This window comes from Phacochoerus africanus, chromosome 9 (genome assembly GCF_016906955.1).
Source record: "Phacochoerus africanus isolate WHEZ1 chromosome 9, ROS_Pafr_v1, whole genome shotgun sequence".
In the NCBI taxonomy this organism is placed as follows: Eukaryota; Metazoa; Chordata; class Mammalia; order Artiodactyla; family Suidae; genus Phacochoerus; species Phacochoerus africanus.
The window spans coordinates 128238469-128308309 of record NC_062552.1 but is presented as its reverse complement, the minus strand read 5'-3'; the positions used below and the strand labels follow the sequence as shown (position 1 = coordinate 128308309).

The following is a 69841-nucleotide window of genomic DNA, read 5'->3' as shown; positions in this document are numbered from 1 at the left end:
CCACAGCCTACGCCACAGCTCACAGCAATGCCAGATCCTTAACCCAATGGGCAAGAAGTGGTCTCGAGTGCGCACACTCATGGATACGAGTTGGATTGATTTCTGCTGCCTACGATGGAAATGCCTTTAATTTCCTTTTTGATTTCATCACTGACCCATTGGATTTCACTAGCATGGTTTTCAGTCTCCAGGTATGCAGGTTTTTCCACTTTTTTCCTACGAATGACTTCCTTAATGCAATTATTGACTTGGTAAGAACTTGCCACGGAAAATAAATCCATAGATTTGAAGAGCAGACGTGTGTTTGCCAAGGGGGAGGGGGAGGGGACAGGATGGATTGGGAGTTTGTGGTTAATAGACGCAAACTCCGGCATTGGGAGTGGAAAAGCAGTGGGATCCTGCTGTACAGCTCGGGGAACTGTATCGAGTCACTTGAGACAGAACAGATAGGGGATAATGTGAGACACAGGGTTACATATGTGCATGTCAGGGTCACCTTGTGGTTCAATAAAAATTGACAGAATACAGGAAATCAAATGTGATGGGAAAGTCAGAAATTGCTTAAAATGTCTAATGATAAACCATAATAGGATAAAACATGTTTAAAAAGAATGTTTATATAAGGATGACGGAATCACTTTGCTGTACAGCAGAAGTTAACACAACAGGGAAAGTCAACTGTATCTCAATAAAATAATTTTACATAAAAATGAAATACAGAACTACTGCATAACACAGATATCCCATTCGAGAAGAGCTATACAAAGAAACCACGATAAAGAGACATACTTCCCACAACCCAAGCACATTTTCATGCGATGGAAATCCTGTGAAATTGGATTGTTATGATCATCCTATAACTACAGACGTGACAAATTCATTTGAGTAATAAAAATAATCGAAAACAAAAATTAGAAAAATTAAAAAAAAGAAACTCTGGCATGTGGTCCAGCGGCCTCTCATTCAGTAAGCCCTACGGGTGGTTTGAATATGCATTATTTTTTCCTCAAACGTTAGCCTGCATTGAAATCAGAATTTCTAACATAGGAGGTTTGGGGTGGGGCTTAAGAATTTGCATTTCTACCTAGTTCCAATGTGATGCGGATGCTGCTGGTTGGGTAACTATGCTTTGGGTACCACAGGGTAACAGTGTTGCAGCAAAAGTGAGATGAGACTAACAGAACATCGTATTTACAGAGGTTTTAAATCTTGTGTATTACCCTTCTTAATCTAAGAATACACATTTTGTCAAAGACAGTCTCCGTAAAACCTTTAGTTGCAAACCCTACCAGGTGATACCCCACAGTCTCTGTCCAGATTCTAGAAGAAAAAATGGCAAAGTGTGTGCAGGGATTTATCCACCTTGTCTACGACTGTGTGTGGGTTGGGGGCAATGTAACTCTCAGTAAACACTTACGCCATGAAAGAGAAAGTGAGAGGCTATTTTGATTGAGATATCCAGTAAATTCCGTCTAGCAAAGATCTGACTTATTCTATGCACTAGTTATTTCACTTAATGGACAGGCTGCTTTGACAGGATATTGACGAGGTGTAGTTTGCTAAGAAGATTGAATCTGTCTAGGTTCGCAATTGGCCAAAAGCACGTGTATATATGTATTGGGTAGATTTTTTGGTTCTGGACCAGTTACCATGAAGAAGAGAAGCCGCTGGCTGATACCCCTGGAGTTATTTTCTGTTCATGTGGTCCTAGCATCTAGAAACCTTTAATCCTATCAGTCATATGACTATGAATCTGCCATCATCAACACACAGAACAGAGCAGTTCACTGATAAAGGAAAATCCAGCCATTTCCTTGTTCCTTCGCACACATTTTCTGATAATTACAGCAATGCAAGTGGAAATGTGAAAGAATAGCTATGCCAGCTTAATGCTTTACCTATATGAGTGAAGTGAGGAGTAAGCATGATTTGGGCATATACTTTGTAGGAGGATAATTTCCTTCTTTCTTTTCCTCCTTTAGCAGGAGAGAAAGGAGAAAGTAATTCATGGAATTAAAGATGTAGGAGAGAAGAAGGGGAACAATTCGGCATGAGCGCCAACTGCACACAACCTCAAAAGCAGTCCTCTCGCTCTCAGGGTCTCCCTTTACAACTATACTGTCTTCAGACGGATCTGGATGAAGGCTTCGACTATGTCACGGGGTTGAGAGAAGTGAGAGTTGCTTGTTCAATATGGCATCTGCACCTGTGCAGAAACGCTTCTTAAAAGTATTTTAACAACAACGACAAAAACAAACATGCTTGAGGAGTTCCCACCGTGTCTCAGTGGAAACGAATCCGACTAGGAGCCATGAGGTTGTGGGTTCGATCCCTGGCCTCGCTCAGTGGGTTAAGGATACGACATTGCCGTGAGCTGTGGTGTAGGTCACAGAATCGGCTCGGATCCTGCTTTGCTGTGACTGTGGCAAAGGCCGGCAGTTGTAGCTCTGACTTGACGCCCTAGCCTGGGAACCTCCATAGGCCACGCGTGTGGCCCTCAAAGCAAAAACTCAACTAAACAACCCACTTTCGAGACAGTTGTGGTTTTCCCATGAATGCTGATGATAAATTCCCAGGAAAACGCTACCACAGAACAATGTCATCGTGCTCTCATCAGGGAGGGGTCTGCCCGCCCCTCCAGGCATGTCCACTCTGTCCTGGAACTGTCCAGGGCAGCGGAGTGTCCAGCAGGAAGACCTCGAGTGCCGACCCGAGGAGGGACTCCCAGCACGTGTGTGTCCCCGGACCCTCCGCAAACCCTCTACGTGCCCAGTTGAAGTTAACCCCTCGAGTAAGAGGAACACCACGCCTTCTACACCAGAGGGTCCTGTGCAAGTGTGAAATCAGCATAGCACATGTGCATATGGGCTTCCTGTGAAGAAAGTGCCATAACGAAAACATATTTCCCTGAAGGCTCTCAGCACAACCAATGGCAAGACACGCACACCTTCTCTTGGGAAGTGCCCTTTCGAGGCCATTCGATGCCATAACCGCTTATATACTAGGAGGCCATGCAAATAGGTTCCTCCCTCAGCAGATAAAACCAGCCCTGCCATGACCCTGCAGCTCTGGCAAGGAGCCCAGCCCCACGATCCCGTTCTGTGATCCGGAAAGAACACAGACCACCCGCCATGGAGTTTCGGCTGAACTGGGTGGTCTTGTTTGCTCTCTTACAAGGTAAATCCTGGGGGGGGGGAGGAAAAAAGAGGATTGGAGGGCACCTCAGTGTGCATGTGACAGTTTTCTGACCAGGATGTCTTTGTGTTTGCAGGTGTCCAGGCTGAGGAGAAGCTGGTGGAGTCTGGAGGAGGCCTGGTGCAGCCTGGGGGGTCTCTGAGACTCTCCTGTGTCGGCTCTGGATTCACCTTCAGTAGTTATGCAAATGAGCTGGGTCCGCCAGGCTCCAGGGAAGGGGCTGGAGTGGCTGGCAGCTATTGGTAGTGGTAGTTAGTAGGTAGCACCTACTACGCAGACTCTGTGAAGGGCCGATTCACCATCTCCAGAGACAACTCCCAGAACACGGCCTATCTGCAAATGAACAGCCTGAGAACCGAAGACACGGCCCGGTATTACTGTGCGAAAAACCACAGTGAGGGGACCGCTGTGTGAGCCCAGACAAAAACCTCCCTGCAGGGACACAGGGTCTGGGCTGCAGGGGGCGCTCAGGACCCACAATCACTGTGTGTATGTTTCATGCCCAGGAGCAGGTGCAGAGGGAGGTGAAGGGCTGGTTTCCTGCCAGGGTCTGGGGCTGCCTCTCCATGTAGCATCTCCCTGGGGATCCTCTCTGGACACAGGATTCTGTGCTTACGCTACAGGCTCTGCAGCACAAAGGCCCTCTGAGACTGGAAGAAAAAGTATCATGTCATGCACAATAGACAGAGAGTAGTTTACGATTTCAATTCCTGATTGTTCTCGTCCAAATATTGAAAAAATCGAGCAGGTTCAGACATACCACACTGGCTTTAGGCAGAGGGAATCATAGACTTGCTTCCTCCTTTGGAATCTCAGTCCTTGCTTGCTGTTAGGTTGGCAGACACTGCCAGGGTCCTGGCTCCTTGCTTTCCTGTACTTCTGATGCATGCAGAGCCTAAAAGCAGGGTACCACACCAGGACCCTCACGGGCCCCCAGGAATGATGCCAGGTAGACAGGACGTGGGCGGAGTGTCCTTTCTGGGCTCTTGCTTCCAGGTCCAATACACTCTCCATCGACATAGGTGAAGCCTGCATCCTGTTCTGCTCTGTGGGTGACATGGTGACAAATAGGAACCATGAAAATTATCTCAATCAACACGTAGATAATTGGTAGGGAACGTTTACACTCAGGTCGATCATAACATGTGCATTTTCAGAAAGTGCTGTAAACCAATGGGCAGGATCCCGCCTTCACCACACAGTCCGAGGTGAGCACTAGGCAGCAAGAGAAACACCCCTGCTCTCATTCCAGGAAGCAATCACTGCAACCTCACTAGCCATTGCCAACTCTCTCCAGGAATTCCTGTGAGGGGTAGGGAGAAGATCCAGTTTTGAAAGCACAGGCCTGGGAGTTCCCATCATGGCACAGTGGTTAACAAATCTGACTAGGAACCATGAGATTGTGAGTTCGTTCCCTGACCTTCCTCATTGTGTTAAGGGTCCAGAGTTGCTGTGAGCTGTGGTATAGGTCACAGACATGGCTCCGATCCTGCGTTGCTGTGGCTCTGCTGGAGGCCGGCGGCTACAACTCTGATTAGACCCCTAGCCTGGGAACCCCCATATGCCACAAGAATGCCCACGAAATGGCAAACAGACAAAAGAAGAAAAAAAAGGAAGAGAAGGAAACCACAGGCCCTGTTAGCAAAGTATAGACTTGGGAACTACATCCAGTCTCGGCATAAAATATGAAGAAGAGAATAGGGAAAAAGAATGTACATATAAGTATATCTGGATTGCTCTACAGAGAACAAGTTGGGCAACACTCTCAATCAACTATGCTTTAATGTAAAACAAACCATAAAGACAAGCAAAACAGCAAGAGTTCTCTCTTCCCTGATGTAGGCTCCACAGCTCTGCTGCTTTCCACATGCAGGCTGAAGGGCTTAGCTCTACCTCCTTCAAAGGCAGGTACACCTAGACCTACCCCACATGTCTGTGTGCAGATAGAAAAACAACAGAACACGTGAGCCTCCCATATATGTGTCTCCATGGAACGTTGATTCCTCTGAGTTAAAGTGAATAAGCAAAACACAACACAGAGAGGAACCATCTGACCTCCTCTGTGTCCCTGAAGGAAGAATCAAAGCTCCCCTGGGCAGGTGCACCTGCTGCATCTGGAGGGTCAACCGATTCGGGAATTCCGGCCTAGAGGCCTCTGTCAGCAAACCAATTCCTTTTGTTTAGTAGAAATAATTACTTTCGTTTAGTTTCATTTAGGTTTTATTTCCCAATGCATTATTTTTTCCTCTGTCATACAGCATGGTGACCCAGCTACGCATACATGGATACATTCTCTCTTCTCACATTCTCTTGCTCCATCTTGTGACTAGACACAGTTTCCAACGTTACACAGCAGGATCTCATTGCTAATCCATTCCAAAGGCAATAGTCTGCATCTATTAACCCCAAGCTCTCAAACCCTCCCACTCCCTCTTGGCAAACGCAAGTCTCTTCTCCAAGCCCATGATTTTCTTTTCTGTGGAGCGGATCGTTCATTCTGTATGCTAGATTCCAGATATAAGTGACATCATATGGTACTGGTCTTTCTCTTTCTAACTTACTTCACTCAGGGTGAGGGTCTCCAATTCCATCCATGTGGCTGCAAAATGGCATTGTTCTGTTCTTTTTTATGGCTGAGTCGTATTCCATGGTGTGCATACACCACATCTTCCTGATCCAATTGTCTGTTGATGGACATTTGGGTTGCTTCCACGTCTTGGCCGTTGTGAACAGTGCTGCAATGAACATGTGGGTGGGTGTGTCTTTTTCAAGGAAAGTTTTGTCCGGATACATGCCCAAGAGTGGGATTGCGGGGTCATATGGAAGTTCTATGTATAGTTTTCTAAGGTATCTCCACACTGTTCTCCATAGTGGTTGTACCAGCTTACATTCCCACCAACAGTGCAGGAGGGTTCCCTTTTCTCCACACCCCCTCCAGCACTTGTTATGTGTGGACGTGTTAACGACGGCCATTCTGGCTGGTGTGAGGTGGTACTTCAGGGTAATTCCGATTTGCTTTCCCCTAATAGTCAGGGACGGTGAGCATGTCTTCATGTTCTTGTTGGCCATCAGTATAGCCTCCTTGGAGGAATGTCTTTTCAGATGTTTTTCCGAATTTCTCAGTGGGTTGGGGGCTTTTTTGCTGTTGAGTTGCATAAGCTGTGTGTACATTTTAGAGATTAAGCCCTTGTCAGTTGCATCATTTGAAACGACTTTCTCCCATTCTGTAAGCTGTCTCTTTGTTTTTCCTTTTCCTTTTCTTTGCTGAGCAAAACTTGTCAGTTTGATGAGGTCCCATCCGTTTATTTTTGCTTTTGTTCCTGTTGCTTTGGGAGACTGACCTGAGAAACCATTGGTAAGGTTGATGTCAGAGAATGTTCTGCCTATGTTCTCTTGCAGGACCTTGATGCTGTCTTGTCTTACACCGAAGTCTCTCAGCCACGTTGAGTTTATATCTGTGCATGGTGTGCGGGGGTGTTCTGCTTTCCATGCAGCTGCCCAGGTTTCCCAGCACTTCCTGCTGAAAAGACAGTCTTGTTCCCATTTTTCTGTCCTTGCCTCCTTTGGCAAAGATTAAGTGACCATAGGTGTGAGGGTTTGTTTCCGGGCTCTCTCTTCTGTTCCCTTGGTCGGTCTGTCGGTTTTGGTACCAGTACCACACGGTCCTGAGGACTGAGGCTTTGTGATGTTGCCTGAGGTCTGGGAGAGGGATGCCTCCTGCTTGGTTTGTGTTCCTCAGGACTGCTTTGGCAATTCTGGGTCTTTGGTGGTTCCATGGAAATGTTTGGAGAGTTTGTTCCAGTTCTGTGAAAAATGTCATGGGTAATTAGATAGGGATTGTGTTGAACCTGCAGATCGCTTTGGGTGGTATGGCCACTTTCACAGCATTGATTTTTCCAACCCAGGAGCATGGAGTATCTTTCCATTTCTTTACGTCTGCTTTCCTTTCTTGATGAAGGTTTGATACCTCTCGGCATATAGGTCCTCTGCCCACTTGGTCAGGTGTATTCCCAGGTGTTTGAATTTTGGGGGTGCAATTTTAAAAGGTATTGTGTCTTCAGCATTCCTTCTCTAAAGTTTCATTGTGCGTAGACAGAAATGTGACTGATTTCTGAATGTGAATCTTGTATCCTGCCGTACAGCAGACTGACCCTGCTATACATATATGAGCATAATTTTTTTCTGCTTTGTATTTTGAAGTGCTTTTCCATTGATTTCTTCCCAACTCCATAAGATGACCAACCTCTACGGACTTTCCAGGTTTTTTTCTTTGTCTCTAATTCCTTTAGGTGATGGCTTAGGCTGCATAGCCATCACCGTCCCTGTAATGACACCTTTGGGGGCATCCCATAGATTTGGAATGGCTGTGTTTTCACTGTCATTTTCCTTGGGGTATTTTATTTTATTTTGGATTTCCTGATTGAACACTGGATTTTTAGAAGCATGTATTTAACTTTCCAGGCACACAGGTTTCATCCATTTTTCCAGGAATGATGTCTTTGCGTCATTACAGGCATTTGCGAACCTGCAACCACTATGGAGAACAGTAGGGAGGTTACTTAAAAATGAAGCACAGAACTGCCCTATACTCCAGAGGACCCATGCCAGAGCATCTATTAAAGGAAACCCATAAATCCAATATAGGCACTAGAGATACATGAGAAACTCCCATGAACCCTAACGGTACATCCCAAGGTAAATACGACGGGGGAACAATACCATCGTGAGCGTTAGATGGAAGGGGATCTGCCCCCCTGCAGGTGTGTCCACTCTGTCCTGCAGTTGGTTCAGGGGACAGGTGGGTCCAGCAGGAGGAGCACAAGTGCAGACACAAGGAGGGACTCCCAGCACGTGTGCGTCCTTGGAGACGCCACAGAACGCTACGCCCCTGGGTGAGTTTATTTCCTGAGTGTGGGGAAAACAATGACTTCTCCATCAGCGGTTTGTGTGCCACGGTGGAAATCAGAATGGCCCACGAGTGACAGGTGTCTACCGTGACGAAACTGACGCAATGAAAAGACATCTCCGTAAATGCCATCCAACCGGCCAGCATCAGGACCCTCATGCCTGCCTTGGGCACCTGCCACTTTGAGGTCACGCGATGCCATAACCGCTTATATACTAGGAGGCCATGCAAATAGGTTCCTCCCTCAGCAGATAAAACCAGCCCTGCCATGACCCTGCAGCTCTGGCAAGGAGCCCAGCCCCACGATCCCATTCTGTGATCCGGAAAGAACACAGACCACCCGCCATGGAGTTTCGGCTGAACTGGGTGGTCTTGTTTGCTCTCTTACAAGGTAAATCCTGGGGGGGGGAGAAAAAAGAGGATTGGAGGGCACCTCAGTGTGCGTGTGACAGTTTTCTGACCAGGATGTCTTTGTGTTTGCAGGTGTCCAGGCTGAGGAGAAGCTGGTGGAGTCTGGAGGAGGCCTGGTGCAGCCTGGGGGGTCTCTGAGACTCTCCTGTGTCGGCTCTGGATTCACCTTCAGTAGTTATGGCATAGACTGGGTCCGCCAGGCTCCAGGGAAGGGGCTGGAGTGGCTGGCAGCTATTGTATAGTAGTGGTGGTAGCACCTACTACGCAGACTCTGTGAAGGGCCGATTCACCATCTCCAGAGACAACTCCCAGAACACGGCCTATCTGCAAATGAACAGCCTGAGAACCGAAGACACGGCCCGGTATTACTGTGCAACAGGCACAGTGAGGGGAAGGCAGTGTGAGCCCAGACAAAAACCTCCCTGCAGGGACACAGGGTCTGGGCTGCAGGGGGCGCTCAGGACCCACAGTCACTGTGTGTATGTTTCATACCCAGGAGCAGGTGCAGAGGGAGTTGGAAGGGCTGGTTTCCTGCCAGGGTCTGGTTCTTCCTCTCCATGTAGCATCTCCCTGGGGATCCACTTAGGACACAGGATTCTGTTGCTTACGCTACAGGCTCTGCAACACAAAGGCCCTCTGAGACTGGAAGAAAAAGTATCATGTCATGCACAATAGACAGAGAGTAATTTACGATTTCAATTCCTGATTGTTCTCGTCCAAATATTGAAAAAATCGAGCAGGTTCAGACATACCACACTGGCTTTAAGCAGAGGGAATCATAGACTTGCTTCCTCCTTTGGAATCTCAGTCCTTGCTTGCTGTTAGGTTGGCAGACACTGCCAGGGTCGTGGCTCCTTGCTTTCCTGTACTTCTGATGCATGCAGAGCCTAAAAGCAGGGTATCACACCAGGACCCTCACGGGCCCCCAGGAATGATGCCAGGTAGACAGGACGTGGGCGGAGTGTCCTTTCTGGGCTCTTGCTTCCAGGTCCAATACACTCTCCATCGACATAGGTGAAGCCTGCATCCTGTTCTGCTCTGTGGGTGACATGGTGACAAATAGGAACCATGAAAATTATCTCAATCAACACGTAGATATTTGGTAGGGAACGTTTACACTCAGGTCGATGATAACATGTGCATTTTCAGAAAGTGCTGTAAACCAATGGGCAGGATCCCGCCTTCACCACACAGTCCGAGGTGAGCACTAGGCAGCAAGAGAAACACCCCTGCTCTCATTCCAGGAAGCAATCACTGCAACCTCACTAGCCACTTGCCAATTCTCTCCAGGAATTCCTGTGAGGGGTGGGAGGCAGTTCCTCTTTTGAAAGCACAGGCCTGTGAGTTCCCATCATGGCACAGTGGTTAACAAATCTGACTAGGAACCATGAGGTTGCGAGTTCGTTCCCTGTCCTTGCTCATTGTGTTAAGGGTCCAGAGTTGCTGTGAGCTGTGGTATAGGTCACAGACATGGCTCCGATCCTGCGTTGCTGTGGCTCTGCTGGAGGCCGGCGGCTACAACTCTGATTAGACCCCTAGCCTGGGAACCCCCATATGCCACAAGAATGGCCCACGAAATGGCAAACAGACAAAAAAAACAAAAAAAAAGGAAGAGAAAGAAACCACAGGCCCTGTTAGCAAAGTATAGACTTGGGAACTACATCCAGTCTCTTGGCATAAAATATGAAGAAGAGAATATGGAAAAGGAATGTACATATAAGTATATCTGGATTGCTCTACAGAGGAAAAGTTGGGCAACACTCTCAATCAACTATGCTTTAATGTAAAACAAACCATAAAGACAAGCAAAACAGCAAGAGTTCTCTCTTCCCTGATGTAGGCTCCACAGCTCTGCTGCTTTCCACATGCAGGCTGCAGAGCATAGAGCTACCTCCTTCAAAGGCAGGTACACCTAGACCTACCCCACATGTCTGTGTGCAGATAGAAAAACAACAGAACACGTGAGCCTCCCATATATGTGTCTCCATGGAGCGTTGATTCCTCTGAGTTAAAGTTGCTTAAAGAGCATCCAACGCAGAGCGTCCTTCTGACCTCCTCTGTGTCCCTGTAGGAAGAATCAAAGCTCCCCTGGGCAGGTGCACCTGCTGCATCTGGAGGGTCAACCGATTCGGGAATTCCGGCCTAGAGGCCTCTGTCAGCAAACCAATTCCTTTTGTTTAGTAGAAATAATTACTTTCATTTCGTCTCATTTAGGTTTTACTTCCCAATGCATTATTTTTTCCTCTGTCATACAGCATGGTGACCCAGCTACCCAGACATGGATACATTCTTTCTTCTCACATTCTCTTGCTCCATCTTGTGACTAGACACAGTTTCCAACGTTACACAGCAGGATCTCATTGCTAATCCATTCCAAAGGCAATAGTCTGCATCTATTAACCCCAAGCTCTCAAACCCTCCCACTCCCTCTTGGCAAACGCAAGTCTCTTCTCCAAGCCCATGATTTTCTTTTCTGTGGAGCGGATCGTTCATTCTGTATGCTAGATTCCAGATATAAGTGACATCATATGGTACTGGTCTTTCTCTTTCTAACTTACTTCACTCAGGGTGAGGGTCTCCAATTCCATCCATGTGGCTGCAAAAGGCATTGTTCTGTTCTTTTTTATGGCTGAGTCGTATTCCATGGTGTGCATACACCACATCTTCCTGATCCAATTGTCTGTTGATGGACATTTGGGTTGCTTCCACGTCTTGGCCGTTGTGAACAGTGCTGCAATGAACATGTGGGTGGGTGTGTCTTTTTCAAGGAAAGTTTTGTCCGGATACATGCCCAAGAGTGGGATTGCGGGGTCATATGGAAGTTCTATGTATAGTTTTCTAAGGTATCTCCACACTGTTCTCCATAGTGGTTGTACCAGCTTACATTCCCACCAACAGTGCAGGAGGGTTCCCTTTTCTCCACACCCCCTCCAGCACTTGTTATGTGTGGACGTGTTAACGACGGCCATTCTGGCTGGTGTGAGGTGGTACTTCAGGGTAATTCTGATTTGCGTTTCGCTAATAGTCAGGGACGGTGAGCATTGTTTCATGTGCTTGTTGGCCATCTGTGTATCTTCCTTGGAGAACAGTCTTTTCAGGTCTTTTGCCCATTTTTCCATTGGGTTGCTGGCTTTTTGGCTGTTGAGTTGCATAAGCTGTGTGTACATTTTAGAGATTAAGCCCTTGTCAGTTGCATCATTTGAAACGACTTTCTCCCATTCTGTAAGCTGTCTCTTAGTTTCTCCTTTTCCTTTTCTTTGCTGAGCAAAACTTGTCAGTTTGATGAGGTCCCATCCGTTTATTTTTGCTTTTGTTCCTGTTGCTTTGGGAGACTGACCTGAGAAACCATTGGTAAGGTTGATGTCAGAGAATGTTCTGCCTATGTTCTCTTGCAGGACCTTGATGCTGTCTTGTCTTACACCGAAGTCTCTCAGCCACGTTGAGTTTATATCTGTGCATGGTGTGCGGGGGTGTTCTGCTTTCCATGCAGCTGCCCAGGTTTCCCAGCACTTCCTGCTGAAAAGACAGTCTTGTTCCCATTTTTCTGTCCTTGCCTCCTTTGGCAAAGATTAAGTGACCATAGGTGTGAGGGTTTGTTTCCGGGCTCTCTCTTCTGTTCCCTTGGTCGGTCTGTCGGTTTTGGTACCAGTACCACACGGTCCTGAGGACTGAGGCTTTGTGATGTTGCCTGAGGTCTGGGAGAGCGATGCCTCCTGCTTGGTTTGTGTTCCTCAGGACTGCTTTGGCAATTCTGGGTCTTTGGTGGTTCCATGGAAATGTTTGGAGAGTTTGTTCCGGTTCTGTGAAAAATGTCATGGGTAATTAGATAGGGATTGTGTTGAACCTGCAGATCGCTTTGGGTGGTACGGCCACTTTCACAGCATTAATTTTTCCAACCCAGGAGCATGGAGTATCTTTCCATTTCTTTACGTCTGCTTTCCTTTCTTGATGAAGGTTTGATACCTCTCGGCATATAGGTCCTCTGCCCCCTTGGTCAGGATGTATTCCCAGGTGTTTGAATTTTGGGGGTACAATTTTAAGAGGTATTGTGTCTTCACGTTCCTTCTCTAAAGTTTCATTGTGCGTAGACAGAAATGTGACTGATTTCTGAATGTGAATCTTGTATCCTGCCGTACAGCAGACTGACCCAGTTATACACAGATGAGCATCCTTTTTTCTCTGTTTTATTTTTTGAAGTGCTTTTCCATTGATTTCTTCCCAGCTCCATAAGATGACCACCCTCTGCAGAAGTTCCAGGTTTTTTTCCTTGTCTCCAATTCCTTTAGGTGATAAGTTAGGATGCATAGCCATCACCATCCCTGTAATGACACCCTTTGGGGGCATCCCATAGATTGGAATGGCTGTGTTTCACTTGCATTTTCCTTGAGGTATTTTATTTTATTTTGGATTTCCTGATTGAACACTGGATTTTTAGAACCATGTATTTAACTTTCCAGGCCACACAGGTTTTACCCATTTTTCCAGGAATGATGATCTTTGCGTCAGTATAGGCATTTGGGAACCTGCAACCACTATGGAGAACAGTAGGGAGGTTACTTAAAAATGAAGCACAGAACTGCCCTAATACTCCAGAGGACCCATGCCAGAGCATCTATTAAAGGAAACCCATAAATCCAACATAGACACTAGAGATATATGAGAAACTCCCATGAACCCTAACGATACATCCCAAGGCAAATACGACAGGGGAACAATACCATCGTGAGCCTTAGATGGAAGGGGATCTGCCCCCCTGCAGGTGTGTCCACTCTGTCCTGCAGTTGGTTCAGGGGACAGGTGGGTCCAGCAGGAGGAGCACAAGTGCAGACACAAGGAGGGACTCCCAGCACGTGTGCGTCCTTGGAGACGCCACAGAACGCTACGCCCCTGGGTGAGTTTATTTCCTGAATGTGGGGAAAACAATGACTTCTCCATCAGCGGTTTGTGTGCCACGGTGGAAATCAGAATGGCCCACGAGTGACAGGTGTCTACCGTGACGAAACTCATGCAATGAAAAGACATCTCCGTAAACGCCATCCAACCGGCCAGCATCAGGACCCTCATGCCTGCCTTGGGCACCTGCCACTTTGAGGTCACGCGATGCCATAACCGCTTATATACTAGGAGGCCATGCAAATAGGTTCCTCCCTCAGCAGATAAAACCAGCCCTGCCATGACCCTGCAGCTCTGGCAAGGAGCCCAGCCCCACGATCCCGTTCTGTGATCCGGAAAGAACACAGACCACCCGCCATGGAGTTTCGGCTGAACTGGGTGGTCTTGTTTGCTCTCTTACAAGGTAAATCCTGGGGGGGGAGAAAAAAGAGGATTGGAGGGCACCTCAGTGTGCGTGTGACAGTTTTCTGACCAGGATGTCTTTGTGTTTGCAGGTGTCCAGGCTGAGGAGAAGCTGGTGGAGTCTGGAGGAGGCCTGGTGCAGCCTGGGGGGTCTCTGAGACTCTCCTGTGTCGGCTCTGGATTCACCTTCAGTAGTTATCAAATGAGCTGGGTCCGCCAGGCTCCAGGGAAGGGGCTGGAGTGGCTGGCAGCTATTGGTAGTGGTAGTTATAGTGGTAGCACCTACTACGCAGACTCTGTGAAGGGCCGATTCACCATCTCCAGAGACAACTCCCAGAACACGGCCTATCTGCAAATGAACAGCCTGAGAACCGAAGACACGGCCCGGTATTACTGTGCGAAAGACACAGTGAGGGGACCGCTGTGTGAGCCCAGACAAAAACCTCCCTGCAGGGACACAGGGTCTGGGCTGCAGGGGGCGCTCAGGACCCACAATCACTGTGTGTATGTTTCATGCCCAGGAGCAGGTGCAGAGGGAGTTGGAAGGGCTGGTTTCCTGCCAGGGTCTGGGGCTTCCTCTCCATGTAGCATCTCCCTGGGGATCCTCTCTGGACACAGGATTCTTTGCTTACGCTACAGGCTCTGCAACACAAAGGCCCTCTGAGACAGGAAGAAAAAATATCATGTCATGCACAATAGACAGAGAGTAATTTACAGATTTCAATTCCTGATTGTTCTCGTCCAAATATTGAAGAAATCGAGCAGGTTCAGACATACCACACTGGCTTTAGGCAGAGGGAATCATAGACTTGCTTCCTCCTTTGGAATCTCAGTCCTTGCTTGCTGTTAGGTTGGCAGACACTGCCAGGGTCGTGGCTCCTTGCTTTCCTGTAATTCTGATGCATGCAGAGCCTAAAAGCAGGGTATCACACCAGGACCCTCACGGGCCCCCAGGAATGATGCCAGGTAGACAGGACGTGGGTGGAGTGTCCTTTCTGGGCTCTTGCCTCCAGGTCCAAAACACACTCCATCGACTTGGGTGAAGCCTGCATCCTGTTCTGCTCTGTGGGTGACATGGTGACAAATAAGAACCATGAAAATTATCTCAATCAACACGTAGATAGATATTTGGTAGGGAACGTTTACACTCAGGTCGATGATAACATGTGGATTTTCAGAAAGTGCTGTAAACCAATGGGCAGGATCCTTCCTTCACCTCACAGTCCGAGGTGAGCACTAGGCAGCAAGAGAAACACCCCTGCTCTCATTCCAGGAAGCAATCACTGCAACCTCACTAGCCATTGCCAACTCTCTCCAGGAATTCCTGTGAGGGGAGGGGAGCCGGTCCAGTTTTCAATCCACAGGCCCTGTTACAAAGTATAGATTTGCGTACTGCATCTAATCTCTAAGGATAACATATCAAGAAGATAATATGAGAAAAAGAATGTGCATGTAAATACAAAAGATCACTTTACAGAAAAGAAATGGCACAACACTGTAATCAACTATGCTTTAGATTAAAATAAACAAAAAAGACAAGCCTAACAGCAAGGGTGCTCTGTTCCCTGATGTAGGCTCCACAGCTCTGCTGCATTCCACGTGCAGGCTGAAGGGCTTAGCTCTACCTCCTTCAAAGGCAGGTACACCTAGACCTACCCCACATGTCTGTGTGCAGATAGAAAAACAACAGAACACGTGAGCCTCCCATATATGTGTCTCCATGGGACGTTGATTCCTCTGAGTTAAAGTGAATAAGAAAAACCCAACACAGAGAGGAACCACCTGACCTCCTCTGTGTCCCTGAAGGAAGAATCAGACCTCCCCTGGGAAGGTGCACCTGCTCCACCTGGAGGGTCAGCAGATTCGGGAATTCGGGCCTAGAGGCCTCTGTCAGCCACACCGATTCCTTCTGCTGTTCTGCCCACACCCACGCTCTGCTCAGGGTCTTCACCCACTGGGCACTCAAAGGAGGCATGTCTTCTTTTCTTTAGATTTATCTCATCATGATTGTCCATGTTCTCTCACTGCTGCTCTGCACCAAACTGGCATTATATGTACACACACCTTTCTCTGATTCTCATATGCTCTTCAGTCGTGTTTTCACACACTGGCTGCATGTGCTTCCCTGGGCAGCACATCAGGACCTCTCGGCTCGTTCACCTCAAGGTAACGGTTTACACCCACTAACCCCAAACTTCCAGTCCGTCCCACGCCCTCGCTCCCGCCTTGCCAACCACAGGTCTGCTCTCCGCGTGCGTGAGCCTCTTTCTCTTCCCTACATGGTCTCACCTGTGCATGTATCAGACTCCACGAAGGAGAGGTATATGGTGTGTGTCGTTCTCTCTGTCACTCACGTCACGTAGGAGGAGAACCTCCAGGTGCATCAGTGCTGCAGCTGTTGGCATTCATTGGTCTTTCTGAACCCGGAGTACATCATACACAGTTTCGTTCTTAGTACATCTTACATACTAATAGGTCAAAAAAAGGGGGGCACACCTCTGCTGAGGAAAACAAGCCGGCCCTGATCCCACAGCCCTGGCAGAGGAGCCCCTGCCCCAGCAGGCCCAGCTGCTCCCACTGTGTGATCAGGCCTGAGCACAGACCCCCCACCATGGAGTCTGAGCTCAGCTGGGCGGTTTGGCGGAGGGATCACAGGGTGACTTCTGGGGAACAGGAGATGCTGAAATGTGAGTGGCCATCGGTGCGTGTGCAAGAGGTTCCTGACCAGGCTGCCTTTGGGTTTACAGGGACCCAGTGTGAGGTGCAGCTGGTGGAGTCTGGGGGAGGCCTGGGGGGGCCTCTGGGACTCTCCTGTGCAGCTTGTGGGTGCAGCTTCAGGTAGCTCCCACCTGAGCGGGGTGCTCCAGGCTCCAGGGAAGGGACTGCAGTGGGTCTCACGGACCCGTAATCGTGGTCACACACACGATGGAGCCTCTGTGAAGGGCCGGTTCACCTTCTGCAGAGACGACCCCAAGAACATGCTGGATCTGCAAGTGAACTTCTGGGAGTCAAGGGCTCCGCCTCGTGTGGCTTTTCCAGTGACACTGAGGGGCAGGGAGTTTGAGCCCAGGACAAAAACCTCCCTGCAGGGACACAGCGCCTGGGCTGCAGGGGGCGCTCAGGACCCACCATGTGTGTTTCAGCCCAGGAGCAGGTGCAGAGGCAGGTGAAGGGCGGGATTCCCGCCAGGGTCTGGGGCTTCCTCTCCGGGTGGCATCTCCCCACGGGAACCCCTGTGGACTCCAGGCTCTGAAGGAGAAAGGACTGTTGCAAGGGGGGGAATATTCTCCCATGCTTGAAAGGTACGGGGCGTGAAGGGTCTCTTTCCCCCTTCTCTTCGTACTATTGATAATCGCTCCTATCAGTCAGATGAAGCTACAGAAGAGGCTCGGTTGGACTCAGCCACGCTGCTCGGCAGGAGCAGCAGAGAGTACTTGCGGGACATCCAACATCCGCGGGCCCTTGATCCCAAAGCAAGAAACTCAACTCCCCTTGGTGGCCCTGGTTCACCGGACCCTCTCTCACAGCCTCCACGCTACTTTCCTCCGCGCAAGGGCACAGGGACTCCCCACGCAGCGTGGTGTAGAAATTCAGCCTAAGGACACCTCACCACGAGCCGCGGGGTGTAGCCAAAGGTTCTCAGGCCCACTGCTCGGGGGCTGTTTGGAGCAGGGAAGGCCCATCCAGCACCATGTGAGGCTGGACAGACACAGGAATGGACGCTGGATCAGGGTCCTCACTGTGCTTCAGGGTGGAGGAGGGCGAGGGTCCTGCTCCCGGGAGCAGCTCATGTGGATCCGGCTCCCAGCCGCACAGTGGGTGAGGATCTCGGGCGTTCTTCTCCGACTTGCCTGCCGTGAACAGCACGGGACCAGGAAGGAACGAGCCAGAACCCGTCAGGCACCAAATGGGAAAGAAGGGGACCATTTATTCTGCATAAGGACCTGCACACAATGCATTCAAAGAGGGATGAGTGGCCATTATGGATTGAAGGACACCTGCGGCCTTAGGAAAACTTGTCAATTCTTTCATACCTATGATAAGAACTCTGACAGTAACATAAAAATTACAGGATGTAGATTCCATGTCAAAGAGTTTGGCTGCTCAGGGGCCACACTCCAGTGTCGTCGGCTGGTTCCGAGGGTCTCACATGAGCACTTTGCTTTCGAGGGTCAGAGCTTCTAGGGTATCCACGAGTATCCTCAGTTACGGGACGCCCCAGGGGGAGCCTCCAATTGTGTAGAATTATGCCGGGACTCCTTGGTTCCTGCGATCAGTTTAAGGGTTGTGTTCCCAAAATGCACACGTCGAAACCCAGTGCCCAACATGCTGAACTTAGAAGCCGGGGCTTTGGGGAGGGCGTAGGCTGTTGGGGTGGGGCCCCCATTAGTGGGAACTCAGCTCTGGCCAAAGCCCCCTGTCCCGCCCCCCAAACAGAGGAGGTTACAGGGGAAAACTGTCCATCAGGAAGCTGTTCTGCTCCAGGAACCACACCTCCCAGAATCTTGATGTTGGACTCTCAGAGTCCAGCGATGTGAGAAACTCAGGTATGTGGTTACTAACCCAGCCTGTCCAGGGCCCCTGCTTCCTGCAGCCACGTGGACCATGGGGACAGAGGACAGGCTAGCGAATCTCTGGAGGGTCACTGCTTGGCTTCCTGGGAAAAGTACAGACGTAGAGCTTCATGGAGGGTCAAGGCCAGTTATTCCCTGAGTTTCTTCCAATGGAATTGTCAGCCGAATATCAGAAGAAGTGGTGAAAGAGACATGGTGGGCAGGTAGGCTTTGTCTCTTGGTACCAGGCGTGGGTGTCATTCGTGAAGCCCTCCGTCCTTTTGTGTGTCTGAATGCAACAGGGCAGGGGGAGTGCCACAGGGACTTGTCTCTAAAGGCCTGGCCCTTCCAGCTACCACCTCACGGGGAACAACCTTCCACAAGGCGTGCTGGGAGAAGCAGAACAGTCGTCTCTAGCCTTCTCCAATTCCTTAGCTTGTCTTTTCACGTCTCTGGTGATTCCCTTTGCCGTGCAATATCCTCTAAGTCTGAGTCTGCCCCATTGGTTGAGGTTTTGTTTCTAACTCTATTGCCTTGGGAGCCTGACACAAGAAAACGTTTGTCTGGCTGACGTCAGAGAAGATTTCGCCTATGTTCCCTTGTAGGAGGTTTGTGGGGTCACGGCTTCTGCTGAAGCCTTTAAGCCATTTTGCATTTAGTTATGATGTGGTCTCAGGCTTGTTCCAGTTTCCTTGATTTACATGCAGCTCTTCGGGTTTCCAGCACCACGTGCTGAAGAGACTTCTTTTCCCATTTTATTTTCTTGCCTGCGTTGTCACAGATTAGTTAGCCGTAGATGTCTGGGTTTATTTCTGGGCTCTTGATTGTGTTCCATTGTTCTGTGGGTCTGTCGCTGTGCCAGTACCACACTGTCTGGTTCACAGTCGCTCTGTAATATTGTCGCACATCTGGCGGAGTGTCCCCTCCTGCTTGCCACGCCCGCCCACTCGCCTCAGGCTGGCTTAGGCAATGCTGGTGCTTTTATGCGTCTATGAAGAGTTCCCCCCAACAGTGCAGGAGGGTTCCCTTTTCTCCACACCCCCTCCAGCACTTGTTATGTGTGGATGCGTTAATGATGGCCATTCTGACTGGGCGAGAGGGTATCTCGGGGTAGCTCTGATTTACTTTCCCCTAATAGTCAGGGACGGTGAGCATGTCTTCATGTGCTTGTTCGCCATCAGTATAGCCTCCTTGGAGGAATGTCTTTCCAGATGTTTTTCCTGATTTTCTCAGTGGGTTGTGGGCTTTTTTGCTGTTGAGGCGTCTAAGGTGTTTATATATTTTAGAGATTAAGCCCTTGTCAGTTGCATCATTTGAAACTACTTTCTCCCATTCTGTAAACTGTCTCTTTGTTTTTCTTTTCTTTTCTTTGCTGAGCAAAACTTGTCAGTGTGATGAGGTCCCATCGGTTTATTTTTGCTCTTGTTTCTGTTGCTTTGGGAGACTGACCTGAGAAACCATTGGTAAGGTTGATGTCAGAGAATGTTCTGCCTATGTTCTCTTGCAGGACCTTGATGCTGTCTTGTCTTACACCGAAGTCTCTCAGCCACGTTGAGTTTATATCTGTGCATGGTGTGCGGGGGTGTTCTGCTTTCCATGCAGCTGCCCAGGTTTCCCAGCACTTCCTGCTGAAAAGACAGTCTTGTTCCCATTTTTCTGTCCTTGCCTCCTTTGGCAAAGATTAAGTGACCATAGGTGTGAGGGTTTGTTTCCGGGTTCTCTCTTCTGTTCCCTTGGTCGGTCTGTCGGTTTTGGTACCAGTACCACACGGTCCTGAGGACTGAGGCTTTGTGATATTGCCTGAGGTCTGGGAGAGCGATGCCTCCTGCTTGGTTTGTGTTCCTCAGGACTGCTTTGGCAATTCTGGGTCTTTGGTGGTTCCATAGAAATGTTTGGATAGTTTATTCCAGTTCTGTGAAAAATGTCATGGGTAATTAGATAGGGATTGTGTTGAACCTGCAGATCGCTTTGGGTGGTATGGCCACTTTCACAGCATTAATTTTTCCAACCCAGGAGCATGGAGTATCTTTCCATTTCTTTACGTCTGCTTTCCTTTCTTGATGAAGGTTTGATACCTCTCGGCATATAGGTCCTCTGCCCCCTTGGTCAGGAGTATTCCCAGGTGTTTGAATTTTGGGGGTGCAATTTTAATAGGTATTGTGTCTTCGCATTCCTTCTCTAAAGTTTCATTGTGCATAGACAGAAATGTGACTGATTTCTGAATGTGAATCTTTCATCCTGCTACTTTGCTGAATTTGGTGATCAGTTCAATACTTGCTGCATTGAGTCCTTAGGATTTCTGAATTTAGTGTCTTGCGTCTGCCTACAGTGACAGATCTATCTCTTCTCTTACTATGTGGATGCCTTTATTTCTTTTGCCTGCCAATATCTTTGATGAATATAGACGCAAAAATTCGCAATGAAATTTTAGCCAACCAAATCCAACAACATATCAACAAGGTCATACGTCATGCCCAGGTGGGATTCATCCCAGGGTCACAAGGATGGTTCAACATGTGCCACTCAATCAACGCCATACCCAGCGCACTAAGAAAAGAAGAGTCAAAAACCATATGATCATCTCAACAGACGCAGACATAAGCATCTGACAAAGTCCAACCATCGCTTATGATAACAGCTCTCACCACGGTGGGTATAGAGGGAATATTCCTTCACATAAGCAAAGCCTTTTATGACAAACCCACAGCAAATACAATACTCAATGGAGACAAACTGAAAGCCTTCCCACTAAAGTCTGGAACAAGGCAGGGATGCCCACTCTCACCACCGCTATTCTAACAGAGGGTTGGAAGTCCTGGCCACAGCCATCAGACAAACAAAAGAGACTTGCCCTTTTTGTAACACACCGTTGTTAGCATACAGAAAGGCAACCTCCCTCCGAAAGGTGAATTTTGTATCCTGCTACTCTGCTGAGTTCCTTGATCAGTTTGGGACGTTCCTGTGTGGAGTCCTTCCAGTTTTCTATACACTCTCATGTCATCTGCTTAGAGTGACCATTTTACCTCTTCCCTCCCGGTTTGGATAGAGTGGATTTCTCCTGTTGGCCTGGTGGCTGTGGCTGGGACTCCCAATACTCTGTTGAAGAAAAGGGGTGAGAGTGGGCATCCCTTGTCTTGTTCCAGATTTTCACGTGAAGACTTTCCGCTTTTCTCTGTTGAGTATTTCATTGGATACGGGTTTGTCAACAACGGCATTTGTCATCTTAAAATATGGTCCCTTAATACCAACTTGGATAAGAGGTTTTGTCCTGAGCGCATGTGGGATTGGCTGAAATGCTTTTTCTGCATCTATTGAGAATATCATGTGGCTTTGGACTTTTCTTAACGTGGTTTTGAAGAGATTTCGTTGTGTTAGGTTGAACCATCCTTGCGAACGTGACATGAACCCCATGAGGCCATGGTGAATGCCTTGGTTTTATGACCTGCTGGATTCCGTTGGCTACATTTGGTTGAGAATATTTGTAGGGAGTGTTAATGACATATGCAATTTCATTTCTAGTGACAGTTCTGGTCCAATGGCGTATTTCTACCTGATTTGGTTCGGGTGGGCTGTCTGACTCGAGAAACTTGTCCATTTCGTCTAGGATGTCAAAGTTATGGGCCTGTCATTGTTCATGGTGTTCTCGTGGGATTTTTTGTGCTTCTGCAGCATCCATTAAGATATTTCCTTTCTCATTTCTTGTTTTGTTTATATGGTTTCTCTCTCACATCTTGTTGCTGAGTCTGCCCAGCTGCTTGGCAATTTGATTTACCCTTTCAAAGTACCATCTCCTGGTCTGATTGTGTTTTGTCTAGTTTTTAAATAATTTATTATAGTGGATTTACACTGTTCTGTCAAATTCTGCTCTATAGCAACGTGAACCAGTTACACATATAAGAGCATCCTTCTTTTCTCTATTTTCTTGAGGTGCTATTTTATTGATTTCTTCTCAGCTCCATAAGATGACCACCCTCTGCAGACTTTCCAGGGTTTTTTTTTTTTTCTCTAATTCCTTTAGCTGATGGCTTAGGCTGCATGGCCATCACCATCCCTGTAATGACACCTTTGGGGGCATCCCATAGATTTGGAATGGCTGTGTTTTCATTGCCATTTTCCTTGAGGTGCTTTGATTTTCCTTTGGATTTCCTCATTGAACACTGGATTGTTAGAAGCATGTATTTAACTTTCCAGGCACACAGGTTTTACCCATTTTTCAAAGAATGATTGCTTTGCGTCAGTACAGGCATGTGGGTACATGCAACCACTATGGAGAACAGTAGGGAGGTTACTTAAAAATGAAGCACAGAACTGCCAAATACTCCAGAGGACCCATGCCAGAGCATCTATTAAAGGAAACCCATAAATCCAACATAGACACTAGAGATATATGAGAAACTCCCATGAACCCTAACGGTACATCCCAAGGTAAATACGACGGGGGAACAATACCATCGTGTGCTTTAGATGGCAGTGGGTCTGCCCCCCTGCAGGTGTGTCCACTCTGTCCTGCAGTTGGTTCAGGGGACAGGTGGGTCCAGCAGGAGGAGCACAAGTGCAGACACAAGGAGGGACTCCCAGCACGTGTGCGTCCTTGGAGACGCCACAGAACGCTACGCCCCTGGGTGAGTTTATTTCCTGAGTGTGGGGAAAACAATGACTTCTCCATCAGCGGTTTGTGTGCCACGGTGGAAATCAGAATGGCCCACGAGTGACAGGTGTCTACCGTGACGAAACTGACTGCAATGAATAGACATCTCCGTAAACGCCATCCAACCGGCCAGCATCAGGACCCTCATGCCTGCCTTGGGCACCTGCCACTTTGAGGTCACGCGATGCCATAACCGCTTATATACTAGGAGGCCATGCAAATAGGTTCCTCCCTCAGCAGATAAAACCAGCCCTGCCATGACCCTGCAGCTCTGGCAAGGAGCCCAGCCCCACGATCCCGTTCTGTGATCCGGAAAGAACACAGACCACCCGCCATGGAGTTTCGGCTGAACTGGGTGGTCTTGTTTGCTCTCTTACAAGGTAAATCCTGGGGCGGGGGAGAAAAAAGAGGATTGGAGGGCACCTCAGTGTGCGTGTGACAGTTTTCTGACCAGGATGTCTTTGTGTTTGCAGGTGTCCAGGCTGAGGATGAAGCTGGTGGAGTCTGGAGGAGGCCTGGTGCAGCCTGGGGGGTCTCTGAGACTCTCCTGTGTCGGCTCTGGATTCACCTTCAGTAGTACCTAGCATTAACTGGGTCCGCCAGGCTCCAGGGAAGGGGCTGGAGTGGCTGGCAGCTATTTATACTAGTGGTGGTAGCACCTACTACGCAGACTCTGTGAAGGGCCGATTCACCATCTCCAGAGACAACTCCCAGAACACGGCCTATCTGCAAATGAACAGCCTGAGAACCGAAGACACGGCCCGGTATTACTGTGCGAAAGACACAGTGAGGGGAAGCATGTTGAGCCCAGACAAAAACCTCCCTGCAGGGACACAGGGTCTGGGCTGCAGGGGGCGCTCAGGACCCACAATCACTGTGTGTGTGTTTCATGCCCAGGAGCAGGTGCAGAGGGAGGTGAAGGGCTGGTTTCCTGCCAGGGTCTGGGTCTTCCTCTCCATGTAGCATCTCCCTGGGGATCCTCTTGGACACAGGATTCTGTGCTTACACTACAGGCTCTGCAACACAAAGGCCCTCTGAGACAGGAAGAAAAAGTATCATGTCATGCACAATAGACAGAGAGTAATTTACGATTTCAATTCCTGATTGTTCTTGTCCAAATATTGAAAAAATCGAGCAGGTTCAGACATACCACACTGGCTTTAGGCAGAGGGAATCATAGACTTGCTTCCTCCTTTGGAATCTCAGTCCTTGCTTGCTGTTAGGTTGGCAGACACTGCCAGGGTCGTGGCTCCTTGCTTTCCTGTAATTCTGATGCGTGCAGAGCCTAAAAGCAGGGTATCACACCAGGACCCTCACGGGCCCCCAGGAATGATGCCAGGTAGACAGGACGTGGGTGCAGTGTCCTTTCTGGGCTCTTGCTTCCAGGTCAATACACTCTCCATCGACATAGGTGAAGCCTGCATCCTGTTCTGCTCTGTGGGTGACATGGTGACAAATAGGAACCATGAAAATTATCTCAATCAACACGTAGATATTGGTAGGGAACGTTTACACTCAGGTCGATGATAACATGTGGATTTTCAGAAAGTGCTGTAAACCAATGGGCAGGATCCCGCCTTCACCACACAGTCCGAGGTGAGCACTAGGCAGCAAGAGAAACACCCCTGCTCTCATTCCAGGAAGCAATCACTGCAACCTCACTAGCCATTGCCAATTCTCTCCAGGAATTCCTGTGAGAGGTGGGGTGGGGTCCAGTTTTGAAAGCACAGGCCCTACTAGCAAAGTATAGATTTGCGTACAGCATCTAGTCTCTAAGAATAACATATCAAGAAGATAATATGAGAAAAAGAATGTGCATGTAAATACAAAGGATCACTTTACAGAAAAAAAAATGGCACAACATTCTAAATCAACTATGCTTTAGAGTAAAATAAACAAAAATAGACAAGCCTAACAGCAAGAGTTCTCTGTTCCCTGATGTAGGCTCCACAGCTCTGCTGCATTCCACGTGCAGGCTGAAGCGCTTAGCTCTACCTCCTTCAAAGGCAGGTACACCTAGACCTACCCCACATGTGTGTGTGCAGATAGAAAAACAACATAACACATGAGCCTCCCACATATGTGTCTCCATGGAACGTTGATTCCTCTGAGTTAAAGTGAATAAGCAAAACCCAACACAGAGAGGAACCACCTGACCTCCTCTGTGTCCCTGAAGGAAGAATCAGACCTCCCCTGGGAAGGTGCACCTGCTCCACCTGGAGGGTCAGCAGATTCGGGAATTCGGGCCTAGAGGCCTCTGTAAGCCGCACCGATTCCTTCCGCTGTTCTGCCCACACCCACGCTCTGCTCAGGGTCTTCACCCACTGGGCACTCAAAGGATGCATGTCTTCTTTTCTTTAGTGTTAGAGTACCATTGATTGTCCATGTTCTCTCGCGGCTGCTGTAAACTATCTATTTTCTGATTCTCATATGCTCTTCAATCGTGGTTTCCCACAGTGGCTGCATGTGCTTCCCTGGGCAGCACATCAGGACCTCCCGGCTCGTTCATTCTCACGCAGTCCTTGACGTCCACTAACCCCAAACTTCCAGGCCTTCCCGCGCCCTCCCTCTGAACCCTGGCAACCACAGGTCTGCTCTCCGTGGGTGTGACTCGGTGTCCCTCTCTAGACAGTTTCGTCCGTGTGTGTGTCAGGTTCCACATGTAAGTGATGTGCGCTATTTGTCCTTCTCTTTGTGACTCACGTCGCTTAGGCGGAGAATCTCCAACGTTGCGTCAAGGTTGCAGCAAAAGGCATCATTTCCTCCTTCTAAACCTCAGTGGGATTCCATTGTGCATAAGTTCCCAATCGACTTCAACTGTCTCTTCCTCTGTCAATGGACATTTAGGTTGTTTCCACGCCTCTGTTATTGTGAAGAGGGCTGCAAAAACATATAACCGTGCATGTGTTTGGTTGCTTGCTTTTTTGAAAAATTTGTAGACTTACTGTGCAGGAATGATTGCTGGATCCTATGGCAGTTCTCTATGGAGTTTTTGGAAGACCTTCCATCCTGTTTTCCATAGCGGTTGTACCAGGTTACATTCCCACCACAGTCAGGAGGGTTCCCTTTGCTCCATGTCCTCTCCAGCATTTGCTCTTTGTAGACGTAGAAATAATGGCCATTCTGATCCGTGTGAGGTGGTACCTCATCAAACGTTGACTTGCATTTTCCCTAACAGTTAGTGATGTGGAGCATTTTTCCATGTGCCTACTGCCTATCCCTATGTTTTCTGTGTAATGGCCCTAAGTTGTGACATCTGATCTGAATGAAGTATGACCTGTGTTAACCACTGATTCTCCACTGCTTATTGTTACTTCCCCTTAAGACGAAGACCCCTGCTGCCGCCAATGACATCCAGGTACTTCATAGTTCAATTTCACACGCAAAGTAGTAAGAGTACTGGTAGCCTGACCCGGCTGGAAACACCATCATCGACCAGGGTCCAGTGTTTACGGACTGTGTCTGCAGACGAGAGTCCTCAGACACGACTCAATTCCAGAGGTACTGAGGTCAGAAAAAAATTTTTCCCGCCTTCTTCGGCCACGGTGAACCACAGATTCATTGTCATATGAGGTAGTACTGTACAGCCTGCATAGTTCCATGCTTGAGCCTTGAACTACTAAAAACCTACATTTGTATGTGTAAGGTTCTCTCTTTCTGCTATTAATGTGGGGTTTTGAGAGTTCCGAGTGCCATGGTTCCAGCTCTGCTGATTTGTACAGAAGGAGTTCATTATCCTTAAATGCTGCCTTTGCTTCACCTGCTAGGTGCCTGTTCTCTAAGTTTTTGGTGAATAATGATCTGCTTCATATGTCTGTAGTATTCCTTTAGCCAGAATATCAAATAAATGAAATCGTAAATGTTAAGGCTGATTTTTGCCTTCAACACATCCATTAATGTATATTTAGGCTCTCCTCATGAGATAGATTTGCAGTTAAATTGCTCTAAAAAATTCTCCCAAATGGAAACATCGTGGAGATTCATCTCCTCACTTATGAACACATTTTCAAGTCCAGGTTTGCTCAGTTATTTATACTGAGAACATTGGGATGCAGTCTCTCATGAGGACGTGTTTCAGAGAGTTGGGTAAAGGCCTTGGAGCGGGACAGCTGGGAACACACACTCCAATCTGTCCGGGGTGTAGGAGATGCCGGGGGAAGGACTGGGAAGCCGAGACCACTCAGCTGTCAGTCTCCCTGCTGGGAGGAAGTGGGGTCTGGGAAGACGCCCAGATGAGGGGCCCCCTCGGCCCAGCCCTCGGCCCTGGATGAGCGCCCAGCTCAGCCAGGTCACCCTCCCTTCCCCGTGAGTGTGCGTCGCAGGAGCAGATTCTACAGCTGAAGTGGAGGGTCCCCGGGCGGGCTCTGCCTCAAAAGGCTCCCCAGGCGCAGGAGAGGAACAGGGAAAGGCTTGTTCGCACTTCCCTGTGGCAGGTGTTGGGGCACTCTCTGTCCATCTGTCCACACCTGGACGTTATGACCCAGGGCCTGAGAGACCCTCGCTGTCTCTGATGTGGGGGAAGTACTCGGCCCTGTTGGAGGGGATGAGTGGTCCGCGTTCACCCTGTCAGTGGAGACACAATGGAACAGTCCCTGATCCAAGTGCAGGACCAAGGTCATCCTAACGCTACAGGGGGGGACGAAGATACCAGACGTGCATTCTGTGCTGCCCCTGCTCATGGAGCAGACGCCTGAAGGCAGGGAGGGAACAGCCGGTGATGCACACGTTCCTTGGGCCACAGGGACACTGTGGAGATGTCAGGTAGGGGACGCGGGGACACGTCTACACCTCGACGACAGTCGACCTCGAGGCAGGCCTTTCTCGTGATACCCTGGTCAGAGATTTGATTCCATTCTTCTTCCTCGAGCTCAGTCACTCGAATGTGACGACGCTTTGGTGCAGTCTGAGCATTCGTGTCTTCCCAGAGTTTAAACCTGACTTTTCAGGGGGATTCCCAGGATGGCAGAGTAGTAGGGTGGCAACCTCCACTACACCCACAAGTACATTAAAGGTGCAGAAGAAAAAATATATATACACATAAATGATAAAAATGTAAATATTATGTGGAATAATTGTCAAAGAAATTTTGAATAACACAGGCAACAGTTTCAGGAGTCTGACAGAGCAGGACAATCTTCATGTAAGCGGGTAGGAGAAAAAAAAAGAAAATGAACAATAAAATGAAAAAGGAATCAGGCTGACACACAATGAGAATGGAGCAGGGAAAAAAGAAATTCTCTGGTACCTGGATGTCCCCCCCACCAGCGAAGATAAGACAGGCTAGAGGAGAAATTTAGTCTCAGAGGAGAACAGAACCATCGGTTTGTAACAATGAAAATGGGAACAGCCTTGCACAAACTCACTGCTACAACCCTGCCCTTCCCAGCAACAGAGGACAGTCCAGTGGCTCAAGAAGGTGTGGGAAATGAGAATTTCAGGCTTTGGAGATCCAAACCAGGTAGAGAGCTGGGGCTGGGCGGGATGGGGGAAGGGGTACATGGCTTTGGAGTGTGCCTGGAGACACCAGAGTCCGTGGTGACCACATTTGCGGGTGTGAGCTGAGAAAAGCTGGACTGGGATTGGCTCTACACACCCTTGTCTGCAGCTGGGGAAGGTGGCATGGAAATGACCACCACGGCCACGCTCTCAGGAGCAGGACAGCCATCCTCCAGATCCCTGAGTCAACAAAGGGCATAATGTGAGCAGCTGCTGCCTGGGAACTGGAGGAAGAGCTGCCATGCACACCACAGCTGCAGAGAGCCCTTCAGGAAGCCTCCTCACAAAGGGAGGGGTGGCCAGAGTGGAGTGAACAGTTGCAGCTACAGAGCGTGGTCTCTTGGGCCTCCTTGAAACGCAGAGATCACAGGATCAGCAACCACAGAGAGTGGTCCCAAGAGACTCCCGGGAACAATCCGTCATTACTTTCAATGTGAATGGATTAAAGGCTCTAATGAAAACCATCACCAGATGAATGGATACTAATCTAAGTCCCACACGTACGCTACCTACAAGAGACCACATCAGACCTAGGGACACACGCGGCCTGCAAGGGAGGGGCGGGAGGAAGATATTCCATGCAAAGGAGAACCAAAAGAAAGCTGGAGAAGCAATCCTCCTGGAAGACAACAGAGGCTCTGAAATAATTTATCAGAGACATGGAAACACATCACATAATGATCACAGAATCGATCCGAGAAGAAGATAGAACAGCTGTAAATATATATACACACCAACACAGGAGAACCTCAGGCTCTAAGGCAACTGCCAACAGCCATCAGAAGAGAAATAGTAATGCACTATCATATCAGTGGGGGGTTTTAACACTCCATCGGCATCAAGAGGCAGACAATCCAAGCAGCAAATCCGCAACACAACGCAGCCCTGAAATGACACCTCCGACCGGATGGGCCTCGTTGATGTTTATGCGCCAGTCCAACCGAAAGCAGCCGAACACACTTTCCTCTCAAGGGCACACAGACCATTTCTGCAGGATTGAGCCCATCTTCGGCCACAGAGAAGCAGCACGAAAATTAGGAAAATTGACATCCTGTCAGGCATTTTTCCTGAGCACAATGCTAGGAGGCTAGTAATCAATCACAACAAAAAAGAAACTGAAACAGGACAAACACACGGAGCACTTGCCCCGAAAATCACACCAATTACAAAGTGAAAGACACCCCCATGGAATGGGGGAGAGTCTTGATGAAGGAAGTGAATGACAAGAGGCTAGTCTCCAAACGCAACAAACACACCACACAGCTTCATATCAACAAGCCAAGCAACCCAGTTAGAAAGTGGCCAGAAGATCTAAACAGACTGCTCCCCAAAATCGACAAACAGATCCCCCAGAAGTACATGATGTGAAACGACACTAATTACGAGAGAAATGCACGTAAAACTGCCATGAGGTGTCCCTCACATCAGACAGAAAGGCCGTAACACGAGAAATAAAAACCTCTTCCAACGATAAATGCCGGCACGAGTGTGGAAAGCAGAGACCCTCCTACATTCTTGGTGGGAACGTAAGATGGTGCAACTACTGTGGGGTGTTGTACGGAAGTTCCTCACGTACCTCAACATGGGGCAAACCCAGCATCCAGCCCTCCCACCCTGGGCATGTGTCTGGAGAAACTGGAATCAGAAAAGTTATAGGCACCCCAGCATAAAGTGAAGCACTCTTCCCAAGACACGAGGCCTGGGGCAACGCAAACGGCCATCGGCAGAGAACTGGGTTAAGAAGATGGCATGGGTTTCCCGCCGTGGCTCTGTGGAGTAAGAACACATCTAGTATCCATGCGGATGCAGGAGCAATGCCTGGCCTCCCTCAGTGGGCTAAGCATCTGGCACTGCTGCAAGCTGCGGCATAGGTCACAGAGGCAGCTCAGATCCCAGGGTTGCTCTAGCCATGGTGTAGACCAGCAGCTTTAGCTTCGACTTGACCCCTAGCCTTGGAATGTCCATATGCCACAGGTGTGACCCCGAAAAAGAAAAAAAAAAGATGACAATGCAAATCAAATGTACAAGTGTATTGCCAAACATCAGTCAGAATGGCCGTCATCAGTACACTGCAAATACCAAATGCTGGAGAGGGTCTGGAGCAAAAGGCACCCTCCTACAAAGCTGGCGGGAATATAAACCAGTGCAGGAAATACAGAAGAGAATATAATGCTTCCTCTAAAACCTAAAAAGAATGAGGCCCTAAGACCCAGCAATGCCACCACTGGGAAAATATGTGGAGGAAGCTGCAATTCAAATAGATACATGTGGAGTTTCCATTGTGGTGCAGAGGAAATGAATCCGGCTAGGAACCATGAGGTTGCAGTTAGGATCCCAGACCTCACTCAGTGGGTTAAGGATCCGGCGTTGCCCTGCGCTGTGGTGTAGGTCGCAGACGCAGAAGTGTTCTTTCAATGGACATTTAGGTTGTTTCCCTGTCTTGGCTTTTGTGAATATTGTGGCTATGAAGTTAAGGGTGCAAGTGTATTTCTCAATGAACGATATGTCCAGATATATGCCCAGGAGAAGGAGGGAGGGATCATATGATAGTATGTGTTTGTTTTTCTCAGGGATCTCCATACTGTTTTCTGTAACGCCTGTTCCAAGTTGCATTCCCACCAACAGCGAAGGAGGGCTCCCTTTTCTCCACATCCTCTCCAGCATTTGCTACTGTTGACTTGTTAATAGTGGACATTTTGAAACATGTGAAGTGATTCCTCACGGTAGTTTTGATTTGCATCTCTCCAAAAATTAACAATGTGGAGCATTTCTTATGTGCCTTTTGAACATCTGTGTGTCTTCTTTGGGGAAATGTCTGGTCACATCTTCTGCCCATTTTTCACTCGAGTTGTTGGGTTTTTTCCTATTGAGTAGCATATGTTGTTTGTGTATTTTAGAGATTAAGAACCTGTTGGTTGCATCGTTTGAAACTACGTTCTCCCATTCCATATGTTGTCTCTTTTGCAGTTTCCTTTGCAACCTAGGAAGCTGGGTTAGGACCTATTGGTTTATTTTGCTTTTAGCTCTGTTGCCTTGGGAGAATGAACTAAGAAAACATTTGTACGGTTTCGGTCACAGAACGTTTGCCTATGTTTTCTCCTAGGAGTTATGGTCTTATGTTTTGCTCTTTAAGACATTTTGAGTCTATTCTTGTGCCTGGTGTGAGCATGTGTTCTAGTTTCATTGATTTACATGCAGCTTTCCAGTTTTCGCAGCACCACTTGCTGAAGGGACTCTCTTTCTTCCATTTGAGATTCAGGCCTCCTTTGTTGATAGCTAATTGACCATTTCTGGGCTGAGATCATTTCTGGGCTCTCTCTTCTGTTCCATTGGTCAGTACGCCTGTTTTTGTACCAATACCACACTGTCTTGATTACTGTAGCTTTCTGACACTGTCTGAAATCTGGGAGAGGTAGGCCTCTGGCTCGTTCCTATTTTCCTCAGGATTGCTTTGGCAATTCTGGGTCTTTTATGGTTCCATATAAATGTTTGGACGGTGTGTTCTAGTTCTGTGAAAAATGTCCTGGGTAGTTTCAGAAGGATGGCCTCAAATCTGTAGATTGCTGTGGGTAGTAGGCCTATTTTAACAATACTCATTCTTCTATCACGGCAGACTGGTTGCTTAAATTGACACACGTGTTTCGGTATATTTTGTCTTTTCTTTATAAGATATTTCAGCGTGTAAATTCCTCTGTAAATATAGTGCAAGGATAAATTATATATATTTTATGTGTCCATCTGGAAGCATCTTTCTCGAGGCAGTGTTTTCTCTACTGTAAATGAACCTAATGTAACAATTGATGGGCAGCTTAACATGAAGACATGCACCAAGTCACCTGTGCAAATTCTTTGGAGCTGGAGAGCTGGGTCACACATCGAATTCTGTCTAGGTTTGCAAGAATCTTCCCTGAGGAAGGGCTGGGAAGTGAGCACTTTCAGCCCATCCAATCTCCTTCCTGGGACGATGTTGTTGCCTGAGAACTTAAATACACAAGGTGGACACATAGCCCCACCCTCAGCCCCGAGTGAGCTCCCAGACTATGCATAAATGTATGTGGACAATGGGTTGGATTTGCTGTATCCCTGAACGTAACACAAATTGGTAAGTCAACTACATTACAAAAATTTTTTAGGAACTATTTGATCATGTTATTACCTGCTGAAAAGGGTTTTGATAAATATCAACACCCATTGCTGATAATAAAATGTCAAGAGTATGGGCATAGGATGCACTGAAACAACAGATGAAATATCATCAATGTCAACCCCACATCTAACACCATTCTCAGTGGTGAAAAGATGACAGATCAGGAACAAGGAAAGTACGTCCACTCCAAACACTTTGCATCAAGTTCAGGAGAAGTACAAGGATGTCTACTGTCACCACGGTTCTCCAACATTACGCTACTCAGCACCCAATAGATCTTGGGAGAAGCCAAAGGGGAAGTCCAAAGATACCTAGAGACAAGTGACTATGAAGATACAGCAATCCAACACCGATGGGCCACAGGCAAAAACAGTTCTGAGAGGAACGTTTGCAGCAATACAGTCATACTTCAGAAAATGTGAATGCTCGAAAAAGGAGCATAACCTCCTACCTAAAACACCTAGAGAACGAAGAACAGACAACACCCGAGAAAGGAGAGGGTACGAAATCATAAGGATGAGGGAAGAAAACACAGAAACGGAGACAAAGCAAACAATGAAGACCCAGGAAACTGAAGGTTGGGTCTTTGAAAACCTACAACAAAACTGGCAAATTGAATCAACAGGAGAAAAATGGAGAGGATGCAAATCAACAAAATTAGCAGTGGAAAAGGAGAATTAACAACGGACACTGCAGAAATACAAAGGATCCTAAGAGACTACATTAGAGACTATATGCCAATAAAAGGGGAAACTTAGAAAAATGGGACAGATTCTTACAAAATTACAACTGAATAGAGTGAACCAGGATGGAGCAGAAAATGTGAAGAGTCACAGGAAACCGTGAGATGGGGTCACCTTGCTCTACAACAGATATTGAAAAAACTTTGTAAATTAAATTTACATAAGATAAAAATACAAAAAAAGAATATATGACTAGACAAACCTCAAGATTGAAATTCAAAATATAATTTATATACTTCCAAAAAACAAAAGTCCGGGACCTGATGGCCTCGCAGGCAAGTTCTATCCAACTTTCAGAGAAAAGTTACTACCTAGTTTGAGAGCATCTCAGGCCAGACACTGTAAATATCCACGAGGCAAACACAGGCAGAACACTCTTTGACGTAAATCACAGCAACAGCTTGTTCCAACCACCTCCTAGAAGAAGCTCAAGAAAAACAAAAATAAACAAATGGAACCTAACTCAACTCAGAAGCTTTTGCACATCCAAGCAAACCATGAAAACATGAAAAGTCATCCCAGAGAATGGGTGAAAATCTTTGCAAATCATGCAACAGACAAGGGACTAACCTCCAAAATATATAAACAATTCATACAAAATAACAAACAACCCAATCGAAAGATGGGCACAAGACCTAAACAGACATTTCTCCACAGAGGACATACACATGGCCAACAGGCACATGAAAAGATGCTCAACACCAGTGACTATTAGAGAAATGCAAATCGAAGCTACAGTGAGGAACCACCCACACCGGTCAGAATGGCCATCATGAACGAGTAAACAGTGAACAAATCCTGGAGACGTTTCGGAAAAGGGTACCCGCCTTCACTGTTGGTGGGAATGACAATTGGTACAACCACTGTGCAAAACAGTAGGGAGGCTCCTCAGAAGGCTAAATGTGGAATCACCACGTGATCCAGGCGACCCACTCCTGGGCGTATTCCCAGAACTAACATTCATTCGAAAACATGTATGCACCCCTATGTTCACTACAGCATAATTGCCATAGTCAAGACAAGGAAACAATGAAGAAGTCCATCAACACAGGACTGGATAGAGAGATTTAGTATGCACACACAGCAGAATACCACTCAGCCGAAGAAAACATGAAATAATGCCAATTGGAGCAACATGGGTGGAACCAGGAATTATCCACCTGAGGGAAGTAAAGCAGACAACACCAATTCATGTGAGATCACCAATAGGTGGACGCGAATAGAAATGATAGAACCGACAGAGCAGAAATAGACTCAACGATTTTGAAACCAAAATTACCTTGACCAAAGAGGAAATGTGGGGAGGGGTTAAATTAGGGACTAGGCATTGATGTCCACTCTACCACACACAGCAGAGGTAGATAACAAGGACCTAGTGTGTCCCGCAGGGAAACAGAGTCAGCAATGCGCAATCACCCACATGGAGAAAGAATCGGAAGATGCATGGATGTGTGTGCAGGTAAAACGGAGCTTCTTTGCTGTTCACAGAAAACATCACAAGTTTTTAACTATGGTACATTTAATTTTAAAAAGTTAAGACTTCTTTTCTCATGACAGTCATCTGATGTGTTAATGAGAATCTTATACTCTATGATTTGTCCAATATTTTGGTGGTTGTGAGAATGTGAAAAGGGATCATTTTCCCAGCTTCTCGGCTCTCTGCACATCCAAGATGAGTACTGGCTTTATTGCAACACCCAGAACCTGAAAAGAATTCCAACGTCAGACATCAGCTAAAGGAATAGACTGATTTTACCAGGACCACTCTTCGGAAAACACTTTCCATTAAAAATCGGCTATTGCTGACTCGCACAGAAACGTGGTAATGTTCACAATATCGATGCTGAGTAAGATAAGCCATACAAGCAAAAGCATATACAATACACGTCCATTCGTATATTTCTAGAGCATGGAAACTAACCTGAAGCATCCTGACCCAGATCAAACATAATGTGAGGACCTGGTGGAAAAAGAGAAGGGAGAGGAAGGAGGAACACCAGAAACTCGTGAAAATAGGGAGAGAATTGATCTGTCCAAACATGAAAAGCTTGATGCCCACATCAGTGCTTATCAAAGTGTACAATCTAAATATCATAGTTTATTAGAGGACAGTTTTACCTCACTCAAGATATCACCAATAAGGAAACAAATGGCTAGAGACAGAAGCAGTGACAGAAAAATAGTGAAAAATCAGAAGCACTTGAAAACACTTCTCATGGAGCCTGAGGATATATTGTTAGGTAAACATGACAACAGAACGAAATCACCAAGTGCTCATGATGGGGGTGTCCTGACACCCCGCCAGGTGTGTCCACTCTATCTTGGAGCTGGTCCAGGGAAGCAGGTGTGTCCAGAGAGGAGGAGCACAGGTGCAGAACAGGGACTACCTCTCAGGACACATCTGTTCGTGGAAGTTTCACACACCCTCTACACACCTGGGTGTGGTTTCCTTCTCTAATGTGGGGGTGACGGGGACACCTACACCACGGATGGGTGTGCGTGTGGAAAAACAAAGTAACGCATGGGTGGCCGGCGTTTACTATTTAAAAAAATGAGAAAATATAAAACCGTTTTCCAAAATGCTATCAAAACACCAAATCCAAGACACTCACACCGGCTCTGGGGAACTTCTCTTTCTGAGGGCCTTCAATGACGTAATATCTTCTATCCTAGGAGCTTATGCAAATAGGGTCCTCCCTCTACTGATAAGACAGCCTTGTCCTGAACCTGCAGCTCTGGCAGCGGAGTCCCAGCCCCAGGATCCCCAGGTGCTCCCATTCTGTTATCAGGACTGAACACAGACCACATGCCATGGAGTCTGGGCTGAGCTGGGTGGTCCTTGCGGCTCTTTTACAAGGTAGGTTTTCCAGAACAAAGGATGCTGAGGATTGGAGGGCACCTCAGTGTGCGTGTGACAGTTTTCTGACCAGGATGTCTTTGTGTTTGCAGGTGTCCAGGGTGAGGGGCAGCTGGTGGAGTCTGGAGGAGGCCTGGTGCAGCCTGTGCGTCTCTGAGACTCTCCTGTGCAGACTCTGGGTTCACCTTCAGTGGCTTCTACGTGCACTGGGTCTTCCAGGCTCCCGGGAAGTGACTGGAGTAGGTGGCAGGTATTAGCAGTCATGGCGGTAGCACCTACTACGCAGACTCTGTGAAGGGCCGATTCACCATCTCCAGAGACAACTCTGGGAACACACTGTATCTGCAGATGAACAGCCTGAGAACTGAAGACACGGCCCGGTATGACTGTGCGAAAGACACAGTGAGGGGAAGGCTGTGTGAGCCCAGACACAAACCTCCCTGCAGGGACACAGGGCCTGGGCTGCAGGGGGCACTCAGGACCCAGAGGTGTTTGCTTCATGCCCAGGAGCAGGTGCAGAGGGAAGTGAAGGGATGGTTTCCTGCCAGGGTCTGGGGCTTCCTCTCCCTGTGGCATCTCCCCAAGGGAATCCCTCTGCACTCATGATTCTCTACACACTATTCAGTCTCTGAAGGAGAAAGGAGTGTTGGAATAGGGGAAATATTCTCACATGCATAAAAGTTAGGGAGACACTATATGTTGTTTCATCCTTCTCTTAATATCTTTAATTAACTCTTCATGACCGCTGGTGAGTCTACAAAAGAGGGTCCATTGGACTCAGCCAGGGAGCTCAACACAGCAGATCCAGCGACCCAGCAGCTAGCAGCAACATCATAAAGTGCACACTGGACATCAGACATCAGCAGGTTCCAAACCGAAAGCAAGAGAAGCAGCTCCCCTCGGTGGTCGTGATGCCCCTGACACCTCACTCACAGCCTCCAAGCCAGTCTCCTCCGTGCCAATGCACAGGGACCCCCACTGCAGCTTGCGGGGGAAGCTGAGTCTGAGGACACCACACACAGTGAGGCAAGGAGTGTGAGCAGTTTATCGCATCCGTCACTGAGGTGTCTGTTGAGCGCAGGGACGTCCTGTCCAGTACATCCTGGGGAAGGACAGAGCCACCTGATGTTCATGCCAATTATTATCGACAGGATTAGGATGCTCTTTCTCACGCCCTCCTACAAACAGGTCTCGCCCGGGCCAGGGCCCAGATTCCGGCCTGCTCTTCGCGGGTGCAGCCAGACCCCTTTCAAGACCACATGGCTGTCTTGCCAGGTCAAGTCAAAGGCTGTGTACGGTAAGGGCCCGAACTTCTCTGATCAAAGTGGCAGCGTCCTGGCTGCAGGAGCCTCGTTTGTTCCGGATGTGACAGAGCGAGCAGACATGGGCACCGGAGCCCGGGCCCCGAGAGCGCCCCAGGCTCCACTGTCAAATTCCCAAAGGGGGAGCGCCGTGGGGCCCGGCTCATGGTGATGCGCCCTCCGTGACCTGGTGCAGGGAGGGGAACGAGGGCTCCTCTCTGGGGACGCAGGTGGGACCTGAAGTGCTGAGGCTCAGTGCCGGAGGCTGGTGAGATCGAGGACGGGTAGGCTCATCTAGACTAGCTGGCGGGAAGGGGTGGGTGGGGTGGGGGGCACCAGGCGATAGAGTAGGAGAGAGACACATACAGCGGGAGTCCCTCACACCTAGATTTTGGCTGAGGGCCCTAGAGCCTTGGACATGGGGAACCTCCGACCATTTTCCACGTCAGCGTGTCTGGGTCAGATTGCTTCCAGCTGTTGAGAATACAGCCAAGGCGAGAGGCTGCAGGGGGCTCCCGGGATGTACCAGAACCCATTCTTAGCCTCCACGCAGTAGAATAGGGGTACTCAGAGCCACCGACTGGCCAAAGGTGTGCCTTAGTGTCTCAGCGACGTCTCCGAGGCACTGAGGCGCAAAGCTGCAACCGTCTCCACAGTCGTGTCTGGCTTGGGGGAGGTGGCCAGAGAAGCGGGGACCTGTGCCACTAGGGCACCACGGGAATTCCCAGGAACCAGCTGAGGCTGACTCGCTTTTCGCAGAGCCCCTGGGATGTGCCTTATGGTCCTACTGGGGAGGCGGTGGCCAGCGACAAGGGACTCTGTGTTTGCCTTGAGCACTAAGTGCCTCTTGTTGCAAAGAACTTATCTTGATGGGGGCAGATGCTCTCATAGCCTGGTCCCTTCTCTGTCCCCCTTGTCCTCTCACAGGTGTCTTCGAGGGGCAGGCAGCCCTGAGGACTCTTAACTGCCTGCACGGTACGAGCTGTCCCGGTCCGCAGCTGGGAGGGAAAAAGAAAGGAGGACGCCTCACCCATCAGGTGGCCGGTACTAAGGTGCAGTGCTTGGTGGGGCCTTCGGAGCACACCACGTCGTAACCTGGCCCGAGTTCCCCAGCTGCTTCCCCAGCTACTCACCTGTTCCCAGAGGGTCGCAGAAAGAGAGAAGGGAGAGGGAGGGGGAGAGACCCCCAGTAAGTCCCCGTGCAGGACCGAAATGTCTCGGTCCATGGGCACAGTTTGGAAAGATAATTTTCCAGACTCGTGGCGAGGGGAAGACAAAGGACAGGTTGCCGGCAGAGACGCGCTTGGTGCAGAGGGACGACCTCCTGATCTTCGGGGGGACCTGGCCGCAGGGGCGTTGGTGGGCCTGTTGACCGTGTCGCAGTCACTCGGCAAGTCTTCGCTGGCCAGCAGGAGGACTCTACATGCTGCACACAGACAGGCCTCTGCTTCCCTCTCCCTTCGGGTTTCCACACTCGCGACCCCGGACACAGCCCTGCCGCCTGCCCCCAGTCAGGCACCACTGAGTGCATGTCCAGGCCCCGCCTGCCTCGCCCTGTGTCTGTTACCTAATCCCCTCAGGTGACCCGCCCGGGAGTAGGTGCCCACAGCCCCAGGCTCCCTTTGTTCCCAGTCAGCATCTCCTTGGAAAGCAGTGGCTGCAGCTAGAGGCTCAGGCCTGGCTTCTCTGGGGTCCTCCTTTTGTCCGTTCTTCTTGACAGATGTCCCTGAGTAGGGACACAAACCCGGCAGAAGGCCAGGTCACCCTGAAGGAAGCCCTCTGGCTGCTTGGGTTCTGGGCAGTGCTGGCCTCAGTCCAGTGCTCTCAAGGCCGCCCCTCGTGGCGTTACATCTCCTCAGAGGTGGTGATTCCCAGGAAGGAGTTACACCATGGCAAGGGCGTTCAGATGCCAGGCTGGCTCTCCTACAGCCTGCATTTTGGGGGCCAGAGGCATATTATCCACATGCGGCCCAAGAAAATCTTTTGGCCTGGACACCTGCTCGTGATGACTCAGGATGACCAAGGAGCCTTGCAGATGGACTACCCCTTCATCCCTTCCGACTGTTACCACCTCGGCTACTTGGAGGAGATTCCTTTCTCCAGGGTCACGGTGGACACATGCTATGGGGGTCTCCGAGGCTTTATGAAGTTAGATGACTTAACCTACGAAATCAACCCCATGAGGGAGTCTCAAAGGTTTGAACACGTCGTTTCTCAGATAGTAGCAGATGCCAATGCAGTGGGACCTATGTATACACTGGGCTCCAAAGAGGAAGAAGACGCCCTGTTCTCTCTAGAAGATGCCAGTGCAGCCCCCAGGATCGCTAGTAAGTCCTATGCATCTCATAGAGCAAAACTGAAAGGATTTCTTCATTGTACTCGGGAAATGCATAATTCCCTAGGAAATCTGTCAAACTCTATTACCTACCTGATAGATTTAGGTAGTATAATGGACTCGATGATTCTAACTCTTGATACAAGGTACTATATTAGCAGCCTGCTTGTTTATAATAACCGTGACCCAGTCAACACAGGCGATCTTGCAGAGGGAGGTGCATACTACCAGTATTATCAGAGCACTCTGTATCCAAGTCTTGATCCACACACAGCCCTTATCCTGAATAGACATCATCCAAGAGACAATCAATATGAGGTGCAAATATACGGGGTGTGCGGCCGCCGTAACCTCCTCCCAGTTGGTCACTTGGGCAGACATAAAATAATGGTAGGTGTCGTTGCATCTGCCATTACTGGGAGGTCTATAGGTCTGTATTATGACAGTATGAGCTGCATTTGCCAGAGAAGGTCCGTCTGCCTTATGTTCTACTCTCCTTCATTAACAGACACCTTCAGTAACTGTTCCTTTGTACACATCCAACATGTATATTTTTATTCTGGTAAGAAGTGCATGTTTCAGACTGCATCTGTGTATCACAACAGAAGCCTGGCAAACGATCGTTGTGGAGATAAGAAGGTGGACCCTGGGGAGACCTGCGACTGTGGCTCCATTAAGGAGTGTTACAGCAACCCCTGCTGTACCGATGAATGTCGGCTTACCCCCGGAAGTTCTTGTAGTGTAGACCTGTGCTGTTCAAACTGCAACTATTCCCGCCCTGGGACACTCTGCAGGCCAACCCAAAATATATGCGACCTTCCCGAGTACTGCACTGGTACAGAAAGGTTTTGTCCTGGTGATGTTTATTTGCAAGATGGAACCCCGTGCTCCGAGGAGGGCTATTGCTATCATGGAAATTGCACGGACCGCTCCATGCATTGCAAAGAGATCTTTGGCAGAAATGCTGTGAACGCTGCAAATGAGTGCTATTCTATCAACAAAAGGGGCCATCGGTATGGACACTGTAGAAAACGACCTGAGGCTGTCGACTTTACTGCTTGCAGTGATGCTGATGTACTGTGTGGAAGGTTGCAATGTACCAATGTCACTCACCTTCCAGTGTTGCAAGAGCATGTTGGATTTCATCAGTCTGTGATATCAAGTGAGTTGTGCTTTGGGGTGGACGTGCACCGTGGGACTGAAACAAATGATGTTGGTCATGTGAGAACTGGCACCCTCTGCAGGCCTCGAGTGTTTTGTTCAAATACCTACTGCAACGGCACTTTGACTGATCTGAGGTATGACTGTATCCCCGAGAAGTGCAGTTATAGAGGGATTTGCAACAATAGAAGGAACTGCCACTGCCACATAGGCTGGGATCCCCCATATTGCGTACAGGAAGGTGTTGGAGGAAGCGTGGACAGCGGACCGCCGCAAGAACGAAAGAGGTCGTTAAAACAAACCCGAGCGCCAATCATCTATTTGAGACTGCTCTTCGGTCGCCTTTATGCCTTCATAGCTGCGATGCTCTTTGGTGTGGCCACAAACATAAAATCTATCAAGACCACCACAGTTAAGGAAGTAACAGTGAATGCTTAGATATCCTGAACCAGCCTCCTGACCCTTGTTCAACTACAGGCAATGTAGAAGGAACATGTGTGAGAAAATCAGGAATGAGATGCCACAGCTGAAGTTCACTTCCTAGAAGTCTGTGGAGCAGGGCTGGGGGCTTATACCGTGAGTGGTCAGAATTCTCACACCAGGTCTCTTTGAGAAGCTGCTTCCCGGCATGCTGAAATAAAACCTAAGAACACACGCCAGAGGCCTGTACTATTTGGTTCGCCCTTAAGAGTGAGACGGAGCCTGAGACTTTGGCCAGCAGAGGAGACCTCAGGCAGCCGCTGGGTCTGGACCCGAGTTCCCGGATCCCAGCGTTAACGTTTGCCATGGGCCCTTCTAGGGGCAGCTTCATGATGTTTCTCCGTGTGGGTGCTGTTCAGGCCTGAGGGCCTCCTCGTCTTCTCCATAACCTCTCCTTCTCTAAACCCAAAGTGGGTGCAGAGCAATGGAGGGCTACTCCCCACCTGCGCTGGCTGTCCCCTCCTGGGGGGGCTGTGGGCTGCGGGGATGAGAGTGATGTGGGCCCAGTTCCCGCCCGGCGTCAACAGGGACAGTCTGGAGAACATCCTTCCCAAAGCGGGACACGGAGGTCAGGAGGCGGAAGGTGGCATTTGCTGAAACCCCGTCAGAAACTTGTCAATGACCTGGGCCTTCATGGGGAGCCCCTGTGAATGCTAATCCCTCGCGTCCTTCCTGCATCTCCATTTCAGGGCACTGTCAGTGATCGTAAGCCTAGGAATGCACGGTGAATCACAGACACGTGTCCTTAGACCAGGCCTCTGGGGGAGGAACGCCAGTCGCCCTCTGGATCTAAAGAGGATTCAGTGATTTATCATTTTATAATGTGGTGTGAAATGAGTGAAAGTTAGATATAAGGGTAAAAAGGAAATATTTTAGTATAAACTCACATTTAAGATTATAAGGGCTTTTCTCTCACATTATCACGCTCCATCAGAAGTGACTAGACAGAGTTCTCAGTGCTATACAGCCGGGTCTCATTGCTTATGCGTTCCAAAGGCAGTAGTTTCTCTCCATTAACCCCAAATCCCCAGTCCATGTATGTGTGACGGGGTCACCTTGCTGGACAGTAGAAAATTGACGGAACGCTGCAAACAAGCTGTAACGGGAAAAATAAAAATCACTGTAAAAATAAATAAAATTATAACGACTTTCCCCCATGCAACACTGGTACCTCCTGTAGAATTTAAAAGGCAAAAATGAAATAAAATAAAAATAAAACTCCCGCCAAACCAAGGTCTTACACCTCCCACGTCATCCACAGGAAAAGCCACTTTAAGCTGGTCATGACACTTGTTCCTAGAGTTTTCCTAAATGCACACCGTCAAAGCAGTCCTGCTCCTGCACACACCGTTTTGAAACTCTTCCCTCTTGTCTCCACATACATCCTCATGTCCTACCTCTGAAACGCCTCCTCATTTCCAAAGTTCAGTCTGCATTGAAGATACTCTGGTCCACTGCTGTGTCACTCCTGGGGTGTTCCGCTGCTCAACTGGTGAACATGAAGGGACATTTAAACGAGACTTCGGATCACAGAAATACCCACTCACTTCCATGTACTTGGACGCGAGTGGGTTTGCTGGTGCACCGCATTAGGTAACAGTCATGGAGAGGCAGGCAGGGCCTAGACATTCACCCAGCAGGAACTGCCCTGGGGGAGGTGGCAGGGCTGCGTCTAGGGGTGCTGACACTGACTCCCAAAGGGAGAGGGAAGCAGAGGCCTGTCTGTTCAACGCGTTCCCTCCTCCTCCCAGTGACGGGAGACTCCGTGTGTGCCTGCAACACACTCAGCAACCCTATCGATTCTATCACCCAGGGACTTCTGGGTCACGTCCCACAGACTGCTATTTTCCTCGTTACGAGCACCCCTTCTCCCTTCTTCTTTGGTGGCTGGGGCTAGAGCTAGACCCTGTCCATTTTGCTTCTTAAAGGTGCTGAGAAAGAAATGTTTCAAGTTTTACCATTATATGTGTCTTGAGGTGGCTAGCAGGAACCTCATTTGCAAACTTTGGTCTTTTGGGTTTTTGTCTTGAAGCTTTGTTGGGCTTACTGAGTAAAACATTCCCCGCTGTCCCAGGTGATGGTTACACTCTATTCGTTCTCAACCAATGAGAAGAGAAAAGCTTCCTGAGTGGGAGCCCCAGGGCTGTTTCCCCCTGCTCCGTCTGCGTGGTTCTCTCCCAGGAGCTCATAGTTTCCTCCTGTGCCTGTGCGGATCTCCTGCTGGTGCACAATGGGAGGGAATAATTATTGCACGTTTTTCATGCAAACTTATGGTTGTCCATAGAGAGGACAGAAAATCAGTGACTGGGTCATGACTGAAAGCCAAATTTCTATTTCCACCATTATGGGAAAATATGTACTCACTCTATTTCAACATAATGTGACCACGGATACGTTTTGTGGGTTGTACCCTTTTCTCTTTGCCTCCTTGGAATAGGTGAGGGACTTCCAGTTCCCCACAAGGAGACAGAACTCAAAGCCTCTGGTCATGACAGCAATTGTCAGGCCCTTGTCATGGCCCCACCCGTCTCACAGTAATGCCCCCTCGCCACCTCGAGCAACCCCTCCTGCTCCTTCTTACCCGCTGCGTAGAAAGGTATGTGGCCCACTCCTCACCTCTCCCCTATGGGGGCTTTGATGAGCCCCCAACCAAGCAGCAAGTGTATCATCAGACACTTCTTTCCCCAATCTCTCAGCAGGTCAGCAGGTGCATCTTAAGACCTCCTCTCCCCATGGGCGATAACGACAGACATGACCATGCACTTGGGCTCCGTGAGGATGAGGAGGTCGTCCCTCTGCACCAAGCGCGTCTCTGCCGGGAACCTCTCCTTTGTCTTTTATTTATTTTTACAGTGATTTTTATTTTTCCCGTTACAGCTTGTTTGCAGCGTTCCGTCAATTTTCTACTGTCCAGCAAGGTGACCCCGTCACACATACATGGACTGGGGATTTGGGGTTAATGGAGAGAAACTACTGCCTTTGGAACGCATAAGCAATGAGACCCGGCTGTATAGCACTGAGAACTCTGTCTAGTCACTTCTGATGGAGCGTGATAATGTGAGAGAAAAGCCCTTATAATCTTAAATGTGAGTTTATACTAAAATATTTCCTTTTTACCCTTATATCTAACTTTCACTCATTTCACACCACATTATAAAATGATAAATCACTGAATCCTCTTTAGATCCAGAGGGCGACTGGCGTTCCTCCCCCAGAGGCCTGGTCTAAGGACACGTGTCTGTGATTCACCGTGCATTCCTAGGCTTACGATCACTGACAGTGCCCTGAAATGGAGATGCAGGAAGGACGCGAGGGATTAGCATTCACAGGGGCTCCCCATGAAGGCCCAGGTCATTGACAAGTTTCTGACGGGGTTTCAGCAAATGCCACCTTCCGCCTCCTGACCTCCGTGTCCCGCTTTGGGAAGGATGTTCTCCAGACTGTCCCTGTTGACGCCGGGCGGGAACTGGGCCCACATCACTCTCATCCCCGCAGCCCACAGCCCCCCCAGGAGGGGACAGCCAGCGCAGGTGGGGAGTAGCCCTCCATTGCTCTGCACCCACTTTGGGTTTAGAGAAGGAGAGGTTATGGAGAAGACGAGGAGGCCCTCAGGCCTGAACAGCACCCACACGGAGAAACATCATGAAGCTGCCCCTAGAAGGGCCCATGGCAAACGTTAACGCTGGGATCCGGGAACTCGGGTCCAGACCCAGCGGCTGCCTGAGGTCTCCTCTGCTGGCCAAAGTCTCAGGCTCCGTCTCACTCTTAAGGGCGAACCAAATAGTACAGGCCTCCGGCGTGTGTTCTTAGGTTTTATTTCAGCATGCCGGGAAGCAGCTTCTCAAAGAGACCTGGTGTGAGAATTCTGACCACTCACGGTATAAGCCCCCAGCCCTGCTCCACAGACTTCTAGGAAGTGAACTTCAGCTGTGGCATCTCATTCCTGATTTTCTCACACATGTTCCTTCTACATTGCCTGTAGTTGAACAAGGGTCAGGAGGCTGGTTCAGGATATCTAAGCATTCACTGTTACTTCCTTAACTGTGGTGGTCTTGATAGATTTTATGTTTGTGGCCACACCAAAGAGCATCGCAGCTATGAAGGCATAAAGGCGACCGAAGAGCAGTCTCAAATAGATGATTGGCGCTCGGGTTTGTTTTAACGACCTCTTTCGTTCTTGCGGCGGTCCGCTGTCCACGCTTCCTCCAACACCTTCCTGTACGCAATATGGGGGATCCCAGCCTATGTGGCAGTGGCAGTTCCTTCTATTGTTGCAAATCCCTCTATAACTGCACTTCTCGGGGATACAGTCATACCTCAGATCAGTCAAAGTGCCGTTGCAGTAGGTATTTGAACAAAACACTCGAGGCCTGCAGAGGGTGCCAGTTCTCACATGACCAACATCATTTGTTTCAGTCCCACGGTGCACGTCCACCCCAAAGCACAACTCACTTGATATCACAGACTGATGAAATCCAACATGCTCTTGCAACACTGGAAGGTGAGTGACATTGGTACATTGCAACCTTCCACACAGTACATCAGCATCACTGCAAGCAGTAAAGTCGACAGCCTCAGGTCGTTTTCTACAGTGTCCATACCGATGGCCCCTTTTGTTGATAGAATAGCACTCATTTGCAGCGTTCACAGCATTTCTGCCAAAGATCTCTTTGCAATGCATGGAGCGGTCCGTGCAATTTCCATGATAGCAATAGCCCTCCTCGGAGCACGGGGTTCCATCTTGCAAATAAACATCACCAGGACAAAACCTTTCTGTACCAGTGCAGTACTCGGGAAGGTCGCATATATTTTGGGTTGGCCTGCAGAGTGTCCCAGGGCGGGAATAGTTGCAGTTTGAACAGCACAGGTCTACACTACAAGAACTTCCGGGGGTAAGCCGACATTCATCGGTACAGCAGGGGTTGCTGTAACACTCCTTAATGGAGCCACAGTCGCAGGTCTCCCCAGGGTCCACCTTCTTATCTCCACAACGATCGTTTGCCAGGCTTCTGTTGTGATACACAGATGCAGTCTGAAACATGCACTTCTTACCAGAATAAAAATATACATGTTGGATGTGTACAAAGGAACAGTTACTGAAGGTGTCTGTTAATGAAGGAGAGTAGAACATAAGGCAGACGGACCTTCTCTGGCAAATGCAGCTCATACTGTCATAATACAGACCTATAGACCTCCCAGTAATGGCAGATGCAACGACACCTACCATTATTTTATGTCTGCCCAAGTGACCAACTGGGAGGAGGTTACGGCGGCCGCACACCCCGTATATTTGCACCTCATATTGATTGTCTCTTGGATGATGTCTATTCAGGATAAGGGCTGTGTGTGGATCAAGACTTGGATACAGAGTGCTCTGATAATACTGGTAGTATGCACCTCCCTCTGCAAGATCGCCTGTGTTGACTGGGTCACGGTTATTATAAACAAGCAGGCTGCTAATATAGTACCTTGTATCAAGAGTTAGAATCATCGAGTCCATTATACTACCTAAATCTATCAGGTAGGTAATAGAGTTTGACAGATTTCCTAGGGAATTATGCATTTCCCGAGTACAATGAAGAAATCCTTTCAGTTTTGCTCTATGAGATGCATAGGACTTACTAGCGATCCTGGGGGCTGCACTGGCATCTTCTAGAGAGAACAGGGCGTCTTCTTCCTCTTTGGAGCCCAGTGTATACATAGGTCCCACTGCATTGGCATCTGCTACTATCTGAGAAACGACGTGTTCAAACCTTTGAGACTCCCTCATGGGGTTGATTTCGTAGGTTAAGTCATCTAACTTCATAAAGCCTCGGAGACCCCCATAGCATGTGTCCACCGTGACCCTGGAGAAAGGAATCTCCTCCAAGTAGCCGAGGTGGTAACAGTCGGAAGGGATGAAGGGGTAGTCCATCTGCAAGGCTCCTTGGTCATCCTGAGTCATCACGAGCAGGTGTCCAGGCCAAAAGATTTTCTTGGGCCGCATGTGGATAATATGCCTCTGGCCCCCAAAATGCAGGCTGTAGGAGAGCCAGCCTGGCATCTGAACGCCCTTGCCATGGTGTAACTCCTTCCTGGGAATCACCACCTCTGAGGAGATGTAACGCCACGAGGGGCGGCCTTGAGAGCACTGGACTGAGGCCAGCACTGCCCAGAACCCAAGCAGCCAGAGGGCTTCCTTCAGGGTGACCTGGCCTTCTGCCGGGTTTGTGTCCCTACTCAGGGACATCTGTCAAGAAGAACGGACAAAAGGAGGACCCCAGAGAAGCCAGGCCTGAGCCTCTAGCTGCAGCCACTGCTTTCCAAGGAGATGCTGACTGGGAACAAAGGGAGCCTGGGGCTGTGGGCACCTACTCCCGGGCGGGTCACCTGAGGGGATTAGGTAACAGACACAGGGCGAGGCAGGCGGGGCCTGGACATGCACTCAGTGGTGCCTGACTGGGGGCAGGCGGCAGGGCTGTGTCCGGGGTCGCGAGTGTGGAAACCCGAAGGGAGAGGGAAGCAGAGGCCTGTCTGTGTGCAGCATGTAGAGTCCTCCTGCTGGCCAGCGAAGACTTGCCGAGTGACTGCGACACGGTCAACAGGCCCACCAACGCCCCTGCGGCCAGGTCCCCCCGAAGATCAGGAGGTCGTCCCTCTGCACCAAGCGCGTCTCTGCCGGCAACCTGTCCTTTGTCTTCCCCTCGCCACGAGTCTGGAAAATTGTCTTTCCAAACTGTGCCCATGGACCGAGACATTTCGGTCCTGCACGGGGACTTACTGGGGGTCTCTCCCCCTCCCTCTCCCTTCTCTCTTTCTGCGACCCTCTGGGAACAGGTGAGTAGCTGGGGAAGCAGCTGGGGAACTCGGGCCAGGTTACGACGTGGTGTGCTCCGAAGGCCCCACCAAGCACTGCACCTTAGTACCGGCCACCTGATGGGTGAGGCGTCCTCCTTTCTTTTTCCCTCCCAGCTGCGGACCGGGACAGCTCGTACCGTGCAGGCAGTTAAGAGTCCTCAGGGCTGCCTGCCCCTCGAAGACACCTGTGAGAGGACAAGGGGGACAGAGAAGGGACCAGGCTATGAGAGCATCTGCCCCCATCAAGATAAGTTCTTTGCAACAAGAGGCACTTAGTGCTCAAGGCAAACACAGAGTCCCTTGTCGCTGGCCACCGCCTCCCCAGTAGGACCATAAGGCACATCCCAGGGGCTCTGCGAAAAGCGAGTCAGCCTCAGCTGGTTCCTGGGAATTCCCGTGGTGCCCTAGTGGCACAGGTCCCCGCTTCTCTGGCCACCTCCCCCAAGCCAGACACGACTGTGGAGACGGTTGCAGCTTTGCGCCTCAGTGCCTCGGAGACGTCGCTGAGACACTAAGGCACACCTTTGGCCAGTCGGTGGCTCTGAGTACCCCTATTCTACTGCGTGGAGGCTAAGAATGGGTTCTGGTACATCCCGGGAGCCCCCTGCAGCCTCTCGCCTTGGCTGTATTCTCAACAGCTGGAAGCAATCTGACCCAGACACGCTGACGTGGAAAATGGTCGGAGGTTCCCCATGTCCAAGGCTCTAGGGCCCTCAGCCAAAATCTAGGTGTGAGGGACTCCCGCTGTATGTGTCTCTCTCCTACTCTATCGCCTGGTGCCCCCCACCCCACCCACCCCTTCCCGCCAGCTAGTCTAGATGAGCCTACCCGTCCTCGATCTCACCAGCCTCCGGCACTGAGCCTCAGCACTTCAGGTCCCACCTGCGTCCCCAGAGAGGAGCCCTCGTTCCCCTCCCTGCACCAGGTCACGGAGGGCGCATCACCATGAGCCGGGCCCCACGGCGCTCCCCCTTTGGGAATTTGACAGTGGAGCCTGGGGCGCTCTCGGGGCCCGGGCTCCGGTGCCCATGTCTGCTCGCTCTGTCACATCCGGAACAAACGAGGCTCCTGCAGCCAGGACGCTGCCACTTTGATCAGAGAAGTTCGGGCCCTTACCGTACACAGCCTTTGACTTGACCTGGCAAGACAGCCATGTGGTCTTGAAAGGGGTCTGGCTGCACCCGCGAAGAGCAGGCCGGAATCTGGGCCCTGGCCCGGGCGAGACCCGCCTCATGAGGGCGTGAGAAAGAGGACCCCAGTCGTCTCCGTAATAATGAGCTCAGGGAAGTCACGCAGAACCTTCTGAAGCCCGGCCCCTTTTCAAGCCCAACAGGTGGCGGCTCCAAGGAAGCTCACACATCTGGACCCCGAGACCAGGGCAGGACCGGCCAGGCTTACAGTCCATTTTATAAGCCTGGCTTCCACAGACATCCCACAAAACGGCAGAAATGAGGCAGGGCCCACAAGCCCCATTGCAGGTCTGCCTCGACTTGGCTTCATGATCTGTCACAACAGGGAGAGGCTGGTAGGTATTGAGGGAAATGATTTTTTCCGGCCTTCAGGGAACCAGCTCATCCCAGGAGGCCCTTGCCTCTGCCATTGGAGGTGCCCACCCTCTACCCGGCCTTCTGGAACCCTTACCTCCGCCCTCCTTTTCAAATGCACGTTTCAGGAAAAGGGCTACCCGTTTCTCAGGAATGAAGAGAAATCCTATGTCTTCCTCGTAAACGCTGGGAAAAGGGGGGTTGACCATCTAGACAGGTGGCCCTGATTTGGTCCGTCTGCCAGAAGAGAAGGGAGCATGCACGTCTGGGGGCCGGGGGACGGAGAGTGGACCTGAGCAGAGGTCAGTGTCCATCTGTCCGCCCTGTGGCAGCAGGAGTCGAGGGGCTGGCGGCCCCTGCAGGAGGAGAGTGGAGCTGGCCGGGTCTGCACAGGGCTTTCGGGCTTTCAGATCTGACGCTCTTCGGCAGGTGGGATTCCCCTGGAGCCCCCCTCCTTTTTTCTGGCGAGACCGGGGTGTTCACGGTGAGGGACCCGGGGAGACACCTGCCCTGGGAGAGTCCGCAGGGGCTCCAGGGCTGACCCTGCGCAGAGGGAAAAGGGAACCTCGGGGGGCCTGTCTGAGCCTCATGAGGGTGGGGGTGGGGGCTCTGCCCTCCGCGAGGAGTCGGCATGGTTCGCAGGCGGGAGACCTGGGTGGGGGGCTTCTAAACAGGGCGTCGCCTTCAGAGGATCTTCATCGAGGCGGGTCTCCTTTAAGGAAGCGGGTCGTCAGAGCTTTGGTCTGAGGGCAGGTGAATCACAAGTCCCTCCCAACCGAGGCCCTCCTCTCAGGCCACGAGGCCGCCCCCCACCCCTGCCCCCCCATCGGATGCCTTCCTTTCTGGTCAGGCTGCCAGACAGCTTGCTCTGGGTTCCGAGACCGCTCACCTGTCCCCCGGGGGCCCGGGCTCCCCTCAGAAACTAAGCTGCAGCCCTTATTACCATTTGGCAGCGAGCTTCCTAGGCCCGGGGTCCGGGCAGGCGGGAAGCCCGAGGAGCAGAATGCCTCTCGCTCAGAGCTGCCCGATTGGGGCGCGGCCCTGCCCAGGGCGCCAGACCAGCACAGCCCCTGCAGGGCTGCCGCAGGCCCTGGAGACCGGGCCACGGTCCGGCCCCAGAGCAGTGTGCTCTGGGATGTGGGCTGGCCCTGCGAGCTGGGACTGTGGGGTCCGGTGTCTCGGGAGAGGGAGCGCCCCTCTTCCTGATGTGGAGGAGGCTGCTATACTAGGCCTGCTCCAGGAAGTGGCCTCTGCCCAGCACCTTCCCTGGGATGCAGGAGAACTGGGGCGTGTGGCCCCAGGCTCGGGCCGGGAGGGGCAATCGTTCTGGCCAGAGCTGTGGACGTGCCCAGGAGGGACCTGCAAGGCCCTGAGGGCGGTAGGAAGAAGGATGTCATCCACCCGGGGGGGCAGACAAGGCTGAAGTCAGTGGCCACCCTGACGAGGGCCCGGGCACCCTGAGGCTGTCCGCTGGCCCTTGCCCTCGGGGTCAGTGGCCCTGGCCGGGCAGCTGCCTGGGCTCCTGTGTGAGTCCCAGTGCCGGGGGCAGTGAAGGTCACTGGGCGTGTGGCCCCCCCAGACAGAAACCCAAGAGCGCAGGAGAGCAGCCTGAGGGTGGGCTGTGTGACCCCAGGGAGAGAAGCTGGGGGCCATCCTGGGGGACCCACCAAGGCAGGTGTGGAGCCCAGGGAGGAGGGTGCCGGGCGGGCAGACCCCACTCAGGACAGGCCGAGCCTCTGGACTCTCGAGGCCAGGGCGCAGGGCAGGGGGCACCGCTGGGGAAGGCGCCCACTTGCGGGGTCTCTGACGAGGGGCTCCTACGGGGTGGGGTGGCCCTCAGCGGGGAGCTAGCCTCTGCCCCTCCCCAGCCGGGACTGTGAGCTGGTGGGGGCGCCCAGTTGCAGGCTGTCCAGGAAGTCCGGTCCCATGGGCTGCACACAGCAGGAGCCCAGTGGAGAGGCCCACGACGCAGGGACGCCCGGAACCCTAAAGCAGCGTCCAGCGGCTGCAAGGACTCATCCTGACAGCGCCCAGGGACAGGGGTGTCCTGCCGCGGGCGGGAGTGGTGGCGCTGCAGCCCTGCCGTCCTCCGCGGGGGCTCCAGTTCCTCCCAAGTCCTGCATCTCCCCAACTCCCAATTCCCGGGAGGGCCCCCCCTGGGGGGTGGGGCGCAGAGCCCGCCCACTTCTCAGCCTCCAGCGAACTCTGGTTCCTCCTGCAGCCAGTGCCTCACCCTGTGCGGGGCTCGGGTGTGCGTGCGCGTGACAGCGTGTCTGGCCTGCGTGGGTCTGGCCTGCTCACTGAAGGTTCAGACACCCCCGGGGAAGGTTCTGGCTCCTCGTGTTTCTCACGGGGCGGGCCAGGAGGGGGCATGGCCTCTGGGCCCTGCAGGCTTGTCACTCACCTCTGGGCTGGGCGCCCTCCTTTTTTCTCCACAATTCCTGGGGGTCGAAGCGCTTAAAATCCCCAAAGCGTTTCCAAAGCTCAGGGATGGAAGGTCCCGAGAGGCGGACCCAAGTCCACCAGGGCGCCAGGAGGGGGCAGCCCCGAGGACCAGGAGGGGATGCTGGCCAAAGGCTGGGACATGTGAGAGTGTGGAGGACATGTTCCCAAGGGGGCCCCCAGATGCAGCACCTCCTCCTGGGCTCCGCTGCCCTTCCTCATGGACGCCAACCCGCCCAGCACACCTTGGAGGCCGCACTGCCCCACCCTGGGGTCCAGAAGAGCCGTCGCTCTGGGCCGGGGGCTATGCACAGTGGTCTGGAGGAGATGGGGGGACCAGCTCCCCCCTGACCCCCATGGTGGTCCCCTCGGGAGGCCTAAGGCTTTGCTCTGGCCGTCACACCCTCGTTGGGGGATCACAGGTCCTGGACCATCCTGCAGGCCACGCACCCAGCGCTCTGGGCCCCGGAGACCTGGCTCGGCCGGCAGCTGGCAGGTGATCTGGTGCAGAGCCCCCCGCTGCCTGTGCTCAGCCCATAATCAGTCATCAGAACAGGAATGGTGCCCCTGGGACGAGTGGTGGGGACCAGAGGAGGTGACGCCCAGGTGCTGGGTTGGTGTCCAGACAGTGGCTCCTGCCACATTCTTGTCACCACCTTCCTCCACCCTGAGCATCCCTCGTCTGCTGCACCTGAACTTCCTGCCACAGCCAAAGGTCCAGAACCTGCGCGCTGCTCTCCATAGCACCGGGCCCGGGAGGGAGCCAAAGCCCTGCCCTTCCACCACCCGCCCCCCACGCCCCCTCCAGGAGCAGGACACAGCACAGGTCTTCAAGCTGGAGGTGCCCCCTGGGCTCCTGCTTCACCGTCCGTCGCCCACAAGGCTGTGCTCCACAGGCAGCGACTGGCCAGTGGACAGTCCATGCACCTGCCTCTGCTGCATCCATGCCGGAACTCCGCCCCCTCCCGAGGCTCCGCCCCCACCCCACCTGCTCTCCCCTGGCCAGCTCTGATGCTGCGTGCCTTGGCTACCTGGCCAACTCACTCACGGGCTGCCCGGGGTACGCTGGAAGGACCCGGCAGGTACCGAGTGTGTTCGTACATCCTTGACATACCTGCCTAGCATGTCCTTTCCGGCTCTAAACTGTAAGATGACTGACTCAGGAGGACCTGAGGATGAGCCTGGAGAAAGCCCTGAGATGACTGAGGTTGCACTACCTGCAAGGGGGACTCCTGCTCAGGCAGCTGCGGGCTGAGCTCCCCACATCCACAAACCCTGTCGTGGCTGCGGCAGCTGCTCCAGGACCAGAGGGACACAGAACCGCCCGCCAAATGAATCCTGCTCCAGTGCCCCCAAAGGGGAAGCAAACACAGCGTGGTCTGCAGACCAACACAGGGCCAGCGCCAAACGGCGTTCCGAGAAGACAGACTGCCCGGTTCCTCGATCCCCGGCACAAACCAGGCAGGGGGCCCGACTGGTAGCTCATCCCGGCCTTCAAGGCCAGGGACAGCCCTGGATCCAGGATCTTCACCGGGAAAGGAAAGCCCCTCCCTTAGCCAAGGTCTCCACCCCAGAGAACCCCCAGGAGCCCACCGTGGAGGCCGCTTGTCACCCTCTCCTCTCCCCACTCGAGCTGACCCAGAAAAGCCAATGGAACGAATTTTAGGTGGAAGGCAGGACAAGGGGAAATCGAACACAAAATTCTCTCTGAGTTGGTGTGGGCCTCTCGCGCCTCCTGTGCGTGTGGGCATCTGCCTGACACAGTCCCTGGAGCTCCCAGCAGGAGGACAGGCCGCTCGCTCGATGGGATGGGAAAGATCCGTCTCCCTTCCTTCTGACACCAGCCACGTAGCTCCCGGGAGAGCCGCGTTCCGTCCAGCTCCGTGGAGGTCACGTATTTCACACTGTGGGCACCGAGGACCCCTAGTCCAGGGAGCACCCAGCTTGCTGCTCCCTGGTGTCTGCCCCCCAGACTAGGGGTCCTCGGTGAAGTCGGGGAGAAGCACCAGGGCGTCATAGGGACGTATGCTCCTTTGTCTCCAACACGTCTACGGCTGTGCCTTGACGTCTCACAAGCAGGGCAGCCCCGAGAGTGTCAGAGTCGGTCTCCCGGGTTCTAAGCCTCAGTCTGGCTCCAATCCCTTTCCTTCTTCTTAACGTGATAGCTCACGGAAATTTTGCCAACACTGGGTCCCTGTGACGCAGAGTGCAAATTGACAGAACATTGTGAATCAACTATACTTTAATTACAAACTTAAAAAAGAAAAGCCAAGGAGTTCCCGTTGTGGCTCAGTGCTTAATGAATCCGACTAGGAACCATGAGGCTGCGGGTTCGATCCCTGGCCTTGCTCAGGGGGTCAAGGATCCGGCATTGCCGTGAGCTGTGGTGTAGGTTGCAGATGCGGCTCGGATCCCGCGTGGCTGTGGCTCTGGCATAGGCCAGCAGCTGTGGCTCCGATTCGACCCCTAGCCTGGGAACCTCCATATGCCGTGGGAGCAGCCCAAGAAATGACAAAAAGACAAACAAATAAAAGGTTAAAAATAAAAGCCAAGCAACTTGGTCCTCAATGCCCAGAGAACAAATCAGAGCTCCCCAGCTCTGTGCCCTGAGCTCCCCACCCCAGAGACCCCCTCCCAGGCGGCAGCGGCGCCAGCATCCCACTCCCTGGGGATGGTGGGCAGGCCGCTGACCTGAGTCCCTGAATCTAGGACAGTGGGTGGCACAAACCTGCCTTGAGAGATGCCCCAGCAGTGGGGCCATGGCCACAAAGTCAGTCTCGGGCAGTCCTGGGGCCAGGCTGAAGGGAGCAGCTAAAGGTGGACGGGCCAGCTGCTCCATCAGCAGCCGCCCTGCACGTGAGCAACACACACTGCAAAGTCACACCATTTCCTCCGAGTACCCAGGGGAGAGCTGACAGCAGGAAACACCCAAAAGAAGGTCCTTTCCAAAGGGGCAGCCTGCAGGGCTGCGTTCCCAGTGGGCGCCCCAGCCTGCAGCCCCAGCACGCGCTGCCCTCCGGAGCGCCTGTGATGCGGGGAAGAGGTATCCACGTGGATGCTCGGCCCCGTCCCGCCAGGGCCGGGACCTCTGTCCCCCGCTCCCCACAGTCTCACGTCTGACACACACACGATGCCATCCTCCCAGGTCTCCCTGTGGGCAGAGCAGCTGTTCTCACTGGCGGCCCGTCTACTCCCTGTTCGTGGGAGCGCCCAGGGTGCAGCCCCCTGAGAGGGGAGAGGGGGCACCACCTGCCCTTCATCTGCGTTCCTCTGGCACCTTAGGGACCCACCCGTGCGCCCTGTCCATGAATGGCCCCCTTGTGCTCCAGCCTGGGAGCCCCCAGCCACTCCCACGGAAAGGCAGAGGCAGAACCTTCTGGAAGAAGGAAGGGTCAGGAGCCTTACAGGCTGGAAGCCTTGGGGCCCAGCTCCCCTGGTTCCAGCAGCTGCAGGATAAGCACAGATGCCAGGTGGCCCTGGCTCCTAACCAGGTGACCCCCCACCCCCAGCTCTGAGACTGTGGCGGCGGGGGGAATAGCGCTGCACCAGCGCCAGAGACCTCAGTGCAAAGACGCCCCCTCATGCCCCAGCTGCACTGCACAACTTTCCCCAGAAGTGCTGGAGGGTCAGCCTCCCCAGGCCTCCGGCCCCCACCCCTCAGCCTCCAGCCTCCCGAGACTCGGAGCCTCAGGGAGGAGGGAGTCCTGGCTCCATCCATGGGTCCTCGCCGGCCCCCCGTGGACACAGCTGCCCTGTTACAGACATGCGGCAACCTGTCTTGGTCCCTCACCTGAAACCCGTGCACCCATCCTGCTTCTCCTGGGACGCCCTTGTCCCCTCTGTGCACCAGATGGACTCAGCTCTCCTCTGCCCTCAGCAGTGACTGGACAAAGCTGTTCTCACCACTGTGGAGTTCAAGGCCCCCGGGTAGTAACTGCATGAACAGCTGACCTGGGCAGCGGACTCTCAGAGCCCAGGCCACTGAGACCCCCCACTGGCCAGCCTTCAGGCCAAGCCCAGCACGAAGGCCAGGCCCAGACTCACCTGCACATCCGGTCTCCCTTGTCAGGCAGGTGTCCCTGGTCAGCAGCGGCCACGAGGGTCCCCGAGGAGGAAGTGCACCTCTCGCCCAGAGCCTGGGAAGGACAGTGTCGGGGGAAGCTGCTCCCCACCTGAAGGCCAGGAAACACCCACGTCATGTGGGGCAGACCCCCCGCAGGGCGGATGCTGAGGGGAGGAGCAGGGAGCACCCCACCCCCAGGTGGGAGACGGCCCCTCACACCAACTCAGCCCTCCGGGTTGGCCCCGGTCAACCAGCAGGTGTCACAGCTGGATCCCACGCCACCATCCGCACCTTGCAGCAGGTGTGAGGTGGGGCAGGGGTGCCAGACCCACCCCCTCTCTTGTCAAGCCAGGGGTGCATGTGGCCCTGAGAGTGTCGTAGCAGTGTTGGCAGCTGCACCCACTGGACACAGGCCCTGTTCAAATCCCCGCCCAGTGCAGGCTCTGGGGTGCATCCCCCACAGAGCAGCCACTCCCAACCAGGGCGTCTCCCCCAGGGCGTCAGAGCCTGAGAATACCCCTCCCATGTGTCTCTGTCAAGGATTTTCAAATCCCCCCTCCTCATGGGGCTGGAAACCGCACCAAGTCCTGGACCTGCAGATTCTGCTGCCTGTGGGGTGGGGGTCTGGGCTTGGCACCACCCCCAGGGGAGCCAGTGGAGGGCCCGGGGCAGTGCCCACCTGCTGAGACCTCAGAGCAAAGGCAGCACCAAGGCCTCTAGGATGGGGACCCTGAGGGCCACCGAGGCAGAGGTTGCAGAGGGGCAGCCCCAGGACTGGGACCCTCAGGGCCATGGGCTGGCAGGGGAGGGGTCCCAGCAAAGGACCGGTCTTCAGCCCCTGCCCGCAAGGGTACCCAGCAGGCTGTGCTGGCACCGTGCTGACACCCTGGTGGTCGGGAGTTGGGACAGACACAGAGCAGTCTCTGTTCCACAGACACCACGATCCCAGGCCTGGTTATGGCCACGGCCGCGTGACCACCACCAGTGCACCCCAAGGCCCTATGGGTGCTCCCCCATGATCACCACCCATGAACTCAGGGCCCAGGTGGGCGCTGACCTGTGATCACCCTCAGAGCACCCCAGGGCCCAGGTGGGCGCTGCCAAGAGCCTCAAGCGGGGTGAACTACGCCATGCTTCATGGCCCGGAGCTGTGTGGGCTCAGGAGGGACCTGTCTCGGGAAGAGCCGCCAGTGTCCTCTGCAGGGGGCTCTGCAAGCAGCAGACGCTCAGCCAGGGGCATGTGGGCCGGGGAGGAAGGTTGCTGGGCCCCTGTCACCTGCTCCAGGCCTTCCGGAACCAGAAGGACCAGGCACTGCTCACCATGGCACCAGGGATGGTCAGGTGCAAGGCGGACCCCGAGTGGCTCCTGCTTTGCTCCTGGCCTTCCTGAGTGGGGGGCACCCGCCGGTCCTGGGAGAACAGATGGCCCCGAGGCAACCCACACACTTTGGGGAAAATGTGTGTACACAGGAGGTCATCACAGCGGGGTTGGGTTCCAGACCTGGGCACAGCCCTGCTCGGAGCCTCAGGACAGAGCTGATGGCCCGATGGGAGAGGCCATGCTCAGGCTCCCTGCGGGACACTGCAGCCCTGAGCCCGTCCCACAGACTCCGGGGCTCTGCCTCCGCCCACAGCTCAGCCTCTCCCCCGCATTTCCCTCAGCCCGGCCCCCGCCAGGGGGTTTGAGAACGGGCCTGTGGCACTGTGGGATAGCTATGGCTATGGTGCTAGTTGCTATGATGACCACAGCGTCACAGCGCCCATCAAAAACCCCACCCCGGAGCCGAGACACCGCCCTGTGCCTGCGATTTTGAAGGGGGCCACGTCACCAGGGGGTAAGATGGCAACCACAGAGGCACGGCCCGTGACCCAAACCCACTGTGGCAGCAAAGCACAGCCCCAGAGGGACGTCCCTGCCAGTCAGCTCCTGCCCAAGCCTATCAGACCGGGAAGCACGCAAATCAGCGACTCACTCAGAGGCGTGCACACCTGTCGGCCCTCCCAACACCAGGAGGGTGCGGGGGACGCCGTCCACTGGCATGCCGCTAGCACGTTCCCCCCGGGATCCCTGGGGGTCATGGCTGGAGACCCAGAGACCCTGCTCTGCAGCCAGAGACCCCCTGCAGCCTCGTGTCTGGGCACTGTCCCCCACCATGAGCAGACTGGACCTCCTGGCCACACTGCCTGTGCCCTAGACCACGCCACACCCCACGGCCGATGACGTACTGGCCCCTGGGGGGACTGCGCCCGTGAACGCCTGCCCCAGGGCCTCCCCTGTGGAAAGGCCTGTGTCGCCAGGAGGGCTTTTTGCCAAGGCCTTTCCCACTGTGTTACTACAGCGGTTGCTATAGCAGTTACCACAGTGACAGACCTGGTGGCAAAAACCTTGGTGTGGGAGAGGCCACCCCCAAGGGTCGGAGCCCAGCCTCCAGGGCCACTCCCAGCTGGCTTGGCCCACCTTCCCGGGTGGGTGGCTGCAGGATGTCAGGGATTTTGTCACCATCAGGGTGTGTCACCATGTCTGCTATGTGACATCCAGACAGGGCAGCATAGCTGGAGCCCACACCCTCCGGAAGGGCAGCCTAGGTCGGGCCACAGCACAGGCCCAGCTGGCTGGCCCTCAGGGGCATGGGGGACGATCCCCCACTCCCCACCGCCGGGGCCCATCTCGAGCCAAGACGCTCCTTCCCGCGGCCCAGCCCGAGGCCTCCCTCTGCCGGGAATGGGGGCACCCTCCTCCCCGGCCCTCTGCTCCTCTGATCCAGACAGCAACCCCCCCAAGAAGATGTCCTTCCCCAACCCCCCCCCCCCAGTAGCAGGCATGGTCCCAGGGGCAGCCCAGCCTTGCACGTGGCCAGCAGAGGGTCCCTTGCGGGCTTCCTTCCCTTCCAGTGCCCCTCAGACCCTGCACCCACGCCCCGAGCCCCACCATGGAGCCCCCAGGCCATCCAGGTCCCCACAGGCGTTACGGTTCTCATCGGCCACCCATGGCCCCAGTGTCACTGTCCTGACCGAGGCGCAGCAGAGCCTGCAGCTCATGTCCAGCCTGCCCAAACGCCTGCAGCCCAGCCCCTCCCACTGCCCATTTGGAGCTCAGCCAGATGCCCTGACTACCACCTCCCCCTCCCAGCCCACCCCAGGGAACTGCAGGCTGCAGCCTCCAGACCCCCCCAAGCGGCGGGGCACAGGTCTGGTCCCAGGGGAGCCCCGGCCTCCTCTGCAGCCCTCGGGGCCCCTCGTGCATCCAGAGGCCTCTACCCTAACTGTCCCAAGGAAGGGTCTCCCCCCCCGAACCTGGCCTCCGGGCCTCAGGCCCTGGTTCCGGCCAGTGTCACACCGTGTCTGGATCACTACGGCGACCAAGCGATGCTGGCCAGAGCAGCATCCAGAGCTGGCTGGACCGTACGCCTGGCACCACCCACACCCCCGGGGCCCCAGGCCTGGCAGCTCTCCCATTTGAGTGTGGGGCCCTCAAGGCCAATAGCCTCTGGCCTCTGGCCCTGAGGGATGGGCCCCCTCGAGCTGAGGTCTGTGCCCCAGAGAGGACCCCCAGGGCTGAAATCACCCAGGCTGTGGAGGACGGGCAGGGTCCACTGTAGCCCGAGGGGCAGTGCTGGGGCCCGGTCAGAGGAAACCAGGAAGCTGTGGCCTGGGCAGCCATGGGCAAAGGTTGAGGGGCCAGAAGCACAGGACCAGGGCCTTGAGCCAGCAGGGCTGGGGTCTGGACATCCACGGGAGCCAGCTCAGCGCGTGGTCGCCCACATTCTCAGGGACAGCGAGCTCAGGGCCCCAGGCCAGGCTCCACAGCCCTCACACAATAACCCCTCAGCCTCCCATCAGCCCTCCCCAGCGGGAGACTGAGGCACGGGCCAGGCCCCCCAGCCAGTGAGGGAGGAGGCTGGGAGCCCCGTCCTTGTCCCAGGCGCTCCACCGGCACCAGACCGCAGAATCCTGTCTGGGAGACACCTGCGCCTGCACCCCGAACCTGCAGGCCAGGCAGGCATGGGGAGGGGCCGGAGCCCTGGCTGGGGCAGCCCGCCCGTGGGGCTCCCCTTCCTCCCTTCCTCCCCTCTGCCCGCTCCTGCCCCTCCAGAGCCACCAGGACCCCTCCAGGGGAGGGGGTCGCAGAGGATTCCACAGGGGCATGTGTCTGGGCGAGAGACTGCGTGGCTCGGGACCACCACGGCTGGCTACCCAGCAAATGCCAGCTGGCACCTCGGGAGAGCCGAGACCACGTGGGGGCACAGGGTGCAGTCCTGCTGCCAGGTCCCGGCTCCCCTCTCCCAGCACCTGCGTGGACAGAGCAGAGAGGCCGGGGCAGTTGCGGGGGGCAGGGGAGCGGAGGGGCAGCACCCCTTAGAGGAACAGGCTGCAACGGGGGGTGCAGGGGAGCCTCGCACAGTGGGAACGGCCCCACGGAGTCTCAGGCTGGACCCAGAAGCCCCGCATGAGCCCTCTGCCCTCTGAACCTTGGGGGCCCCTCCCGCAGCTGCCATGGCGACCAGACCCCTGGTATACGGGACGGACCCCACATGCCCGCCAGACCTGGGCTCAGACAGCCGCTCAGGTCCAGGACGGCCACACTTTGCACCTGGAGGAAGGACCCTCTGTGGCTGCAGGGGGGTGGGGGCAGAGCCCTCTGCCTAAGAGCCCACCCCCTACAGGGCCCATCCTAACCTGGACCAGGCAGAAGGCACCCTAGGACTCCAGCGCACAGGCACCCCACCCTCCACCAGACAAGACCGCAGGGCCTCTGAGCCCCCAGCAGGCCAGGAGGTTTCTGAGCCCCACTGTAGCACGGTGGTACAGTGGTAGCTGGGACCACAGTGACACTTTCCGTGACAGAAATCTCCGCCCAGGTCCCACTACCAGGGAGCCTGCACTCTGGATCTGGGGGGGCGGCCCTGCCCTCCTGCACCCTCGCCTGGTCCTGGGCCAGGCGGTGGGCTGCGGGGCTCACGTTGCCTCAGGCTACTCGCAGACCTGCCATGCGGGTCCAGCAGGCTCAGAGGCGCTGCCCTGGGCTGGAACCAAGTCTCAGGCCTCCTTTCGGGAAGTCCCACCATGCAGCCAGCACAGAGAGTGCCTGTCAGCTGACAGGCCACCAGGCCCAGAGCCCCCACCCTGGAGAGACACCGTCACCCCCTCCACCCATCGAGAGCCGAGCCCACTCCCCCCACCCCTCGTGGGGGACATTGACCCAGGCAGCGTCCTCTGTGGAACCCCCGCCCTGCAGCCCCTCCTGGGTCCTCAGGGCCCTCCCGCCCCGTCCCAGTGCTGGGTCCTCTGCCACACCCAGAAGCCTGGCTCCCCGGCCCACAGCATGACCCTGAAGCGTGAGCCCACCCCGGGTCAGAGTAGGGGGAGCTCTGCACTCACAGGTGTGTCCCCAGCCTTCGCCCACCCATGCGCCCGGCACCCTGAGCCTGTCCCCAGGGCACTCACCCAGCTCCCGTCCCAGGCAAAGGCCACGGGCAGCCCGACAGCCAGGGCTGGTCCCCGGTGGGGGCAGCAGCCTGTTCTCTGCTTGGCGACACACTCAGCCCGGCCCCCGGGCGCGGGCGCGCAGGAAGCATAAGCTCCAGGCGGCTCTGGGCTCTGACCACAGAGCCCCTTCCTGTCTCCCCGCCCCACCCCACCCCAGCCCTCCCCACCCAACAGGGGCAGGCCTGGGAGGTTTTCAAAGAGTTTTAACAGGGAGCTGGGAGGGCCCCGGGCAGAGCTCTCTGTTCTCTGTTCTCTGTTCTTCACTCACTCTTGCATTCCGCATCCCAGGGGGCCTGGGCAGGGCCCGGGGTGGGGCCGCAGCTGGGAGCAGGCCAGATGCAGTCTGCAGACCTGCACACAGTGCAGCTCGAGGCCTGAGCAGAGGCGCGGGGCGGGGCATGGAGGCTGGGTCTAATGCCTGATCTGGTCTGGGGTCAGTCAGGGCAACCTCCCGGAAGAGGTGGCGCTTTCAGCTCCCGTTGGGGACAAGGAACAGCTAGGACTCGGTAACAGGACAGAGGGACGAGCAAGGACACCCCAGGGCTCTGCCTGCTTGGGCCCCGGGGAGGACAGGGAAACGAAGCCGGAGAAGCCAGAGGCAGTCCAGCTCGTGGCCCTGGGAGCCCCGCTCTGGGAACCCGCGGCAGGGCTGGCCCGGGCGGTCCCCAGCAGTGCCAGGCGAGAGGGTAGCACAGGGGTGCGGTGCCACTCACGGACCCCGGCACCCAAGAGCCCCCAGCAGGGCAGGGGCTCCGCAGGTCCCATCAAGCCAGTGCCCCTGGCCGCAGGCAGTGGGAAAGGGCCAGAGGGGGCCTGGGGTGGCAGGGGGAGGCCACGGGACCCCAAGATGAGCCCCGCAGAGCTTCAGGGCACAAGGCGCACCTGAACCTTGGTTAGGGTTAGAGTTAGGGTTAGGTCCAGGTCCAGACCCAGTGGTTCAGGGGAAGCCCGGGCTGCTCCAGCCACTGACCCCCAGAGTTCTTAATCAGAACGAGAGGACCTGTGCCGGTCAGGAGTAAAAGCAGTGGCAGGACCAAGCACGCAAGTGCTGCGTAAAAGCATGGTGCCAGTGCTTTACCACGTCCCGCCAGCCTCTGCCATGCCAGCCAGCTGCTGCTGGGTTCTGCTGTCACACGTCTTGTTGTGGTTGCTGTTGTTGGGCCGCGTCCGTGGCAGGCAGTTTCCGGGCAGGGGTTGAACCTGCTCCACAGCAGCAACAGCGCCGGGGCCGCACCTCAGCACCAGCAGGGGACGCCCGGAACTGGGAATGGTTAACTCTCTTGACGTCGTGCAGGCTGCATTACTGTCCGGTCTCAAGATACATAAATGCAAACTTTGTCGAAGGAGACCGTAAACACAGCGGGGCTCATTAGGCGGCTGCGACATACATCTCATAGGACGGCAAGGACGTGTGTCTGTGTCTCGCTGAGGGTCTCACTCTCTCTGCCTCCTTTCCCCCTGAGGACCTCCTTCTCTGCTCTGCTCAGCAACGCCAAGAACACCGTCAGCCTCACTGCGACTTGACCCTCCGCTGGCACGTAGCCCTGTCACACCGACGTGGGGGGCGTCCTGCCGGCCGACCTGAAGCCTCCGTGCCAGTGCGGCTGAGCGCACAGCCCTGAGGCCCCAGCTGGCTGGCACAGCAGGGCCTTGGAGCTGCGGAAACAGTTTCCAGCTCTCCAAACGGGCACATTGTGTCCAGGGCCGGCCTTGGTGCCGACTGCCCACCAGCCAGGCCCTTGGCGTTGGCAAACGCTTCATGTCGGCTCCCTGCGTCTTCAAGCCCATCGGGTGCCTTCTGGAGTTAGAACCGTTCCTCGAGTTTCTCGGAGCAAGTGAGTTTAAGGCACAGTGGTCACGGGGCCTGTGACCCCCAGGCTGGATCCCACATGAGTTGTGGTTTTGAGCGAAGATTCTGGAACAAGTGGCCTCTGCTCCGCCTGGCACAGCTCTGGCCTCCCAGGCATCTGCTCTCTGACGCTGTCCTCCCTGGAAGTTCCCCACCGTCTCCTCTGCTCCCTCTTGCCCCTGCTGCTGGCAAGGCCAGGCCTCAGACCACACGTGCCTTCTACCTCCCCACAGGTGCCCCTGGTCCTCTGGCTTAAATGCCACATCCTGGGCTGATGAGACTCAAAGAGAAAGCTCTACCACCGAACCCCCGGGCTGCAACCCCACACCCACCACCTGCCGTGACAGCTCCCAGGTGGGGGCAGCCAGGACAGAGCTCGCTGCTCCCTGCCACCACTGGCCGCACGCGCCCTGTGCCCCTTCCCTAGGAGCTCGGCACACCCACAGATGCTCCGGACACATACTCGTGCCCCCACGTCCAATCCATCCAAAACCCCACAGCCCTGCCCAGTCTGAGGGCCAACACAGCCCCACGCCTTCCTCCCTGCCCCTCGCCGCAGCACACTGGGCCCCCCCGAGTCCGGAGCCCCCGCTCCACAGGGAAACCCACATCCCGCCCACACTCACCACACTGCTCTCCTCCTCCAGGAAGGACACCCTCAGGAGTGTGATGCCGGCCACGCCACCAGGCGCAGGCGGAGGCAGCCAGGAGTCTGGGGCCAGTGTTCCGAGATGCAGATCCAAGCAACAGCCTAGCAATTTCCTAAAATCCCCAGAAAAAAAAAAAAAATGGCCAGAGCAGTCACAAACTAACATATTTTGTGGGAGTTACTTGACTTCAAAATAAGCAGAGGCAGCACCTTACAGAGATCAGACCGTGTGTAAGAGGGGACGCCTGGCCTGATTCCTTAAAATACACACATATATAGTGCTTATAAAACCCTGTTAGAGAGAAAATATGACCCAAGAATCTTTCTTATTTTTCTTTTTATGGCCTACCCGGCGGCATATGGATGGAAGCTCCCGGGCTAGGGCTGAATCAGAGCTATGGCCACAGGCCTGCACCACAGCTCACAGCCACGCCAGACCCTTAACCCACTGAGCAAGGCCAGGGATTGAACCCGCCTCCTCATGGACACTAGTCGGGTTCGTTCCCTCTGAGCCACAACGGGAACTCCTGATCCAAAAACGTCATGCCCTCCGATCCAGCAGCTGGCACTCAGATGCATTTCCCGCACGCACAGACGTGGGACTCTCCCCGGAGCCCTCCCTTATTGAATGAACGCCATGTGCGCTTCATCGTAAGAAAAGCTGACGGCGTCTTCCGTCACCTGCATTGTGCACACGCATGTTGAACACACATGGACACGTGCGTATACACACGTATTCCACCAATACTCCATATGCCTAACACGGGCGGTTGGAAATTAAAATCATCTGAAGAAAGACAGACGTTATCCAGCAAGACGCAATTGAAAAGGCTCTGACACAGACAAAAACCATTCAGAGTGAACCCGTTTGGATGCAGCACCACGGGGGCGTGTGGTGTGTGGCGGGGAGAGGGGAGCAAGCGGCCCCGGCACCTCAAAAGGGCTGCCCCCCTGCTGGCAGCTGGGTCTGGGTGAGCAGGCCGAGTATAAGCTCCCAGCAAATGCTGACAGCAACGCAGAGCGAGCAGGGCGGCAGGAAGGGGTCAAAGAGACACAGAGGTGAGAGGGTCCGGTAAGCCTCTCCGCACGGCGCAGACGCAGCCCAGGGGCCACTGCACGGGGCCACTGCATCTGAGCCCGAGGGGCAGTGCTGTGTCCTGGGCTGGGCTCCTGGGAGTGAGGCAGGGACGGGCTGCAGAAGACGCCTGGCGGGGCTCCCCAGGGCCCCGCCTGCCAGGGAAGGAAGGCAGCCGGCCCTGAGGTCCACAGCCCAGCAGGCTGGAGGAGGCAGGAAGGGGCCGAGCCACAGAAACCCCCAGGGGCAGAGGCCGCCTCCTTCCAGGCACAGCTCCCCACCCAGCAATTTCTCTTTATCGCGCCAGAGTTTGTGCAAAAGTGGAGAATTGGTTCATGGAAACTTGCATTTTCTTATGAAATTAGGAAAACTTACGTAACCCCCCGAATCCAAAATGTATATAAGGGGAAACGGCCACCTCACACCTGTCAGAAGGTCCATCACCAAAAGGACCACAAATCACCAGAGCTGGGGGGGCGGCGGGAACAGCGGCGCGGCCCCTGCGGGAAACAGTCCGGAACTCCCTCCGAAAGAGAAGAACGAGAGGTACCACACGACCCGGCAGTCCCGTTTCTGGGCATTCAGGCAAAAAAAAATAAAAACGTTAATTTGGAAAGGCGCTTCTACCCCAATGCTCTTAGCAGCCCTGGTCACAACAGCCAGGACAGGGAAGCAACCTAAGTGTCCACACCCAGACGAGTGGGCCAGGTCGGTGCGGTGCACGAGCCCCGCACGATGCTGCCCAGCCACGAAGAAGGACCGGATGACGCCACTGGCAGCAGCGTGGGTGCCACGAGGGATCCTCATGCCCAGGGAAGTAAGTCAGCCCAAGAAAGACGGGCATCAGGGGAGATCGCACACGTGGGGAGCTTTCAGAAACAAAACAGGGACTCCGCCGAGACGGTGGCGGGCAGGACGCGGTGCTCTCACTTGCTCGCCCGAGCACATCAAAACTGCATCTCCCTGTGGAGCCACATTCACGGATCATGTCCCGGACCCGGCGGAAGACTCCCGCTCCCCCAACAGACCGGAAAAGCTCCCTGTCCCTGGGCGCAGCCAAGGGAAGACGACAGAGAGGGGAACTGGGAGGGCCCTGGACGAGGAAGGGCTTCTGCACCCGGGGGAGGCCCTCCCCACAGGGAGACCTGCTGGGACAGACGGGAGGCCTCGGAGGCTTGGAAGGGAGGGCAGCCGCCAGTTCGCAGAGGGAACGCTGCCTGGAAAGACCCGCCCGCTTTGTAGGCACCGCTGCAAGAGGCACTCGACCAGTGGGGCGGGAGGCGCCTGGGTGCTGCTCCTCGGGCTTCGGCTTCTGGAGTCAGCTCTGGGGCGGGACCGGGGCTGCCTGCATGGAGACCACCTGAGGTCTCTTTGACCTCCCGCCCAAGAGAGAGGGCGCCGCTGGTCGGGGGCCTGAGAGGGGAGGGGCGGGACCACCGCAGGGGCTTCTCTCTTCATGCCCTGGCTCTCCGTGGTGGGGCACTGCTTGCAGACGCCCCGGGGCCGGGTGCGAGCTGCCTTTACCACCTTAGACGCCGCAGGCAGATGCACCCCACTGCCTCCACTGAGGGTCTCACAGGCAGGCGAGGGTCACTGCCCCCACCTTCCTCGGAGCGCACACCACCTGCCGCCGCCGTTGCTGCCACTGAGGGTCCCAGGACCGAGCAACACCCCTGCCCCCGTTTTCCCCAGAGCACAAGGGGGCTGCACACCCGCACCCTCCCCATCAGGGGGGTAATGACCTACACACACTGAGGAGGGAGCCAGCGCACGTCCAGACCAAAGGCAGCCCTCACGCCAGAGGGTCTGAAACCCACACAAGCCCCACACAGACCTTCCCGCGTATTAACAAAAGCAGAACACCCTCCAAGACCACAGTACACAATTGCTTCTCCTAAACTTACAAACTAAGAGAAATATAAGCAAGATGAAAAAGCAGAGGAAGCACTCCCGTAAAAACACCGAGAGAATTCCCCGGAAGGAGCAAGCGATGAAGCAGACCTCTTCCGTCTGCGGACACCAGGTTCAACGGGAGGTAGTCCAAGTACTGGGGGACTCGGAAAAATGATCAACAGAAGTGCAAAGCACTGCAAGAAGGAACTGGAAGCTATGCGGCGGAGCAAAAGAATTAGAAAATTCATTGGCCGAGGCAAAAGGTGGGTTAAAAGCCTTGAGTGGCAGAGTGAATAACGCCCAGGAAGGAATAAATGGCCTGGAAGATAGACTCATGGAAATCACTCACTGAAAACAGCAGACAGAAATACAAATGAAAACGAAACGTGAAAGCAACGCAAGAGAACCATGAGATGGGTCGAGGGCAAGCTGGGTGCAGCGGTGGGCGTGGCCTGGAGCGTCTGAGGTTCACTGTCGGTCGTCCTGGACCCTGGGGATGCCCGACAGCAGGCTGCTTCCAGAATTGACGTTTGCTTCCCCCAGGTTCTGCGAAGCAGGCTTGGAGGCCCCGTTACACAGTTCATTTCTACCTTAGGGACCTGAGTGCTTAAGGTCCAGGGTGCGGGTCTGAAACTGCGTCCACCTAACACCATGAACCTCTCTGTCCAAAACGTCATGCCCTTTCTTGTCCAACACCTGCTGCCCTCAAGATCAAGGCGTATCAGAGAAAGGGGGGAGTGAAGCCAGGCAGGACCTGGGGGGCCTCCCTGAGGCTTCTCTGTCCCCAGTTCTCATTAGCAGGAAAAAGGCTTCAGACTTGCCCTTCCCTGAGTTCCGAAAGGCAGGTTTGAGCAGTTCCTAAGGAAGGGGATGCAGAAACGGAGGAAGAGCAGCCAGGAAACGAAAGGCTCGGGTTCCCCCTCAAGGGAGTCACATCGCCGTACACCTTCGAGTCCTTCTGCGGGAGCCAAGGCCAGCAGGTGGGGGACAGTCCCTTCAGGCTGAGCTCGAGCACGACGACCCCAGTCCGGCTGGCACCAGAAGGCCGATGCCCGAGATTCCTGGACCACCACGCTGTTACCTCCCTCCCCCGACCGACCCGAGGAAGGTCACAAAGTCTCACCCTGCAGCAAATTCTGCCCTAAAACGTCTCCCCCCAAACGCCTTCCATCCGGAAGTTCAGGGTCTTGAGCATGAGCCACCTTCCCCTTGCTTGGCGCTGCCTTCTCTACTCCTCACTGTGCGTCAGACACGCAGACTTCGATTCCAGAGCAGGATCGCGGATAGGACGACCTGATCTCAGGGTGGACTTTTTGATGTCCGTCTTACAGTATTTTTTCTAGTCTATCAACCTTGGTAGTTAACTTTGGAAGCATTGACTTGGGCGGCGTTCAAAACTACCAAATCATCACCAAGAGGGAAGATGGGCATTTTCAACGGCCTGGCAGCCACACTCAATGCCAGGAGCAGGGATCAGGTCTGCAGGACACTCGCGGGAAGGGAGGCGTCCGGGAGCTCATGCAGCACCCACCTGTCCTCCAGGAAAAAGGCCACCGAAGATGAGGGTGCAACCTAGGTGTCCTTTTGCACATAAATGAGCACAGAAGAGGAGGTGTGTGCACACAAAGGAATATTATTCGGCCCCAAGAAGAAGGAGATCCTTCCATTTGTGACACCACGCTGGCCCTTGCAGGTATATGACGCTCGGAGACCTAAATCAGACAGCGGAAAGCAAATACTGTTCGATCTCACTGATACCTGGAATCTTAAAAAGCCAAAGTTGTAAACGCAGAGCGGAAAGGTGGTTGCCAGGTACCGGGTGATGGGCAGAACTGGGAGATGATATTTAAGGAATAATCTTGCGACCGATGGACAAATCGACCCTGGAATCTAATACATAGCCTGGCGATTATAGGCAACCATGATGTGTTATAATTTTGAGCCTTGCTAAGAGATTAGTTAGTAATTGTCCTCACACCAAAAAAGCCATGGCAATTGTGAACAGAAAGTAAATAGGTCGATCCAAGAAAGAATGGAGGGAGGCGCAGAAGGAAGGGGAGAGGACGGGCCCGCCCACTCAGGTGCGTTTGGCCGAGAGCCAGGCGTGCTGCCTGAGGAGGCTGCGCAGAGGACGTTGAGGAGGCCCTCCTTGTAAAGACGACCGCTCCACCCGCAGAGCAGCAAAGGAGGACGACTGGGAGTGGAAGACTGCTTTAGGAGGGTTACAAACGGAAAGCATTGGAGTTCCTGCTGTGGCTCAGCGGGCTCAGAATCCGACTAGCACCCATGAGCATGCGGGGGCAAGCCCCGGCATCACTCAGTGGGTTAAGGATTCAGTGTTCCTGAAAGCTGCGGTGTAGACTACAGATGCAGCTTGGAGTGGGTGCGACTGTGGCTGTGCTGGCGGCTGGCGGCTGTAGCCCAGATTCGACCACTAGCCCAGGAACTTCCACTGGCCACAGGCATGGCCCTAA

General features: G+C 53.3%; 2 protein-coding genes and 4 pseudogenes across 17 annotated transcripts; 5 read left to right on the top strand and 1 right to left on the bottom strand.

Annotated features, from left to right (window-relative positions):
- Positions 1 to 3046: 3046 nt before the first annotated feature.
- On the top strand, positions 3047 to 3624 carry LOC125135505 (immunoglobulin heavy variable 3-23-like; annotated as a pseudogene). Its single transcript, XR_007136980.1, has 2 exons — positions 3047 to 3177; positions 3272 to 3624. The product of XR_007136980.1 is annotated as an immunoglobulin heavy variable 3-23-like (transcript).
- Positions 3625 to 8359: 4735 nt separating this feature from the next.
- On the top strand, positions 8360 to 8931 carry LOC125135507 (immunoglobulin heavy variable 3-23-like; annotated as a pseudogene).
- Positions 8932 to 13647: 4716 nt separating this feature from the next.
- Positions 13648 to 14236, top strand: LOC125136782 (immunoglobulin heavy variable 3-23-like; annotated as a pseudogene).
- Positions 14237 to 23255: 9019 nt separating this feature from the next.
- LOC125136781 (uncharacterized) lies at positions 23256 to 36872 on the top strand (annotated as a pseudogene). Its single transcript, XR_007137228.1, has 4 exons — positions 23256 to 23388; positions 23482 to 23846; positions 36105 to 36251; positions 36344 to 36872. The product of XR_007137228.1 is annotated as an uncharacterized LOC125136781 (transcript).
- Positions 36538 to 41702, top strand: LOC125135501 (disintegrin and metalloproteinase domain-containing protein 21-like). Of its 2 annotated transcripts, none has more exons than XM_047795733.1 (4): positions 36538 to 36631; positions 37440 to 37548; positions 38480 to 38604; positions 38808 to 41702. In XM_047795733.1, exon 4 carries the CDS (start codon positions 39273 to 39275, stop codon positions 41484 to 41486), a length of 2214 nt encoding a protein of 737 aa, XP_047651689.1. In that variant the 5' UTR covers positions 36538 to 36631; positions 37440 to 37548; positions 38480 to 38604; positions 38808 to 39272; the 3' UTR covers positions 41487 to 41702. The 2 variants fall into 2 exon arrangements, with proteins under 2 accessions (XP_047651689.1, XP_047651690.1); XM_047795734.1 differs by having other exon boundaries at positions 37440 to 38604; positions 38808 to 39879; positions 40396 to 41702.
- An 877-nt stretch (positions 41703 to 42579) lies between these two features.
- Positions 42580 to 62236, bottom strand: LOC125135499 (disintegrin and metalloproteinase domain-containing protein 21-like). Of its 13 annotated transcripts, none has more exons than XR_007136979.1 (6): positions 61860 to 62026; positions 56396 to 56523; positions 48426 to 54545; positions 43487 to 43748; positions 42926 to 43017; positions 42580 to 42624 (listed from the first exon to the last, which is right to left on the bottom strand). XR_007136979.1 is itself a non-coding variant. In XM_047795724.1 (4 exons), the coding sequence occupies exon 4, from the start codon at positions 47755 to 47757 to the stop codon at positions 45544 to 45546; it is 2214 nt and encodes a 737-aa protein (XP_047651680.1). In that variant the 5' UTR covers positions 47758 to 54545; positions 56142 to 56256; positions 56396 to 56523; positions 61860 to 62018; the 3' UTR covers positions 45328 to 45543. The 13 variants fall into 13 exon arrangements, 11 of the variants coding, with proteins under 11 accessions (XP_047651680.1, XP_047651678.1, XP_047651679.1 ...); XR_007136978.1 differs by having other exon boundaries at positions 43487 to 43745; XM_047795724.1 differs by lacking the exons at positions 42580 to 42624; positions 42926 to 43017; positions 43487 to 43748 and adding an exon at positions 56142 to 56256 and having other exon boundaries at positions 45328 to 54545; positions 61860 to 62018.
- Between the last annotated feature and the right edge of the window lie 7605 nt (positions 62237 to 69841).

What these genes read in the sequence shown, in the direction of transcription:
- LOC125135501 (XM_047795733.1), top strand. Translation starts at nt 39,273, where the DNA reads ATGTCCCTGAGTAGGGACACAAACCCGGCAGAAGGCCAGGTCACCCTG.
- LOC125135499 (XM_047795726.1), bottom strand. Translation starts at nt 47,757, where the DNA reads ATGTCCCTGAGTAGGGACACAAACCCGGCAGAAGGCCAGGTCACCCTG.